General features: G+C 44.8%; 4 protein-coding genes across 5 annotated transcripts in view; 3 read left to right on the top strand and 1 right to left on the bottom strand.

Moving 5' to 3' along the window:
• tinagl1 (tubulointerstitial nephritis antigen-like 1) overlaps positions 1-4,161 on the top strand; it is a 74,774-nt gene extending 70,613 nt beyond the window's left edge. For both annotated transcript variants that reach the window (XM_038966817.1, XM_038966818.1), the window contains exon 12: positions 317-4,161. In XM_038966817.1, coding sequence (XP_038822745.1) covers positions 317-484 — 168 coding nt within the window. In that variant the 3' untranslated portion in view covers positions 485-4,161. The remainder of the gene's footprint in view (positions 1-316) is intronic.
• A 12,090-nt stretch (positions 4,162-16,251) lies between these two features.
• LOC120022090 (lens fiber membrane intrinsic protein-like) lies at positions 16,252-17,797 on the bottom strand. Its single transcript, XM_038965907.1, has 4 exons — positions 17,623-17,797; positions 16,965-17,114; positions 16,625-16,759; positions 16,252-16,316 (listed from the first exon to the last, which is right to left on the bottom strand). The coding sequence occupies exons 1-4, from the start codon at positions 17,795-17,797 to the stop codon at positions 16,252-16,254; spliced, it is 525 nt and encodes a 174-aa protein (XP_038821835.1).
• A 7,900-nt stretch (positions 17,798-25,697) lies between these two features.
• Positions 25,698-38,009, top strand: LOC120022157 (ubiquilin-4-like). The gene is made up of 11 exons (XM_038966023.1): positions 25,698-25,859; positions 27,105-27,256; positions 29,079-29,233; positions 29,368-29,630; positions 29,973-30,131; positions 30,425-30,641; positions 30,881-31,020; positions 33,282-33,365; positions 33,533-33,648; positions 35,538-35,751; positions 36,276-38,009. The coding sequence occupies exons 1-11, from the start codon at positions 25,716-25,718 to the stop codon at positions 36,426-36,428; spliced, it is 1,797 nt and encodes a 598-aa protein (XP_038821951.1). The 5' UTR covers positions 25,698-25,715; the 3' UTR covers positions 36,429-38,009.
• Positions 38,010-38,816: 807 nt separating this feature from the next.
• LOC120022755 (ras-related protein Rab-25-like) lies at positions 38,817-41,428 on the top strand. Its single transcript, XM_038966748.1, has 5 exons — positions 38,817-38,911; positions 39,770-39,965; positions 40,231-40,424; positions 40,901-40,981; positions 41,142-41,428. Exons 1-5 carry the CDS (start codon positions 38,878-38,880, stop codon positions 41,267-41,269), a joined length of 633 nt encoding a protein of 210 aa, XP_038822676.1. The 5' UTR covers positions 38,817-38,877; the 3' UTR covers positions 41,270-41,428.
• The last annotated feature ends 14,317 nt before the right edge of the window (positions 41,429-55,745 follow it).

A 55,745-nucleotide genomic window follows, 5' to 3' on the forward strand; every position in this document is an offset into this window, starting at 1 on the left:
ATGTCTCCTATCACATTACTCATCACATCTAATTCTCTTTGTTGTCTCTTATTTGTGTAAATATCTTATTATGTATCTACCACAGGAGGTTGGTGGCTCCTTAATTAGGGAGGACAGGCTTGTGGTAATGGCTGGAGCAGATTCAGGGAACGGTATCAAATACATCAAACACATGGTTTCCATGTGTTTGTTGCCATTCCATTTGCTCTGTTTCAGCCATTGTTATGAACCGTCCTCCCCTCATCAGCCTCCTGTGGTCTCTCTCTACTATATACACATTCTAACCCATGCCACTCTTTCTAATGACTTTTCCCAGATTGCTGCCAACTCGTGGGGGAAGAACTGGGGGGAGAACGGCTACTTCCGCATCGCTCGCGGAGAGAATGAGTGTGAGATCGAGGCGTTCGTGATCGGCGTGTGGGGTAGGGTCACCATGGAAGACATGCAAAGCCACCATCACCACCAACATCGCCGACGCAAGTAGAGACAGGCACTCCAGGAACTCAGCATCCCCAGACTCCCTACCCTTTACCCCGTACCCACTTCCCCTCACCAGCCCCAGAGACCCTACCCTTCACCACGTACCCACTTCCCCTCAGCATCCCCAGAGCCCCTACCCTTCACCCTGTACCCACTTCCCCTTCCTACCCTGGGGGAGCAACTCAACCAGCCCCAGACCCCCTACCCTTCACCCCGTACCCACTTCCCCTTAGCATCCCCAGAGCCCCTACCCTTCACCCCGTACCCACTTCCCCTCAGCATCCCCAGAGTCCCTACCCTTCACCAAGTACCCACTTCCCCTCAGCATCCCCAGAGTCCCTACCCTTCACCCCGTACCCACTTCCCCTCACCAGCCCCAGACTCCCTACCCTTCACCCCGTACCCACTTCCCCTCACCAGCCCCAGAGACCCTACCCTTCACCCTGTACCCACTTCCCCTTCCTACCCTGGGGGAGCAACTCAACCAGCCCCAGACCCCCTACCCTTCACCCCGTACCCACTTCCCCTTAGCATCCCCAGAGCCCCTACCCTTCACCCCGTACCCACTTCCCCTCAGCATCCCCAGAGCCCCTACCCTTCACCAAGTACCCACTTCCCCTCAGCATCCCCAGAGTCCCTACCCTTCACCCCGTACCCACTTCCCCTCACCAGCCCCAGACTCCCTACCCTTCACCCTGTACCCACTTCCCCTCACCAGCCCCAGACTCCCTACCCTTCATCCCGTACCCACTTTCCCTCACCAGCCCCAGACTCCCTACCCTTCACCCCGTACCCACTTCCCCTCAGCATCCCCAGAGCCCCTACCCTTCACCCCGTACCCACTTCCCCTCAGCATCCCCAGAGCCCCTACCCTTCACCCTGTACCCACTTCCCCTTCCTACCCTCGGGGTGCAACTCAACCAGCCCCGTACTAAACTCTGGGGGAGCAACACAACCAGAACCCCGGAGTTCACACTCTGACCCTTGGAGGAACCAACTACCCCAAGAACCACTTATCTTACCCCTTACACCCATATCCCCTTACCCAACACTGGAGGTATTGAAACCCCAGCCGCCCCCAACTTAACTCAAGGTTTATGGCATCAAAACAAGCTCACGGCCTGCGGGCTTAGAGGGGCTCCTCCATACAGCCTCCCCGGCTTCAGGACACAGCAATAATCACCTCAGGACTCACTATCCCAAAGACCACACTTCCCAGAATCCTTGGCTTTGGCCTGGGATCGACTGTTTACTTCCTGCTTCTGTTCAGAAGTCTTCATTTCCACTGTTGTGATGATGAAAGGACTGGCTTGATCTGAACTCTCTTTCTCTCTCTTTCGCTCTCTCTCTCTGGAAGCCAACCCCTTACGGACAGATTGGGATAGTGAGAACCAGAGAGATAGAATGTTAGATGACACAAGCACCAGAGAGAAACTAACAATCCACTTGTGTTACAGTTTAGTTAGTGTTATCACTGAGGACCTAACTCTTAATCATGCTAGCTATATCATTGATTAATGTATTCCTATTACTGTCAGCAGATCTGCAGGTGCAGTAGCCACGCATCTCTCTACACATTCCAAAAAAGCTGCATTTTACACTGGAAAGAGTGCTGGTCTAAGGCTTGGTGGTAGGTGGGATTGAGTTTAGTGAACTGTCCTTTTGACCAATAATTTATTTCCCCTCATTTACCAAAAAACTATGTTTTCTTTTTAGTACAATCCTGTACTATGCTAAGTGCATAGTACAGGATGGAGTCTCTGCAAGCTCTGGAAATGTTCAGTACCACATAACCTGTCTGGTTATGGAAGAGATGGTGTCAATCTTCCAATGATATCAAATCAACTTCAGTCTCATGACCATGACAGCTCTTGACTGAATCCAACTGCTTGAACATAACCTTTCTGTAAGAATAATTTTAGTGGGTCAACCATTTAAAAATATCCCTTAATAGACAGTATACACTCTTAGAAGTAATAGAGCCTGGAAGAACCTTTAGAACCAAAGAACCAATTCTAAAAATTATTCGAGGAACCCCTGTGTAAAGGTTTAAATCAGAACCTTTTTGTGATGAGTGAGGTTCAATTTTGAACCTTTTTAATAATATATTGTAGAGGTGGCAGCCTATCAGAAGATTGGAGGTGTATCTTATTGGAGGTGTGGCTTTCAGATAGTTATTTTTGGCCACCCATTACAATAAATGTCATTCCTGTTCATCATGTAAAGTTTCATCATGCAAATTTCAATTTTCCTTGAATATTTATGCATATTACATATTCTAATATAATATTAATAATATTAACATTGCTGATGACATAAGGTCCAACATTGGGATTTGCATAGGCTCTTGAGGAACTCGTACACCTCTGTAAGCCTCATTGAAGCTACAGAACTGTCATTGTTCAACCTTAACATGTGATGAAAATACAACAGAAAATCTGAAAGCCACACCCCTACCAAGCCACACCTCCAGTCCAGGGTTCCTACAGGAACACTTTGCTACATTGAAACATGAAAGGTTCCTCCAAGAACCCCTCAACTAACCTAAGGTGCAAATATTGAGGAACTCCAGGGGTTCATTGATTACCTCCAGTGTTCCTCGAGTCACCACTAATTCTAAGAGTGTACAGTACATTTGAAAGCAGAGATGAAGCAAGCGAGGAGCTTTAAAAAAACACTTTCCGTTTATTAATCAGCTGGTTGACAAAAACATATCTTGGAAAAAATGAGTTGTCATTTCTTTGAAGAAGGTAAAATGGCCACCACCATGTCATTTTCAGATGTTGCTTCAACATGGAAACATCTTGGTTGATCAAATGCCTTAAAGAAATAAGCGCTGTTTTTGACCTCTGGTTGAAAGTATCCAAAGTATGTGTATTATAATCTTCATCTGTTTCATTCCGTGTACACTGTGTTACTATAATGCTGAAAATATTGTTGTATTTTACTCCTATTTTCTTACTTGCTTTGAGAGATGTGGTTGTCTCACTCACTCACTCCTTTCCCCTGACCAGCTGCTTTGAGAGATGTGGTTGTCTCACACACTCACTCCTCTCCCCTGACCAGCTGCTTTGAGAGATGTGGTTGTCTCACACACTCACTCCTCTCCCCTGACCAGCTGCTTTGAGAGATGTGGTTGTCTCACACACTCACTCCTCTCCCCTGACCAGCTGCTTTGAAGAGTGCTTGTGTGGTGCACTTACTCCTTCTGAAGGTGAACACACACAAAGTGCCTGACTCTAGGGAGAGGAGGAGGTCGGACTCAGCTGCCAAAGTCTGTTCAATGCTCTTTCATTATAGCCTAAATCTCACAGACGCAACATGCCACTAACACTTCAGTATTCAGCAATAGGCATGTGTAGGCCTACAACAGACTAATTGTGACATTTCAAAGGTTGTGCATTTCCAAAGAAGTGTTAGGTAGGTAGCTCAAGCCTCAACTGAAGCCAGTAATCACACAGGTTCTGATATACTGATATAACTTGATATAACTGCCTTATGTAATGTTGCCCTAGGTGCTCTTTTTATACTGTCTCCAATTCAGATATATTATTTCTGTGCCTATCATGAGTTTTAATGTCTAAGTTTCCAGAGGTGGCAACTGTCCTTTTAGAGACCACATCATGTATCAGTTCACACTGTGCTGTCTCACTTCACAATAAACTGCTTGGCTTCCCAGAAGTTATGTCTTTTTAACTGTGCCACCTTTCCAATATGGCTTCCAGTTTTCACATTGTTAATGTAAATCCTATATCCAATTTCGTACATTTTGAGTAGGCCTCAGTTTTAAACCCCCATTACAACCGTCACCTCATGAGAAAAGGATAGAGATGCAGGAAAAGCGATAGGTTCAGATGAACAAGCAATGTTCAATGTGGAGGAAGGGTACACTCTTAGAAATAAGGGTTCCAAAAGGATTCTTCGGCTGTCCCCATAGGAGAACCCTTTATGTTTGAGGTAGAACCCTTTTGAGTAATCTGGAGGCGAAAGAAACGCACACCTGCGGTGCTGGCTAGCGGAGTAGAACACCTGTTTAGGAGAGGTGCTGGCTAGCGGAGTAGAACACCTGTTTAGGAGAGGTGCTGGCTAGCGGAGTAGAACACCTGTTTAGGAGAGGTGCTGGCTAGCGGAGTAGAACTCCTGTTTAGGAGAGGTGCTGGCTAGCGGAGTAGAACACCTGCTTAGGTGAGGTGCTGGCTAGCGGAGTAGAACACCTGTTTAGGAGAGGTGCTGGCTAGCGGAGTAGAACACCTGGTTAGGGGAGGTGCTGGCTAGCGGAGTAGAACACCTGTTTAGGCGAGGTCCTGGCTAGCGGAGTAGAACACCTGGTTAGGGGAGGTGCTGGCTAGCGGAGTAGAACACCTGTTTAGGCGAGGTGCTGGCTAGCGGAGTAGAACACCTGTTTAGGCGAGGTGCTGGCTAGCGGAGTAGAACACCTGTTTAGGAGAGGTGCTGGCTAGCAGAGTAGAACACTTGGAAAGGAAATGAGAGCCGCACTCTAGGAGCTCAGATGCAATAATTGAATAACCTAATAACCAACGTTTCGACAGACAAGCTGTCTTCATCAGGGTATAATTCAGCAATAAGACCCGAGGTGTTGTGGTATATGGCCAATATACCACGGCTAAGGGCTGTTCTTAAGCACGATGCAACATGGAGTGCGTGGACAAAGCCTTCAGTGTATTGTCCATACTATATATCACTAACCCCCGAGGTACCTTATTGCTATTATAAACTGGTTACCAATGTAATTATGGCAATAAAAATTTTTTTTTTGTCATACACATGGTATAAGGTCTGATATACCATGGCTGTCAGCCAATCAGCATTCAGGGCTCGAACCACCCAGTTTATAATGACAAACACTGCGGGTCACTAGTTTATATAGTGGCAAAGGACACACACAGGTGTCTGTAATCATGGCCGGCTGTGGCTTGATTTCATTGGTTAATTTACAGATATAAATAGAACATATAGAAAGCATGAAAGGATAACATCTGATTATAAATGCAATTGGCTACATAGTCTACATAGGCAAAATCACAATAATCACAAGAATGGCTTCAGATCAAAGTCTACATTGAGACAGAAGGGAGCAATGGTTTTTAAATTAAAGATCCAGGCAGCCTCTCATTTTAACTATAAATTGTCAAGGTCACCCCATCTCCTTGGGAGGGTGACGGGTTTGATGCCGATATAACATAGGGACGAAATAGAGTAGTTTGCTTCCAAAAAATGGGTACGTCGAGTTTTTGCACCTAATGGTGCTACGATGCTCCGAGATTCGTGCTTTTAATTCGCTCTTCATTACCCACATAATTTTTACCACAAGGACAAGTTATAAGATAAATAACTGCCGTAGTGGAGCACATGATAATACCTTTGATTGGGATCTGTTTCCCTGTTTGGGGGTGTTTGAAGGATCTACATTTTTAAGTGCCATTGCATTAAGCACAGCCATTTCACTTGTAGTTTCCATCCAGTAGATGTGCAAATAGACATTGTGCAGGGGTATTTTGGGGTGGTAAATCAGAGTATACCAATTCATCTCTGAGATTTCTGCCCTGCGAGAATACGACCATCGGAGGGTCCGAAAACACATTACCGATACTGTCATTGGATCTTAGAATGTGCCAATGTTTGTGAATGATTCCCTTAATTTGTTCAGAGCATTTTAAATAGTGGGTAGTAATAACCCAATAATGCTTATTTTTGCGAGACTGTCCTTGAAAGAGAACATGTCTCGATTTGTTTTGGATTTTCTCAATGGCAGTAATAATCTGACCATTTTTGTACCCATTTTCTTTGCGTCTCAGCCGTATTTCTGTCAATCTGACCGTTTTTTCCAAATTCTTTTGATTCGACAGAATTGGCTTTAGGGTAAACTGTTTATTAGGGGAAGCAGGGAGTACAGGTCCCGCCATGCACGCCTCCAACTCGATCATCAAGTTTGCAGACGACACAACGGTAGTAGACTTGATCACCAACAACGACAAGACCGGCTATAGGAAGGAGGTGAGGGCACTCGGAGTGTGGTGTCAAGAAAACAACCTCTAACTCAATGTCAACAAAACAAAGGAAATGATCGTGAACTTCAGGAAACAGCAGAGGGAGCACCCCCCCTATTCACATCGACGGGACAGCAGTGGAGAAGGTGGAAAGTTTTAAGTTCCTCGGCGTACACATCACGGACAAACTGAAATGGTCCACCACACAGACAGTGTGGTGAAGAAGGCACAACAGTGCCTCTTCAACCTCAGGAGGCAAATGAAGAAATTTGGCTTGTCACCTAAAACCCTCACAAACTTTTACAGATGCACAATTGAGAGCATTCTGTCGGGCTGTATCACCGCCAGGTACGGCAACTGCACCGCCCACAACCGCAGGGCTCTCCAGAGGGTGGTGCGGTTTGCACAACGCATCACCGGGGGCAAAATACCTGCCCTCCAGGACACCTAAAGCACCCGATGTCAAAGAGAGGCCAAAAAGATCATCAAGGACAACAACCACCCGAGCCACTGCCTGTTCACCCCGCTACCATCCAGAAGGCGAGGTCAGTACAGGTGCATCAAAGCTGGGACCGAGAGACTGAAAAATAGCTTCGATCTCAAGGCCATCAGACTGATAAACAGCCATCATTAACACAGAGAGTCTGCTTTCTACATACAGACTTGAAATCATTGGCCACTAACTGGATGGATCACTAGTCATTTTATTACTGCCACTTTAATAACGATGTTTACATTTCTTACATTACTCATCCCATCTCTTCTAAATCGTTGTTCTCGGGCCTCCCGGGTGGCACAGTGGTCTAAGGCACTGCATCGCAGTGCTAGCTGTGCCACCAGAGACTCCGGGTTCGAGCCCAGGCTCTGTCACAGCCGACCATGGAGGTCCATGGGGCGAAGCAAAATTGGCCTAGCGTCGTCCGGGTTAGGGAGGGTTTGGCCGGTAGGGATATCCTTGTCTCATCGCACACTAGTGACTCCTGTGGCGGGCCAGGCACAGTGCACGCTGACCAGGTCGCTAGGTGTACGGTGTTTCCTCCGACACATTGGTGCGGCTCGCTTCCGGGTTGGATGCGCCCTGTGTTAAGAAGCAGTGTGGCTTGGTTGGGTTGTGTTTCGGAGGATGCATGGCTCTCGACCTTCGTCTCTCCCGAGCCCGTACGGGAGTTGTAGCGATGAGACAAGACAGTAACTACTAACAATTGAAAAATTAGAATTAAAAAAAATAAATAAATACATTTTAAAATCATTGTTCTCTTGTTCCTGTATTTTATACAGCACTATGCCGCTCGGTCATTGCTCATCTATATATTTATATGTTCATATTCTTATTCCATCCCAGTAGATTTGTGTGTATTAGGTAGTTGTTGTGGAATTGTTAGATTACTTGTTAGATATTGCTGCACTGTCGGAACTAGAAGCACAAGCATTTCGCTACACTCGCAATAACATCTGCTTGGTCCCATGTGTATGTGACCAATACAATTTGATTTGATTTGATTGGGTCCACCTGTTACCAAAATGGTTCTACCCAGATCGAAAAGAGTTCTACCTGGAACAAAAAGGGTTCTACCTGGAACCAAAAGGGTTCTTCAAAGGGTTCTCCTATTGGGACAGCCGAAGAACCCTTTAAGGATCAAGATAACGCCTTTTTTTCTACGAGTGTAGGCTATAGGAGGCAGAGCAGACATAGCTGTGTGTTGTGTGAGCCATGCGCTCTACAGAATTACATAGCTTTTGTGTTGTGTGAGCCATGCGGTCTACAGAATCACATAGCTGTATGTTGTGTGAGCCATGCGGTCTACAGAATCACATAGCTTTGTGTTGTGTGAGCCATGCGGTCTACAGAATCACAGAGCTTTGTGTTGTGTGAGCCATGCAGCCTACAGAATCACATAGCTTTGTGTTGTGTGAGCCATGCGGCCTACAGAATCACATAGCTTTGTGTTGTGTGAGCCATGCGGCCTACAGAATCACAGAGCTTTGTGTTGTGTGAGCCATGCGGTCTACAGAATCACATAGCTTTGTGTTGTGTGAGCCATGCGGTCTACAGAATCACATAGCTTTGTGTTGTGTGAGCCATGCGGTCTACAGAATCACATAGCTTTGTGTTGTGTGAGCCATGCGGTCTACAGAATCACATAGCTTTGTGTTGTGTGAGCCATGCGGTCTACAGAATCACATAGCTTTGTGTTGTGTGAGCCATGTGGTCTACAGAATCACATAGCTTTGTGTTGTGTGAGCCATGCGGTCTACAGAATCACAGAGCTTTGTGTTGTGTGAGCCATGCAGCCTACAGAATCACATAGCTTTGTGTTGTGTGAGCCATGCGGCCTACAGAATCACATAGCTTTGTGTTGTGTGAGCCATGCGGCCTACAGAATCACAGAGCTTTGTGTTGTGTGAGCCATGCGGCCTACAGAATCACATAGCTTTGTGTTGTGTGAGCCATGCGGCCTACAGAATCACAGAGCTTTGTGTTGTGTGAGCCATGCGGCCTACAGAATCACAGAGCTTTGTGTTGTGTGAGCCATGCGGTCTACAGAATCACATAGCTTTGTGTTGTGTGAGCCATGCGGCCTACAGAATCACAGAGCTTTGTGTTGTGTGAGCCATGCGGCCTACAGAATTACATAGCTTTGTGTTGTGTGAGCCATGCGGCCTACAGAATCACATAGCTTTGTGTTGTGTGAGCCATGCGGTCTACAGAATCACATAGCTGTAACGGCTTTCTTCCTGGGATGAAGGAGAGGACCAAAATGCAGCGCGGCTAGTGTTCAACATGATTTAATAAAGAAGAGACAATAACGTGAACACTATACAAACTACAAAATAGCAAATGTGAAAACCGATACAGTCCTATCTGGTGCAGAACACAAAGACAGAAGACAACCACCCACAATCCCCAACACAAAACAAGCCACCTATATATGATTCTCAATCAGGGACAACGATTGACAGCTGCCTCTGATTGAGAACCATATTAGGCTGAACACAGAAACAGACAAACTAGACACACAACATAGAATGCCCACCCAGCTCACGTCCTGACCAACACTAAACAAGCAAAACACACAAGAACTATGGTCAGGACGTGACAGTACCCCCCTGAGGTGCGGACTCCGGACGCACCCCTAAAACTCCAGGGGAGGGTCTGGGTGGGCATCTGTCCGCGGTGGCGGCTCCGGCGCAGGACGAGGACACCACTCCACCATTGTCTTTGTCCCCCTCCTTAGCGTCCTTTGAGTGGCGACCCTCGCCCCCGACCCTGGTCTAGGAACCTTCACAAAGGTCCCCCCTAGATAGAGGAGACAGCTCGGGACAGAGAGGTAGCTCAGGACAGAGAGGTAGCTCAGGACAGAGAGGTAGCTCAGGACAGAGAGGTAGCTCAGGACAGAGAGGTAGCTCAGGACAGAGGGGCAACTCCGGACTGAAGGGCAGCTCCGGACAGAGAGGCAGCTCTGGACTGAAGGGCAGCTCCGGACTAATGGCAGCTCCGGGCTGAGGGGCAGCTCATGACTGGAGGGCAGCTCATGACTGGAGGGCAGCTCATGACTGAAGGGCAGCTCATGACTGGAAGGCAGCTCATGACTGGAAGGCAGCTCATGACTGGAGGGCAGCTCATGACTGGAGGGCAGCTCATGACTGGAGGGCAGCTCATGACTGGAGGGCAGCTCCTGACTGGAGGGCAGCTCATGACTGGAGGGCAGCTCATGACTGGAGGGCAGCTCATGACTGGAGGGCAGCTCATGACTGGAGGGCAGTTCATGACTGGAAGGCAGCTCATGACTGGAAGGCAGCTCATGACTGGGGGGCAGCTCATGACTGGCTGGCGGCTCTGGCAGCTCCTGACTGGCTGGCGGCTCTGGCAGCTCCTGACTGGCTGGCGGCTCTGGCAGCTCCTGACTGGCTGGCGGCTCTGGCGGCTCCTGACTGGCTGACGGCTCTAGCGGCTCCTGACTGACGGACAGCTCTAGCGGCTCCTGACTGACTGACGGCTCTAGCGGCTCTTGACTGACGAACGGCTCTGACGGCTCGGGACAGACGGGCGGCTCTAATGGCTCGGGACAGACGGGCGGCTCTGACGGCTCGGGACAGACGGGCGGCTCAGATGACGCTGGGCAGACGGATGGCTCAGATGGCGCTGGGCAGACTGATGGCTCAGATGGCGCTGGGCAGGCAGGCAGCTCAGACGGCGCTGGGCAGACGAGCAGTGCAGGCGGCGTTGGGCAGGCAGGCAGTACAGACGGTGCTGGGCAGACGAGCAGTGCAGGCGGCGTTGGGCAGACGGCCGACTCTGACCTGCTGAGGCGCACAGTAGGCCTGGTGCGTGGTAAAGGAACTGGTGGTACCGGACTGGAGACACGCACCTCAAGGCTAGTGCGGGGAGTAGGAACAGGGCACACTGGACTCTCGAGGCGCACTATAGGCCTGGTGCGTGGTGCCGGCACTGGTGGTACCGGGCTGAGGGCACGCACCTCAGGGCGAGTGCGTGGAGGAGGAACAGGGCTCTGGAGACGCACTGGAAGCCTGGTGCGTGGTGTAGGCACTGGTGGTACTGGGCTGGGGCGGGAAGGTGGCGCCGGATATACCGGACCGTGCAGGCGTACTGGCTCCCTTGAGCACCGAGCCTGCCCAACCTTACCTGGTTGAATGCTCCCCGTAGCCCGTCCAGTGCGGGGAGGTGGAATAACCCGCACTGGGCTGTGTTGGCGAACCGGGGACACCATGCGTAAGGCTGGTGCCATGTACATCGGCCCGAGGAGACGTACTGGAGGCCAGATATGTTGAGCCGGCTTCATGGCACTTGGCTCAATGCTCAATGTAGCCCGGCCAGTGCGGGGAGGTGGAATAACCCGCACCGGGCTATGCACACGTACAGGAGACACCGTGCGCTCTTCCGCATAACACGGTGTCTGCCCGTACTCCCGCTCTCCACGGTAAGCATGCACCTCAGGGCGAGTACCGTGTATACTACGCCAAACCAACATCTCTCTCTCTTCGCTCTCCTCCAATATCACCAACAACTCATCAAATGTCTCATAATCTCCCATCCTTTCACTTTCCTCCAATCTGTCCAATAACTCCTCCACATTCTCCGACTCGTACCTCAATTTAGCCAACTGCTCCTTATGGTAAGCACGGGGAACTGGCTCAAGTCTCCCACTTGACCCAGCCACACTCCCCGTGTGCCCCCCCCCCAAGAAATTTCTGGGGGAGCCTCTCGGGCTTCCAGCCACTCTGCCTTGCTAGCTCCTGCTGCTGCTGCTGCTGCCGCTGCTTCCCGTAGCCACGCTGCTTGGTCCGAGTTTGGTGGGTGGTTCTGTCACGATCGTCTTGAGGTGAAAGAGTGGACCAAGGCGCAGCGTGATATGAATACATCTTCTTCTAATATAACGAAGACGAAAACTGAAAAACACTGACAAACTAATACAAAAACAACAAACGATATATATAACCTAGCAGTTTTTAATTTATTTTTAATTTAACCTTTATTTAACTAGACAAGTCAGTTAAGCACAAATTCTTATTTACAATGACGGCCTACACCGGCAAACCCGGAACACGCTGGGCCAATTGTGCGCCACCCTATGGGACTCCCAATCACGGCCGGTTGTGATACAGCCTGGAATTGAACCAGGGTGTCTGTAGTGACGCCTGTAGCACTGAGATACAGTGCCTTAGACCGCTGTGCCACTCGGGAGCAAGTCAAATCAGTTTATCCTTTAAAATAATGTTTTAGTACTATCCCGCTAGTCTATAAGATACAGCCCCTAGCCACTGAAAACACTAGGGCTGTGTCCCAAATGGCACCATATTCCCTATAGTGCACTACCTTGACTATTAGGCCTACTGTATGAGGTTATTGTCAAACTGTTGGCTAACCAGATGGATCCATTTTCCCATGCAGTCATCCAGACAGCTGTGTCCTTATAGGGATAAACCAGTGATAGACAGATAAGCCTGTCTGGATCAATGGGATGAGAGGAGCAGGCGGTTGGATCCAAGTCATGCGGAGAAAGGGGGTGGAATTTGTCCAAAGCTGGATCCAAGTGGGACCGACTGTTCTTTTTCAGTTTGAGTGACTCCTGAGTGAGATTCACTGGGTTCCATGTTTAGTCCCAATGTGCCAAGATCCGTCGACAGAAGATCCTAGTGGGATACTAAAATGAAAAGATATATGTGGATAAGGGGTAAAACACACTCTCCATGGACAAATAATGAGTTATGACATCTTGGTCATCAACAAGATCTTCATCTGTCAGCCATTTTGTATTCAGGTAGTACAATTTCTCTGACATTGAAGAACCGCTCACTCACTCAACCAACCAAACATCTTATACTACCAGACTGCTCTTCAAAAACACCCTCAAAACATGTACAGATCCCCTGTCAGAAGTTGTGTATTCAAAGTCAAAGAATCACTTCATATTCAGTGATACATAGACTTTATTTATGATGCGGCAAGATGTGTAAATTATATATTTTCTGTGCAATGTTTACTATTATCTCTCTGTCTCGTGTATTGTGTGCACTAATATAAACACCACCATAGTTTTCACTTGTGAGGCACAATAAAGTATCTTAAAACAACCATACTACACGTATGACTCATTGTCTAATAATGGAACACAATACCCAGCATAATACAAATGTAACCAGCAGCAGAGTCAAAATGTAGAAAAAAGGATATGAAATTGTTTGTTAATGTCAACTGTTGATTTCCATTCGGGAAAAGAGTTGAAGCATTGTCTTGGCAAACGTTTTCACATTTAAAGAAATGTAAAAGAAAAAGTAACTAGTAGTGTCTGGAAATATAATTCATAAACAAGTGTAGTCAGAGAGAGAAAATGGTCAGAGGACAGCAGGCATTTAGTTTTGGGAGCTGTTGGCACTCCTCTGTTGGGACGAAGGGGGCCACACTGGGCGAGAGTGGGGTAGAGGGTGGGGGTATGGGTGGGGGCACAGAGAGGCCCGTGGGACGAGTGAGGGACAAGGGTGGGATGGGGACAATTTGTATAGGACAGTGCTGTGTCAGCTCCCTCCACCACCAGACAGACACAATCCAGGGACAAAAATACAGGAGGGTTATGGAACTCTTATACTTTGCGTGAGAGTCAGTTACGTTGTGTGTGTGTGTGTGTGTGTGTGTGTGTGTGTGTGTGTGTGTGTGTGTGTGTGTGTGTGTGTGTGTGTGTGTGTGTGTGTGTGTGTGTGTGTGTGTGTGTGTGTGTGTGTGTGTGTGTGTGTGTGTGCGCGTGTGCGTGTTCAGCCAACAAAAAGAAGAGGAATTTGATCAGTAGGTTGGCAGACATCTTTCAGACCATCATTTTTATTTATTTATTTTATTTCACTTTTATTTAACCAGGTAAGCTAGTTGAGAACAAGTTCTCATTTACAACTGCGACCTGGCCAAGATAAAGCAAAGCAGTTCGTCACATACAACAACACAGAGTTACACATGGAATAAACAAACATACAGTCAATAATACAGTAGAAAAAAGTACATATACAGTGTGTGCAAATGAGGTAAGATAAGGGAGGTAAGGCAATAAATAGGCCATGATGGTGAAGTAATTACAATATACCAATTAAACACTGGAGTGAATAGATGTGCAGAAGTTGAATGTGCAAGTAGAGAATCCCAGACAAACATTCAGTCACACAAACAAATCTATGTCTAATACTGTCAAAGAGTACAGATAGCATCCACTTGTGACTCTCTAGAACAACGTGATGGTGGAGAACTATCCCCAAATGTACCCTCTGTTTGCAGATAACCTGTTTTGCTGTCACTGTTATTGGTTTTATGAAGACCTTAACACTGAGAAGGCTGTTAAGCCGAAACGACTGAGACGCTATGGTATCCATGATGCAGTAAAAATAATAAAATAAAAGTAAGCTTTATGCAAAATATTTTTCAGTGCAGACCCATTTCATATTTACTTGTCCAGATTCACTGTTACTGGCATTGAATACATCTGTCCAGAACAGTACACTGTGTGGACCAAGGGGGCCAAGTAAGGATGCCAAAGGCACCAAGTAAGGAAATTTGGAAAGAGGTATGCATTTGGCGACAATGTATTTACATTTCTGTCATGGTTTGTGGTTCAGGAATAGCCCAATCACCCATTACCTCAACGCTTACTGTTACTTTCCCTTCCAGATGATGATAATTGCCAAATATCTCAGTCGAGGAGGAAGCTGTGATTATGGACTTAGCATTGGAAAGAACATGTTGCCACCCCACCCCGGTGGTCCAGGAATTATCCGTCACATTCTGTTCTTCCTCACATTCTAGCCCATTCTTCTCTCATTGTCTGTGCCCCCCCCCCCCTCCCCCGTGTTCCTTCAGTAGTTCTGTTAAACGAAAAATATTCTTGAAGACGTCAACAACCGTAAAGGACAATGGGAGTTTCCACAGGACGAGGGCTGGGGTTCGGGGAAGCCCTTTATCACAAACAACTAAGCTGTGAAATAAAGGTGACTGGCTTCACTCAACGTGTGGGATTCTTATCTCCTGTCGGACTGTTGACATCATGCCAGTTCATGTAGCCCTAGTGAACCCCCTGAGAAACCTTCTGGATTTTACCTTGATGTATTGTTTTCCACTTGTTTGTGCAATACTTTCATTATTACAGATTATACAACAGGTGGCTGACGTGGGTCTAATCCTGAATGCTGATTGGTTAAAACCGTATTCCAGCTGGTGTCTATTCCAGTATTACCACAGGGTAAATCTATGATGTTAAAATGTCAATTTACTATTTTCCGTCTGACTGCGCAATCCACTGTCTCATCAGCCCAGCCAAGCAATTTATAAACTTGATCTCAACTATAAAAAGCATCTTGATATGTCCTGGAGGTTTCAGGTTTTAGCTTGTGTCTGGGGCCACCTTGGGCCCACTCTTTAACGTTGGGCCTCTGGGAGAGTAAAAACATGATTCATTATGGTAGATATAGAACAAGGAAAATAATATCCACGATGTATGACAAATCTTTACCTGTTGCAAGGTGTGGTCCTCTTTCACCATCATCCGGTAGCTTTGGCTATGGGATTTCCCAGGCAACAGAAGCAACTCATCTAGCACTATGTGCAAAGCCCTGCTCATGTAAACTGGTTTAGTGTCGCCATCTTGTGGTATAACTTTGTGTGCATCACGTATAAGACGGCCATCCTCACTAAAACAACCCATAACTAAAACCTCTTCTCAGAAAGGGATGTAAAATAAGGAAAATAAGCCATTGAAAGGTGGTCCTTGCATTAAGGATCAACTTAGAGGCAACAAACATTTAGAGAGGAACTTTATTGAAAATGAGAAATTGTAAAGTCAGCATCGCTGCCCATATTCCTTATCAAAACTACAACACATTTGCATGTACAAAAAGCCTGTTGTCATCTTGCATATATGTTTTTGAAAAAGGCACTACGGAGATATCATAACACTTGCAGTGTCAGCCATTTTGAAACATATTCTCCTGTTAACTGCACATAGATAATGAAATGAATCATATTGACTTTATAAATAAATGCATTATCATTCTCGTAAATGTTCCTTTCATGTGAATGGCAGAAAGCTGTTTTTTTATCAAACCTTTATTTATCCAGGAAATCCATTGGAAACATCAGGGAATGGAGGCCCATGCAGTCGCAAAGGCTTTCTGTCATATGTTGGCCTCTCTGGATAAACATGGTCATTCATTCAGTGTTAAATGGTCCTCTTTTTAAAAACAGTTTGTGTATCTTGCTGTGTCTTTCTCTCTAGCGTGTAGGGCCGCCTCCTCTCCTACATTCATGCATTCTGTAGGCACACATGTAAAATATCCCTGGAACACACAGAGCACATACAGGTTAATGGACAATGGACATTGCATCAAAATCCAGCTGTAGACATACCCTCCCTTCAGCCACTACCCTTCAATCAGGTCTGATGGATCCAGATAGGTGTCAGCAATATGATGCAGCCAGGCTCCCCTAACCCATTGGAAGGCTATGGAAAAACCATCACCATATTGCTTTTAACAATCTGGTCTCTTCAGATCTGCTAACACTGGGAGACAAGGGGCTTGGGGGTTGATTGTTTTTGGACTGGGTTGGTTGAGTACTGTGATTGATCCTGTGTGTCAGTTCTTACCTGCAAAGAAGGTCATGAGCAGTGCCACCCAGCCCAATATGTAAGACCAAGAGAAACGCCAGTCACCGAAGCGCTTGCCCAGGAAGTTCACTGTCACACCCGTGTAGATGGCCATCGCCAGCAGAACAAATAAAGCTGGGAGAAGGAAGGGGGATATAAGAGGTGAAAATACTGCACAAAACTAGTGTGTGTGTGTGTGTGTGTGTGTGTGTGTGTGTGTGTGTGTGTGTGTGTGTGTGTGTGTGTGTGTGTGTGTGTGTGTGTGTGTGTGTGTGTGTGTGTGTGTGTGTGTGTGTGTGTGTGTGTGTGTGTGTGTGTGTGTGTGTGATATGAGACTCACTGGAGATGAAAAACATGATCCCTGCAGCGAAGGAGCGGTTGAACCTCTCGAAGGCGGAGAAGTGGGCGAAGGAGAGGATGCCCGCAATGATGCCCGCGAAGCACGACATCCCTGACAGGATCATAAAGGCACGGGTGGCATTCCAGTACGCTAGAGGGCAACAGTGAAAGAGGTGTGCAGGGTGACATAACAGAGGCCTTTGTCAAATGCATCCCTTCTTCCAGCCAAGAGTGAAAATGAATGGTATTGTAGTGTCATGCCCAGACACTAGGTGGTACCCTTTTGTAACATTTCTCCTCATGTTCAAGTCAACATTTTAACATTTATAGTCATTTAGCACATTCTCTTATCCAGAGCAACTAGGTTTAAGTGCCTTGCTCATGGGCACATCAACAGATTTTTCATCTAGTGGCTCAGGGATTTTAACCAGCAACCTTTCGATTACTGGCCCGACATTCTCAGCAACAGGTCTCTATCATGAAGTAAAGCAACCATTTATTATGTTTCTGCCAGTGAATGGATGCAATTAGACCTTCCGTTCCATCAGACCAAGTCAGACTGTTAACATAACTCATTTAAATCAAGTGGCCATTGCTATCCCTCTGTATATAATCTATATCCTTCCATCCCCTGACCCCTCCATGGTGTGTGGTCTCACCGATGCTGTCCGTCTGCATGTAACATTTGCCTGACATGCAGTACCTCCACAGGCCCTGGTGGGCGAAGCTGCCTGACAGGCGGTACTGCATCCAGTAGTCTGTTGCCATTGAAACCACCAGCAGGATGTTCCCCACCATGGCACAGAATAGGCCCCCGCCCATGAAGCTATGCATCCTGAGAGATGCTGCTGTGGCCGCTGCGTGGTACCTGATACTGCACGGGAAGAGGAGGGATAAACACACCTGAATTATATGAGGTATTACATGACAGACACTCAGTTTGCAATGGTCACCTCATAGGTTCTGATATTGGGGAGGGGATGTGGAAGTTAGACACACCTGTACTGATACTGGGGAGGAGGATGAGGGAGTTAGACACACCTGTACTGATACTGGGGAGGAGGATGTGGAAGTTAGACACACCTGTACTGATACTGGGGAGGAGGATGAGGGAGTTAGACACACCTGTACTGATACTGGGGATGGGATGAGGGACTTAGACACACCTGTACTGATATTGTGGAGGGGTATGAGGGAGTTAGACACACCTGTACTGATACTGTGGAGGGGATGTGGAAGTTAGACACACCTGTACTGATACTGGGGAGGGGATGAGGGAGTTAGACACACCTGTACTGATACTGGGGAGGGGATGAGGGAGTTAGACACACCTGTACTGATACTGGGGATGGGATGAGGGAGTTAGAAACCTGTATCTGTATGATATGATCTTTATAGCACACACTCATTATTCCATGCTATGGTGCAGACTTCAATAGAAACATGAATACGTTTAGTACTTGACACCGGGGATACGTGTGACATGGTGAGAGTGGACAACAAATCGAAAAGACAAAGTACAAATCGCTGAGTATCAATGATCTCAAATCACATACAGTACCAGTCAAAAGTTTGGGCACACCTACTCATTGCAGGGTTTTTCTTTATTTTTACTACTTTCTACATTGTAGAATAGTAGTGAATACATCAAAACTATGAAATAACACATATGGAATCATGTAGTAACCAAAAAAGTGTTAAACTAATCAAAATATATTTTAGATTTTTCAAAGTAGCCACCCTTGTCCTGATGACAGCTTTGCACACTCTTGGCATTCTCTCAACCAGCTTCACCTGGAATGCTTTTTCCAACAGTCTTGAAGGAGTTCCACATATGCTGAGTACTTGTTGGCTGCTTTTCATTCACTCTGAGGTCCAACTCATTCCAAACCATCTCAGTTGGGTTGAGGTCTTGTGATTGTGGAGGTCAGATCATCTGATGCAGCACTCCATCACTCTCCTTCTTGGTCAAATAGCCCTTACACCGCGTGGAGGTGTGTTGTGTCATTGTGCTGTTGAAAACAAATGATAGTCCCACTAAGCACAAACCAGATTGGATGGCGTATCGCTGCAGAATGCTGTGGTAGCCATGCTGGTTAAGTGTGCTTTGAATTCTAAATAAATCACCAGCAAAGCACCCCCACACCATCACACCTCCTTCTCCATGCTTCACGGTGGGAACCACACATGTGGAGATCCTCCGTTCACCTACTCTGTGTCTCATAAAGTAACAGGGCGGTTGGAACCAAAGATCTCAAATTTTAACTCATCAGACCAAAAGGACAGATTTCCACGGGTCTAATGTCCATTGCTCGTCTTTCTTGGCCCAAACAAGTCTCTTCTTCTTATTGGTGTCCTGTAGTAATGGTTTCTTTGCAGAAATTTGACCATGAAGGCCTGATTCACGCAGTCTCCTCTGAACAGTTGATGTTGAGATGTGTCTGTTACTTGAACTCTGTGAAGCATTTATTTAGGCTGCAATTTCTAAGGTTGGTAACTCTAATTAACTTATCCTCTGCAGCAGAGGTAACTCTGGATCTTCCTTTCCTCTGTCGGTCCTCATGAGAGCCAGTTTCATCATAGCGCTTGATGGTTGTTGCGACTGCACTTGAAGAAACTTTATAAGTTCTTGAAATGTTCTGTATTGACTGACCTTCATGTCTTAAAGTAATGATGTACTATCATTTTTTATTTGCTTATTTGAGCTGTTCTTGCCATAATATGGACTTGGTATTTTACCAAATAGGGCTATCTTCTGTGTACCACCCCTACCTTGTCACAACACAACTGATAAGAAGGAAAGAAATTCCACAAATGTACTTTTAACAAGGCAACCTGTTAATTGAAATGCATTCCAGGTGACTACCTCATGAAGCTAGTTGAGAGAAAGCCAAAGCTGTCATCAAGGCAAAGGGTGGCTACTTTGAAGAATCTCAAATATAACATATATGTTGATTTGTTTCACACTTTTTTGGTTACTACATGATTCCATATGTGTTATTTCATAGTTTTGATGTCTCCACTACTATTCTACAATGTAGAAAATAGTAAAAAATTAAGAAAAACCCTTGAATGAGTAGGTGTGTCCAAACTTTTGACTGGTACTGTATATTACAGAGCTTATATTCAGTATCAGTTGTGCTCGCTCATTATAACTACTTTATATGATGCTATGGCAAACACAATAAGTCAGAAATATTACTTAATTTGAGCAATTTGCATTTTGTATGTACAGTTGAAGTCGGAAGTTGACATACACCTTAACCAAATACATTTAAACTCAGTTTTCACAATTCCTGACATTTAATCTCAGTAAAAATTCCATGTCTTAGGTCAGTTAGGATCACCACTTTATTTTAAGAATGTGAAATGTCAGAATAATAGTAGAGAGAATTATTTATTTCAGATTTGATTTCTTTCATCACATTCCCAGTGGGTCAGAAGTTTACATACACTCAATTAGTATTTGGTAGCATTGCCTTTAAAATGTTTAACTTGGCTCAAACATTTCGGTTAGCTTTCCACAAGCTTCCCACAATAAATTGGGTGAATTTGGGCCCATTCCTCCTGACAGAGCTGATGTAACTGAGTCAGGTTTGTAGGCCTCCTTGCTTGAACACACTTTTTCAGTTCTGCCCACAAATTTCCGATACGATTGAGGTCAGGGCTTTGTGATGGCCACTCCAGTACCTTGCCTTTTTTGTTCTTAATCTCATGCTCGTCATAAAGGTTGGACCAAGGTGCAGCGTGGTAGGCGTATATTTTCTTTATTAAATGAACACCGAACAAAAACAACAAAATACCAAACGAAACGTGAAGCTACCGGTGTGTACACAGGCAACTATCTGTAGACAAGATCCCACAAAAACACAAAGGGGAAATGGCTGCCTAAATATGATCCCCAATCAGAGACAACGATAAACAGCTGTCTCTGATTGGGAAGCATATCAAGCCAACATAAACCATTAACCACCTAGATGACCCACCCTAGTCACTATCACGCCCCACCAACATAGAATAAACAGATCTCTATGGTCAGGGCGTGACAGTAAGGTGCGGACTCCGACCGCAAAACCTGACTCAATAGGGGAGGGTCCGGGTGGCATCTACGACGAATGACACAGGACGTTGGGGGCGGCTCCGGTGCTGGGCGAAGTTCCCACTCCGCTCACAGATACTTCATCCTACATGGCAGCTCTGGTGCGGGGATCGTCGCCGGAAGCTCCGGACCGTGGGTCGTCGCTGGAGGCACCGGACCGTGGATCGTTGCCGGAGGCTCCGGACCGTGGATCGTCGCCGGAGGAACCGGACCGTGGATTGTCGCCGGAGGAACCGGAAGGTAGATCGTCGCAGGAGGCTCTGGACTGAGAACCCCTGCTGAAGGCTCTGGACCGCCGCCCGTCGCTGGAGGTTCCGGACCGCCGCCCGTCACTGGAGGCTACGGACCGCAGACAGTCGCTGGAGGCTCCGGACCGCAGACCGTCGCTGGAGGCTCCGGACCGCAGACCATCTCAGGAGGTTCCAGACCGCAGACCGTCTCCGGAGGTTCCGGACCGTAGACCGCCTCAGGAGGTTCCGGACTGTGGACCGTCTCAGGAAATTCCAGACTGTGGCCCGTCGTTGGAGGTTCCGGACTGTGAAACGTCGCCGGAAGCTCTGGACTGGGAACTGTCGCCAGAAGCTCTGGACTGGGAACTGTCGCCAGAAGCTCTGGACTGGGAACTGTCGCCAGAAGCTCTGGACTGGGAACTGTCGCCAGAAGCTCTGGACTGGGAACTGTCGCCAGAAGCTCTGGACTGGGAACTGTCGCCGGGAGCTCTGGACTGGGATCTGTCGCCGGGAGCTCTGGACTGGGAACTGTCGCCGGAAGCTCTGGACTGGGAACTGTCACCGGAAGCTCTGGACTGGGAACTGTCGCCGGAAGCTCTGGACTGTGAAGGCGCACTGGTGGAATCTTCTCTCACGCTCGTCATAAAGGTTGGACCAAGGTGCAGCGTGGTCGGCGTACATTTTCTTTATTAAATGAACACCGAACAAAAACAACAAAATACCAAACGAAACGTGAAGCTACTGGTGTACACACAGGCAACTATCTGTAGACAAGATCCCACAAAAACACAAAGGGGAAATGGCTGCCTAAATATGATCCCCAATCAGAGACAACGATAAACAGCTGTCTCTGATTGGGAAGCATACCAGGCCAACATAAACCATTAATCACCTAGATGACCCACCCTAGTCACTATCACGCCCCAACCAACATAGAATAAACAGCTCTCTATGGTCAGGGCGTGACACTTAAGCTATTTTGCCACAACTTTGGAAGTATGCTTGGGGTCGTTGTCCATTTGGAAGACCCATTTGCGACCAAGCTTTAACTCCCTGACTGATGTCTTGATATGGTGCTTCAATATATCCACATAATTTTCCTGCCTCATGATGAAATCTATTTTGTGAAGTGCACCAGTCCCTCGTGCAGCAAAGCACCCCCACAACATGATGCTGCCACCCCCGTGCGTCACGGTTGGGATGGTGTTCTTCGGCTTGCAAGCTTCCCCATTTTTCCTCCAAAAATAACGATGGTCATTATGTCCAAACAGTTCTATTTTTGTTTCATCCGACCAGAGGACATTTCTCCAAAAAGTATGATCTTTGTCCCAATGTGCAGTTGCAAACCGTAGTCTGGCTTTTTTATGGCGGTTTTGGAGCAGTGGCTTCTTCCTTGCTGAGCGGCCTTTCAGGTTATGTTGATATTGGCCTCGTTTTACTGTGGATATAGATACTTTTGTACCTGTTTCCTCCAGCATCTTCACAAGGTCTTTTGCTCTTTTCGCACCAAAGTACATTCATCTCTAGGAGACTGAACGCGTCTCCTTCCTGAGCGGTATGACGGCTTAGTGGTCCCATGGTGTTTATACTTGCATACTATTGTTTGAACAGATGGACGTGGTACCTTCAGGCATTTGGAAATTGCTCCCAAGGATGAACCAGACTTGTGGAGGTCTACAATTTTTTTCTGAGGTCTTGGCTGATTTCTTTTTATTTTCCCACGATGTCAAGCAAAGAAGCACTGAGTTTGAAGGTAGGCCTTGAAATACATCCACAGGTACACCTCCAATTGACTCATATTATGTCAATTAGCCTATCAGAAGCTTCTAAAGCCATTACATAATTTTCTGGAATTTTCCAAGCTGTTTAAAGGCACAGTTAACTTAGTGTATGTAAACTTCTGACCCACTGGAATTGTGATACAGTGAATTAAAAGTGAAATAATCTTTCTGTAAACAAATGTTGGAAAATTACTTGTGTCATGCACAAAGTAGATGTCCTAAACGACTTGCCAAAACTATAGTTTGTTAACAAGAAATTTGTGGAGTGGTTGAAAAACAAGTTTTAATGACTCCAACCTAAGTGTATGTAAACTTCCGACTTCAACTGTAGCTGTGTCTTAAAATGAGACCTGTTAACATATATGTACATGTGCTCCATATATAATAAACAAAGATTGTCATGGAATGGACGTTAACAACTAGAGGCGTTAAACATCATCTCTTTTGCCAAGCACTTAATTAATTGCATTTGATCAATGCTTATTCAATCACTAGTTCACCATTGTCTTTACTTTTTAGACTTCAGTTCACCATTAAGTTGAGTAACTTATTATTTTGCACAACTATACATTTTTATCAAGGGAACATTATATAGATATATTTAGGATGCCCCTTACCTTGTTTCTTCAGTAAAAGTACTCTCTTAACCGTCTACCTTTCTGGGGAGAAAGGGAGAGAGGGATAGAGGGAAAGAGAGAGAGAGAGAGAAGGAGAGATGTTGCAAGCCGAGGAGGAGAGATAGGAGAATGAAAGAGAACTCCACTGGGCTGAATTCCAAAAAGTTATCCCCTCTGTTTTTTCTGTTGATGGAAGCAGAATCCTTAAACAATCGGTCCCTATGTAACGGATGTACTATCGTGTGGGGCATGGGATCACGTGACCCCCTCAGTCCTTTCAGTGTGGGCAGCTGGGATGGGGTCAGGGGGTTAGGGTAGGGGCTTTGGCTGGGGGGCTCCATATTCTTTATGTTTGTTTGTATTTGGTATGTTCTAGAATTGTGGGTGTACATAGGTATGAAGTACTGCTGGAGTCAATGTAACATGCTGAAGCCAACATTTTTCTTTCAATGGATCTGGGGCTGTGGCGGCATGGATGGACATTTAGACACACATAGAGGGCGAGATGGCCCCCCTGTCTCACTGGTTGTCCTCTCTCTAATATACAGAATACATATGTAATCTGTAGCTCACCTGCATCCTCATGATACTGTTTTTAAAATACACCGTTAGTTGAGCAATGTGATCGTAGTTTTCCATGACACAGTATTTATATAGTGTATACACACACTTCAATACACTCACTTAAACCACACACAGGCACACACACACACACACACACACACACACACACACACACACACACACACACACACACACACACACACACACACACACACACACACACACACACACACACACACACACACACACTCTGACATTCTTAAGACAGCTACAAACAGTTCTGTGAGGCCTGAGCAAGGGATAGGTCATCTTCGAATGACAGAAATGTCATACCGTTCATCAAAACCCACCACCATCGTGGCATTTAACAGAATCAATTGATCAAAACATAGCAATTAGAACTGCCATTTCATTTCACACAATCTTCCAATCAGTGTTAGCATATATTCACGGGACAAATGGCCAGAGGATGCAGACGCCACAGATGCAGATATGGACGTGTTTCTGTCTGCTTCATTATGCAAGGAGGTGGGTGGGTGGGGATAACCTTATAGAGATAAAAGTGATGGTTGACAATTTCAGGACCTGTGAAACTGAGGCTGTGCATATGGAGACTAAGATCTAAATCAGTGCTATCTGCTTTTCATTTGTCTTTCTTGTGTTTTTGTGCAAACCCGTTCACAAGAATTCTGTCCGTGTACTTTTCCCTCCATGTAGTTCATTGCATATTTAATAATGAAAATACCTACCAAAAGGAGAACATGGATGTGGTTAATTTCTGTGCATGTTAAAAAAGTAAAATAAGTAGCATATCTGGACGTTATTTACAGTAGATATATCTGTCAACAGTCATACACATGATGTATAATCCTGTCATGTGATTCTGGCAATAATATACGATGGCAATAATATACTCTAATGTGGCCCTCCATGGAAAATAATTTCCCAAGCCTGGACTAGTCCGAACGAGGAAACGTTGAAATTTCCGAATGGCTTATTCGTTGAACCCGGCTTTTGTATAACTACAACCAGTTAACAAGTCAGAAATGTCAGTTTCCTAGTGCCGACTAGCACGTGAACGTGGCACTAGAGCGCTATTTATAACTGGTCAGACATGTCCAAATCAACTAGCACGTCAGCTAACGTTTTTTTTAGCCCATAGGTTTTGTAGTAATGTTCGAGTCACTCAAATAGCACGACTACACATTAGACATGGCAACATTTATAGAAAATTAGCTTTACAAGTGTGTAGAATTGTAGGAAATAAGCTTTAAACCTGCTAATTGTTCTCTCAGGGTGTGAACAGTGTGTAATGAACAGTGCTTGTGCCCAAAGAAATAGACATGACGCGGGCCTTCAATAGATCATTGATATGAGTCAACTTTTCTGGATAGGAAGTAATTACTTATATTGACCCGGAAGTGGACGCCAAATCTGAACGATTCCATCGGAGGAGTAAAGATGGCGGACAACGGCGGCGCAGATCCTGTTAATAACAACAATGATACAACTGTTGGTTTGGAGGGAACTATTATTAAGGTCACAGTCAAAACCCCAAAAGACAAGGAGGAAATCGCCATCTCGGAAGATGCCTCTGTCACTCAGGTTCGTTCATTTTGTGAATCAGTAATAGCTGGCTAGCGAGCGGCAACTTGCTGCTACGCTACATCATCATGCCCCTGCCCACTTGCCTTGCCTGTGTGTGTAAGCATGTTGCGAGCTAGCTAGCGAGCTAACATGTCAGAATCTGCAAGTTTAGCGATATTTAAAGCTAGTTATTGACTTGACACGCTATTCACAAGCGTTGTTCTATAGCTAGCTAGCTAGCTAATACGGCTCACTACTATTCCTCGCTCCGTATTGATAACAGTTTAACAGTGTATGTTCCCAAGTTAGCAAACTTAGCTAACCGGCTTGCTAGTAAGGAATTCCCTGAATACACAGTCAGAAAAATGTGTCGCGTGACTTCTGTATGTTAGTCATGGCAACAAAAACATTTAATCAGCTTCTATGTAAGTAGCTAACATTAGTTAGGTATATTGCTAACTAGCTAACGTTGGGCTAATTTTGTTGCCTAAGTGCTAACCAGTATGCTAGCTAGTTTCTTAATCTTAGCTGTTTCTCCAGGACATTTGCGCTTCCTAGGTAGGTAGTCTAGAAACAGTATTCTTCTTCAGAATATAACAGCACCTCATTGTTCTGAATGTCAGTTACTGGACTGTAGATTGTTGTTCATGTGAATCTCCTCTCCCAATGAATGATACACTGGTCCCATATTTCACTTTAAGTACTTTTGTTATGAATCTGTCAGCAAATGCCACTTTTCTTCCTGTCACTTCAGTCCTGGTTGATACCCTGAACAGCTAAATAGCCTAAAGCTTATTTTACTCCTGTTTAATATGCCTCTCATATGTATAGTATTTTTGTAGCTAGTTGTAGACTGGGGCCAGATGTTGAATCACAATGTTGTCTTGTATTCAGAGGAATGTCTATGCTTGCTGTTTCACAGTTGGATTCAGTTCTTTTGATTTTAAGCTTCTCCCATTGTGAAAAACACAACACCAAGAATGAGGTGGTATTTGTAATCAAGTAGTAGGGTTCCTATAATAGGTTAAGCAATGAGGATTTACCCAGAAACAAGGCTTTAGAATTGAAATCCGCTTATTGAACTAATTGTTTCTTTACTCGATTTCTCCCTTTTCTTCCACCTCTTTCTCTTGCTGTCCATCCATATCTTTCTGTCTCTCTCTCATTTTAAGGGACTTTATTGACATGGGAAACATATGTTTACATTACCAAAGCAAGTGAAATGGATAATAAATTAACAAACAATGACCTCTCTCTCTCCAGTTTAAAGAGGAGATCTCACGGAGGTTCAAAGCCAAGCAGGATCAGTTGGTTCTGATCTTTGCAGGGAAGATACTGAAAGACGGGGACTCTCTCAACCAGCATGGCATCAAGGATGGCCTGACAGTCCATCTGGTCATAAAGACAGCACACAAGTAAGATGGTGCAACTTCTCAAAGGAGAATGAACATTGTGTGTTTCAGTAGGATATGTCAGTGTTTGGCAGGAATAGGAATTGCTTGATAGCATTTTGAATAAGTGATTACAGTACCAGTCAAAAGTTTGGACACCTACTCATTCAATGGTTTTTCTTTATTTTTACTTTTTTCTACATTGTATAATAATAGTTAAGACATCAAACATATGAAATAACACACATGTAATCTTGTAGAAACCAAAGAAGTGTTAAACAAATCAAAATATATTTTATATCTGAGATTCTTCAGATAGCCACCCTTTGCCTTGATGACCGCTTTGTACGCTCTTGGCATTCACTCAACCAGCTTCACCTGGAATGCTTTTCCAACAGTCTTGAAGGAATTCCCACATATGCTGAGCACTTGTTGGCTGCTTTTCCTTCACTCTGCGGTCCTTGTCATCCCAAAACATTGCAATTGGGTTGAGGTCGTGTGATTGTGGAGGCCAGGTAATCTGATGCAGCACTCCATCACTCTCCTTCTTGGTCAAATAGCCCTTACACAGCCTGGAGGTGTGTTGGGTCATTGTCCTGTTGAAAACAAATGATAGTCCTGCTAAGCGCAAACCAGATGGAATGGTGTATCACTGCAGAATGCTGTGGTAGCCATGCTGGTTAAGTGTGCCTTGAATTCTAAATAAATCAGACAGTGTCACCAGCAAAGCACCCCCACACAATCACACCTCCTCTATGCTTCACGGTGGGAACCACACAGACTCTGCGTCTCACAAAGACACGGCGGTTGGAACCAAAGATCTCAAATTTGGACTCATCAGACCAAAGGACAGTCTAATGTCTATTGCTCGTTTTTCTTGGCCCATGCAAGTCTCTTCTTATTGGTGTCCTTTAGTAGTGGTTTCTTTACAGCAATTCAACCATGAAGGTCTGATTCACGCAGTCTCATCTGAACAAGTCTCCTTTTCAAACAAGATGTTGAGATGTGTCTGTTACTAGAACTCTGTGAAGCATTTATTTAGGCTGCAATTTCTAAGGTTGGTAACTCTAATGAACTTATCCTCTGCAGCAGAGGTAACTCTGGGTCTTCCTTTCCTGTGGCGGTCCTCATGAGAGCCAGTTTCATCATAGCGCTTGATGGTTTTTGCAACTGCACTTGAAGAAACTTTAAAAGTTCTTGAAATGTTCTGTATTGACTGACCTTCATGTCTTAAAGTAATTATGGACTGTCGCACAGCTGTTAATTGAAATGCATTCCAGGTGACAACCTCATGAAGCTGGTTGAGAGAATGCCAAGAGTGTGCAAAGCTGTCATCACGGCAAAGGGTGGCTGCTTTTTTGGTTACTACGTCATTCCATATGTTATTTCATAGTGTTGATGGCTTCACTATTATTGTACAATGTAGAAAATACTTTTTAAAAATTAAGAAAACCCCTTTAGTCGTGTCCAAATTTTTGACTAGTACTGTATGTAGTGGAGTTTAGATTGACTCAGGCCATATATGCTTACTTACTCACTCCACAGCTTGAAGTGTCTCCACTTGCGCAATTGGTTAGTACGTATTCAAGCGGCCGGTCATGTGGGTTTTCAAACAAGAGTATCACTTGTTGGAGCCGTGGTACAAACAGGGACAGCGAGGGAAGCTATACGGTTATAAGCACAGTGAAGCCATTTACATATACAATATATGGGCTGAATCCATGTGTGTGTGTGAGCTGATGCGTTTGCACAACTGGCCTGCATGTATTTCAATGGAAGATTTGTAGGCAGATACCAAGTTGATGTCAATATGTAAACATAACTGATCAATGCGTTGTCCCTCCAGGGCAGGAGATGGCGCTAGTTCCTCTTCCTCCTTCACCACCCAGGTGGGCAGCAGTAGTGGCAACTCCTCTGGCCCCAGTTCTTCAGCCCACCCTTCTACTGTAGGGTCCACTGGAGGCCCTGCCTCAGCACCCCCACAGACCCCCAACATACTGAGTGAGTTTACTTGGCTAAATACACACACACTTATCTATCCACCCCCTCACACACACCCAACAGTTTATACAGAAAGACAACCATCATCATTATCATCACCGCTTCCTGACCATACCCCTCTCCCTCCCTCCTAGCTGGGTTCGGTGGCTTGTCCAGCCTGAGCAGCATGGGCATGGGCTCCGCTAACTTCATGGAGCTGCAGCAGCAGATGCAGAGCCAGCTGATGTCTAACCCGGAGATGCTGTCCCAGATCATGGAGAACCCCCTGGTGCAGAACATGATGTCCAACCCAGACCTGATGAGGCAGATGATTGTGGCCAACCCCCAGATGCAGCAGCTGATGGAGCGCAACCCCGAGATCTCCCACATGCTCAACAACCCAGAGCTTATGAGACAGGTAAGGGTGTTTGGCCAGAGTGTACTGTGTCACAGACAGCTTGGGATTGGCTGGGGTGTGCACAGAAGTTGGCCTTGGTTAGTAAGGTGTATGTAGCTGGTGCTGTTTTTGCTATCATTATTTTTGAACTGTGGGAAGTCTACTGCTTTGAGTGGCTGATCTTTGTTTAGCTGCATTCTAAGTTATATAAAGAAATAGTCTTAGAGGTGGTTTCTCGAACGCAGATGAAACACCCTAGCCTTCTTGAGTACCTATACCCCAGAGACCTGTCTAGCTATCAATATTGTCCTCTTTCATAACATCACAAATCCTTAAAACCCCTTTCTGTTCCCTTCTCCTCAGACCATGGAGCTGGCCAGGAACCCTGCCATGATGCAGGAAATGATGCGTAACCAGGACCGGGCGCTTAGCAACCTGGAGAGCATCCCCGGAGGCTACAATGCCCTGCGCAGGATGTACACAGACATCCAGGAACCTATGTTCAGCGCAGCACGAGACCAGGTACCCATTATAGCACTAACCAAAGTTATTCCTCTTGGTCTCGCTAGTTCCCATCGTTTTTTTTAGTTAGATGGAGAGTATAAGGGGAATCCTAACTTCCACTTAAGTGAAATGTTCATCAATTGACATCATTGCTGACGAAGTACAAATTCGGCTTAAGTGGAAGTAAGGATTCACTCATTATGGAGCTTTTTTAGCCTCAGAAACTAACTCTCAGCTATCCCATGGAGAGTGCTGAACAGAAACCGGTGTTAAACAGGTTGTTAATGACTTATCTCTCTCCTCTCTCCCAGTTTGGAAACAACCCTTTCTCAGCCCTGGGGGGCAACTCTGACGGGGGGGTGCAGCCGTCGAGGACAGAGAACCGGGAGCCCCTGCCCAACCCCTGGGGTTCAACTAACCCCTCTGAGGGTGGAGGGGGCACTGGCACCACAGGCTCCTCTACCACTGGCAGCACCACCCCCAATGTGTCCAACCCTCTGGGCGTCAACTCTGCCAGTCTGGGTAACGGTACGAGAATACATAGACAGACTTTGCTTAAGAGAATACCATTCAAGAGATACTGCAGCTTCCCATACTGCAATATCACGTGGATGTGAATTCCTAAATACATACATATAAATGAGTGATACCCATACATATATCAAGCGGGGGATGCATACGCACACACCTACACCCAAAGCATGCATACGCACACACCTACACCCACACACCATCAACCTCCCTCCCTCTGTGTGTGTGTGTCCCAGGCATGTTCAGCAGTCCGGGCATGCAGAGTCTGATGCAGCAGATCTCGGAGAACCCCCAGCTGATGCAGAACATGCTGTCTGCTCCCTACATGCGCAGTATCATGCAGTCTCTGGCCCAGAACCCTGACATGGCCTCCCAGGTCTGTAGCAGCAGAGTAGTGGGCCCTGGGGATTAGCATGGATCAGGAAGTCATTGATGTGTCTCAAATGGCACCCTATTTCCTTTATGGTGCTCTACAGGGCCCTTGTCAAAAGTAGTGCATTATAAAGTGAATAGGGTGCCATTTAGGATGAGACCAATCTGAACGCAGGGGGATCTATAGGAACCAGTGGGAATGGGTTGTTTGTAATGAATTGTAATGAGAACAATAAAGCAGATCTGGGCCTGTATTCACAAAGCGTAGGAGTGATGATCTAGGATCAGTTTAGCCTTTTAGACCAGGGATGAGCAACGGGCATCCCACGGTCTCCCCCCCGAACTCAGTCAGGCTCTCAACTTACTGTTGAGCATTACAATGGTAGAATACACAAGGTGCAATATTGAAATTGGGTTGTGCATAAGCAGTTTTTCTCTTATCTCAGTCACTGACAGTCACTCAAATACCAACGTCAGCTAAAACATTTTAGATTTGTAAATTAGTCAAGCCAGCTATCTAAACTTGTATTCATGGTCAAATTACCGGCCGGGGGGCACCCCATTGAATGCAAAATGTGTCATAAAATTGCTACATCTTCTCTCCGCACCCGTGGCAAAATGTGTAGAATTGCAGTAAATGAAATCTAAAACTTCAAAAAAAATTCTCTCCTGTCGAGGGGGGCAACGAAATGTAACTTAGGGCACTCAAAAGGCTAGTGCTGTATGTGTGGGTATGAATTTGGGCCACTGAGGCCCATCATGATGAGTTCAGATTTTGTGGCCCCCGTTCACATCAAAGTTTCCAATCCCTGTTCTAGACCATAATGAATAAGATAACATGAACGGGGAGGGGCTGATCCTAAATCAGCAGCCCTGCTCAGAGCCAAGTAGTAGTCCTTGGCAGCTGTACGGAACAGATCCAGCTGGCAGTGCTTTACCACTAGGTGTCTAGAACAGATCCAGCTGGCAGTGCTTTACCACTAGGTGTCTAGAACAGATCCAGCTGGCAGTGCCTTACCACTAGGTGTCTAGAACAGATCCAGCTCGCAGTGCTTTACCACTAGGTGTCTAGAACAGATCCAGCTGGCAGTGCTTTACCACTAGGTGTCTAGAACAGATCCAGCTGGCAGTGCTTTACCACTAGGTGTCTAGAACAGATCCAGCTGGCAGTGCTTTACCACTAGGTGTCTAGAACAGATCCAGCTGGCAGTGCTTTACCACTAGGTGTCTAGAACAGATCCAGCTGGCAGTGCTTTACCACTAGGTGTTTAGAATAGATCCAGCTGGCAGTGCTTTACCACTAGGTGTTTAGAATAGATCCAGCTGGCAGTGCTTTACCACTAGGTGTCTAGAATAGATCCAGCTGGCAGTGCTTTACCACTAGGTGTCTAGAATAGATCCAGCTGGCAGTGCTTTACCACTAGGTGTCTAGAACAGATCCAGCTGGTAGTGCTTTACCACTAGGTGTCTAGAACAGATCCAGCTGGCAGTGCTTTACCACTAGGTGTCTAGAACAGATCCAGCTGGCAGTGCTTTACCACTAGGTGTCTAGAACAGATCCAGCTGGCAGTGCTTTACCACTAGGTGTCTAGAACAGATCCAGCTCGCAGTGCTTTACCACTAGGTGTCTAGAACAGATCCAGCTCGCAATGCTTTACCACTAGGTGTCTAGAACAGATCCAGCTGGCAGTGCTTTACCACTAGGTGTCTAGAACAGATCCAGCTGGCAGTGCTTTACCACTAGGTGTCTAGAACAGATCCAGCTGGCAGTGCTTTACCACTAGGTGTCTAGAACAGATCCAGCTGGCAGTGCTTTACCACTAGGTGTTTAGAACAGATCCAGCTGGCAGTGCTTTACCACTAGGTGTCTAGAACAGATCCAGCTGGCAGTGCTTTACCATTAGGTGTCTAGAACAGATCCAGCTGGCAGTGCTTTACCACTAGGTGTCTAGAACAGATCCAGCTGGCAGTGCTTTGCCACTAGGTGTCTAGAACAGATCCAGCTGGCAGTGCTTTGCCACTAGGTGTCTAGAACAGATCCAGCTGGCAGTGCTTTACCACTAGGTGTCTAGAACAGATCCAGCTGGCAGTGCTTTACCTCTAGTTATCTCCATGTAGATAGACAGATGTGAGGAAGAGGGTGAACACTGGGAAAGCAGCTGGTGAACGACAGGACCCTGACCTTCTGTTTCTCTCTCTCTCCTGTCTTTCTTTCTTTTGCCCCCCCGCTCTCTCTGTCTTTCTCACATTCTGTGTCTCCCCTAGGTGTTGATGAATAACCCTCTGTTGGCTGGAAACCCCCAGCTGCAGGAACAGTTCAGGAGCCAGCTGCCCGTCTTCCTGCAGCAGGTACACACACACACAGCTGTATTTTCCTCAAACTGAGAGAGAGTTGAACCTGTCCCAAGGACCTGATTGGATTGCTTGAGACTGGATGGACCCTAAACAGATTTGGGGATTGTTTTAGAATGTTAATTGATTCATTGTTAGTTTGATTGTCTGATGTTGTTGTTTAGATGCAGAACCCAGAGGCTCTTTCTGTGATGACCAACCCCCGTGCCATGCAGGCTCTCCTCCAGATACAACAGGGCCTACAGACACTGCAGACAGAGGCACCGGGACTCATGCCAAGGTACACACTGACACACATGCACACCAGTGTTCTCCACAAGTACAGAGAGTAGCCAGCCAGTCGCTCCCAGCTCCTTTTTGCCCAAAGAGGTCTTCTGGTACATTCTAATGCCTTGACTCCATCTGAAATACACAGCTAAATGATTCAATAGTTCAATACCGCCCAGATTGGAAACATAAGTTGTGGTATTGTGTAGAAAGACATTTCTTTACAATTTAAATGACTGAAAATGAACGAATTCAGTGTGTTAGTTGTTTTGGATATTGTCAAAGAGAGAACATCAAGCCTTTTTTAACTCTTGAGATTAAAGTCTTATTTACAGTTTTACTGCATGATATGAATTGCCACAATGTTTGTTCCTTAAATAATGTATTAAAACAGAACTGAAGTAAGTAGCCCACATTATCTTGAAAAATTATTTCAAGGTTTAATTTTCCCCCATGTTTTCGCTCTCAAAATCAAACTTTTTTAAAATAGAGAAACAAGCAAAATTGGATGTTGTAAGTGCACAACAATGCTTAAACCACATCAGGAGACTACATTTGAGGTCTGGGGGAAAATCTGAGAAATTTTGATTTTTGGGTGTAATTACCCTTTAATTCCAGTTGGCACCTAGCATGAGGCTGTTAAGCTATGTCTTTGTAGCACACGTGATCGTAGAGTTTGCGAAACAAATACCCACTACATTGATGAAAATAATCATAATAGCATTCTGCCAGGTATGCACAGGCTACATTGTAGTTAAGATGTAATTGAGACTATTTTTGGGAAAGCCTTTCCATCTACCAGAAGACTGTTTATTAGCATCATGGCCCACGGCTACGCAGTGGTGGACCATGCACCGCACAAAACGGGGAGTTCTCGTTGCTTCTTCAGGAAAGTTGCAGGAAATATGAATCGCTGATCCATTGTGTTCGTGTCTTATGATAAACTTGGCCAAATTAATACATTTGTTTGATTCCCTACTGAAGGTCCCAAAAAATTATATTTTGTTGAATTCCGTTTTAATACCAGGATTCCGTTAGGGAAACCTAGGAAATCCTTTGGTTTACTTGTTCCGATGTGACACCATGGGCATATAACCATGCTGCCGCATTTATAAATGGCAAAGAGATATAGGAGATCGACTTTATTCAGTCAGTTCGACACCTTTCATAAACTAGTCAACACTTGCTGTTCAGTTGTCAATCAACTATGCACCACGACTCCACTTGGCTGGCTACATGAAATAAAATAAATGAATGTGTCAGAAAACAATAATTAGGCTAAGTCGTGGCTTTCGACTAATCATTACCTCTTACATTACATGCGACGTGTGCAAGTTCACGAGCACGATGCACTCTCTCTCTCTCCCTCCATGTATATAAATTAGACAGCAACCAGAGATCTGCATATAATGACGAGATGCTCATGTCTCCGCGCTAACAATTGGAGTCGTTCTGATGGCAGGCGACAAGCTTGGGTCCAAAATAAGCCCATAGAAACGCATTGGGCTTATTTTGGATGAATTTTGGCGGAAGTGAAACCTCTCCCTTTGCCTCTTCCTCTATGCTGCGTTCCCCTGTCATCTCTTTGTGACTGAACTGACAGGCACCTATCCTCTCAACAGATCGCTAGAAGATGCGTATTGTTCATTCTAGTGGGAGATGGCTCGACGAACTAGCAAATGTAAACTTTTTAAATTAAAATATGAAGTGGAAAATGTAGCCAGTTGAAAATGAGTCTAACCGGTTGTTTGGCCGACAGCCGGCGCTTATGGAAAACAATGACACACACACACACACACCCAACCACACGACCTAGAGAAAGTGTTAAAATGGGAAATAAAGAGTTGTTTGAGTAGTAGATACTCTGTTACGCAATCTCCCCCTAACCCCTTGGTCTCCCAGTTTGGCACCAGGTGGACTGCCAGGAGGTCTCCCTGGAGGTCTACCAGGGGGACTACTGGGCGGATTACCAGGTGGAATACCCACAACTCCCCTGTCCACGGGAGGGGGTGTGGCTCCAGAGAACCCTGCCTCTTCGCCGAGTGCTGGGGAAAACCCAGCCCAGCAACTGATGATGCAGCAGATGCTCCAAATGTTCGCAGGAGGGAATTCCTCGGTACGTACCACACACACACCTACCTGTCTTCCCTGTTTTACTGTGATTGTACTGGTTGATTGATTCATTGATGGTTGGTTGACTGATTGATTGACTGCTGTTTTGGACCCTCTCTCTACCGCACCTGCTGTCTCTAACTCTGAATGATCGGCTTTGAAAAGCCAACTGACATTGACATTTACTCCTGAGGTGCTGACCTGTTGCACCCTCTGTGATTATTATTATCTGACCCTGTTGGTCATCTATGAACGTTTGAACATCTTGGCCATGTACTGTTATAATCTCCACCCGGCACAGCCAGAAGAGGACTGGCCACCCCTCAAAGCCTGGTTACTCTCTAGGTTTCTTCCTAGGTTCCTGCCTTTTTAGGGAGTTTTTCCTAGCCACTGTGCTTCTACAGCTGCATTGCTTGCTGTTTGGGGTTTTAGGCTGGGTTTCTGTACAGCACTTTGTGACATCGGCTTATGTAAAAAGGGCTTTATAAATACATTTGATTGAGAGATTTTTGACTGGTCCCCCTACAGAGCCAGACCCCGGAGGTGCAGTTCCAGCAGCAGCTGGAGCAGCTGGGTGCTATGGGCTTCATTAACAGAGAGGCCAACCTGCAGGCCCTGATCGCTACCGGAGGAGATGTCAACGCTGCCATCGAGAGACTGCTGGGCTCACAGCCCTCATAAAGACACACTCACTCAGTCACATCGATACAGACACATGCATACATACTATCCACCTCTGCAGCAAGGGGAACTCACACGCATATACATTGTCTACAGAGAACCAAGAGAGAAGAAATAAACCATCCAAAAAAGACACAGACGAAACCCGGTCAGGACATGTACCATTCTAAACATCCACCGCAGTCTCCTGTCAGATCATTCCCTAACCATGGCTCCCTTACCCTCTGGTTTTAGCCTCGTCCATAGAGCTCTGCTCAGCAGGACCAGACTGACCGGATCATTTCCTCAACAGAGGGGTGCCCGGTGAAGGGAGGGGGGTGAGCGAGAACGGCACAGATTTGCCTCCCTCCAAACCCTCTCCAAAACAGAATTTCTTTACTCTACCAGAATCACTAATCCGTCTTCCTCTTTAATAAAGCTGTGTTTATTCCAGGGGTAGACCACCCTGGTCCTGGAGAGCTGCAGGCACTTCATGTTTTTGATTTAACTGACCTGGCTGACCAGGGGTGTTGAGTTTAGGCAGTCACTGAACTGATCAATTAGCTCAGTTGGTCAAGTGTGGTGCCTAGTTGGGGCAAAATCCTGCAGTACCTGAGACACTCCAGGAACAGGGTTGCCTACCCCTGGTTTATTCAATGGGTTGGAGGGTTCGTAGTGCGGCAGATAGAAATGCATTGCATAAAGCTGTTTATGAAACTTCATAACGCATTCCAGGGATTTGTTTCCTGTATTTGTTGCATTTCTAGCTGCAATGTGTTTGTAACCTTCCACCCTTTTGACTAAGCCCCTGGTTGCAGGGTAAGGTATATGAAGACCGGAGGAAGAGAATCACAAAACAGAACTTCCTCAATTTCACACGGATATCAGTTAAGCCTGCCCAAAACCCTTTCTATTTATTGCTAAAAGAACCCCCACACTTCCCTAAAATAATCCAAATAGTCATTCCAGATAGGAAATCTCTATCTCCACTCAGCTGTGAGTTGTTCCCTGAAGGTAGGATTGCTGTGCTTTTTTGTCTTCAACAAAACATTTAACACCAACCACTCTTATCAAATGGATCGATTTGATCAAACCCTGGCTAGTCAAATCAAATGAGTCTGCCATTGGTGGTCTAGATTGACTTCACACACCGGCGTGTCACAAGTTTGAGAACTGTCATGATAATGGTTATTAAAAAGACAGAAAGGAGTTCTGAGGAAGAAGACACAGACAAGACAGACAGATTTCCTTTTCATTTTAATCTGATTCATTATGTATTTTAATTTGATGTGTAAGTAGTACATATAGAATCTGTTTTGTCTCATTAAAAAATAAAAACAAATCTTCCTGGAAAATGTATGAATAAAATATAATGAAAAAAAAAGCTTTCCATTTTTGGTATGGTGTGGCAATGAAGTTCTAGCTTTTTGCTTTTTCTGAGAATCTCAGCATTGTAGTTGTGGTAACCTTGGCAATGGCTTTTATAGCTGTGCTTTGTCTGTTGGCCTCAGCTTAAATCTATCACCCAATTCAACATGTTGGAACTAACCTTTAACAGTACTGTACTACAAAATAAAACAAAGTTGGTCAATAAGAACCCTCTAAGTGTGTCCGTCCTGACTTGTAGGAAAAATATAATTATACCAGTGTTGGGGTCTATTCCATTTCAATTCCAGGCAATTCATGAAGTATACTGAAATTCCAATGCTTTTCAATTAGGAAAATGTGGAAATGAAATGTACAATATTTACTGTCATTTTTTTATCGCCTCATATGGTGGGAAAGGGAACCTTTTTCATTTATTCAAAAGTGGTTCCATTGGAATGAATGGCCACCTTTTAGATGACTTATTCTGGAATTAGTGAAACATTTTTGTCACGTTCACAGTTTAATAATACATGCCTGGAGGCTACTTGGTATAATACTGTAATTTATCTTCCACAAATGCTAACCTGAGGGGGAACCCAAAAGTTATCTTAGATCAGTGTTGTCTAAGGGAAATTTAATCCTATTCGCACTGGCTCACTGCCATACACTGAAGATGCACCTGTCAGACGAGATGGGCAGACTAGATGAAGAGGGTTGAGTCTATTCTCTTGTGATGACTGGCTGTTAATGCTAGTGGTTCTACCTGTTACACCTGCTCTTACCTCACCTTTCCTCCCTCCCCCTCTGCCTCTCCCATGTGTCAGCTGAGCCACAGAGGGATCGGCAGTAGCAGGGATCGTCTAACCACAAACGAACTGCCCCTATCTACAGATAAAGGAAGAGTGTTAGCCCTAACATTTTCTCTTCATTCATTTTTGCTGTCTTTCCACCCTGGCTCCTTGGGAGAGAAGAGAGTAGCTTGTCTGCTGTTCTCCCGTTCTCTCGTTCTGTCCTCCCTGTCCTGGGATCTAATGCAGTAACAGCCCTAGGATATTGACTGAAACAGGTGGAGGATCCCGCCAGGGCTCAACACAGGCACAGTATGGGTGACGAAAGCTACAACTTTGTTTTCAAAGGTGAGTGTTTTGTTTGTCAAAGAATCTGATTCTATAAGGGAAAAAATCCCCCATTCTCTGGTTTGCGCACAAAGCCTTTGGGCTTAGCTTAGGGGTGCAAAGGTTAGAGTGTGAGAGAGAAGTTTGATCTTTGGTGTTGTTTAATATTTTTAGGGAAGAGAGGTGACATGGAAAGCAGGAAGTAGCTTCCTGGGCAAGGCAGAGAACCAATGTGACAAGGAAAGCAGGAAGTAGCTTCCTGGGCATGGCAGAGAACCAATGTGACCTTTGACCTAAAAGAGGGTTATATTGACTACTGTGGCTTATTTGTTTTTGTAATAGGTTTTTGTCACCTTACTGACAATATGCACTTGTGGAGAATAAGGTTTAACAGTGTCAAGAGTAATTACTGTATTTTCATAGTTTCCAATCCGGGCTAGGCATGCACCTCTTTGACACCAAGTCTGGTGATGTTAGGTAGGGTAGTGGGTACACGTGATGTGTCAGAATGATGCTAGAGCAGGGTGAAGTGGGGTTGAGAGAAGTAACAGTTCCTTATTCTGTTTTATGTAGCAGAGAGTCATGCTACCTCATATGGTACAGGAGGTTGGTGGAACCTTAACTGGGGAGGACGGCCTCGTGGTAAAGGCTAAAGCGGAATAGGTGGAATGGGATCAAATATGGTGTGTTTCCATGTGTTTGATGCCATTCCATTTGCTCCATTCGAGCCATTATTATGAGCCGTCCTCCCCTCAGCAGCCTCCTGTGCTACAGTTATACCTGAAACATCTAACATTGCACCTAAGTCATGATTCTTTTCACCATTGAGAAATGCAGTATTGATATATTACACTTGATAATATGTCTGTCATCCTTTAGTGGTTCTGATTGGTGAGTCTGGTGTTGGGAAGAGCAACCTGCTGTCACGCTTCACCAAGAATGAGTTTAACCATGACAGCCGCACCACCATCGGAGTGGAGTTCAGCACCCGCACTGTTCAGCTGGATACCGCCACAATCAAGGCTCAGATCTGGGACACGGCAGGGCTGGAGAGATACAGAGCCATCACCTCAGCGTGGGTACACACACACACACACACACACACACACACACACACACACACACACACACACACACACACACACACATACACTCCGTGTACACAATACACACACAGGAATACAGAGATCTACAGAGCCAATCACCTCAGAATGAATAGATACACACAGATATTTGCAAACACATGTATGCAAACCCACCCACCAAGTGAACATATTTCTCTGACTCCACTCGTCTGATTCTCTCTCTGTCTCTGTCTCTCTGTGTGTGTGTGTTTCCAGGTACTACAGAGGGGCAGTGGGTGCTCTCCTGGTGTATGACATCACCAAGCACCTAACCTATGAGAGTGTGGAACGTTGGCTGAAGGAGCTGTACGATCACGCTGACCCTCACATCCTGGTCATGCTGGTTGGCAACAAGAGTGACCTGGAGACCCTGAGGACCGTGCCCACCGTGGAGGCCAAGGAATTTGCAGGTGATCATTTACGTAGTTAGCAGTTACTTACTAGTTACAGTAGTTTCAGTTAATCTTGGTTAACCCAGAACAAAAATCTTGGGTAATTTGGTTAAGTGCAGAATCTGTCCACGAGAGATTAGTTACCAGTTATCTACTACTTGCTTACCAGTTACCAGTCAGCAGTTAGTTAGCAGTTAGTTACCAGTTAACTTAATAGTTACTTACTAATTGCCAGGTATTTATCAGTTACCAGTTACTTAGTTACCAGTTAGACAAGTGTGCAATATGCAGTCAATGACAGTTCTAAAGTGACAGAATATTGCAACAATTTTCATATTGTTTTTTCATAGTATAGCATATACATTTCTGACAGTAATGCGAAACAATTACCAGCTTTGCACCAATGACAAGTAATTCTATGGTTGGTTCTTCATGGCATGATTGAGTATGATGTATGTGAGAATATAGTCAACAAGGTATTCGTTCTCATGCAGAAAAGAAGGGCATCTTATTTATGGAGACGTCAGCTCTGGATTCTACCAACGTTGAAGCTGCTTTCCAGGAAGTTCTCACAGGTTCTTATTATGTTGCTCTTGTGCTTCATACCTTTATCTACAAAACGTTAGACAACAGCATGTCATGTGAATCTCTATTATTCTTCTGTGTGCACTTTTCTGCCGTGCACCTTTTATGTGATGTGTGTGTTTATGACGTGAACATTTCTGTTACCCCCAGCGATCCACAAAAAGGTGGCCAGTCGAGAGGTGACCCGCGGGTCAATCAGTGCCGTGACCCTGTCCAGTGCTACTGGAACGGCTAGCGAAGTCCAGGAGGAACGTAGGACCTGCTGCAAGAACCTCTGACCGGTTCTGACTAGCTCTGACCGGTTCTGACGGTTCTTTCCGGTATTAAACAGAATCTTCCTACTCTGTCCTCATTCAGGATTAAGGGAGTCTATGTTGATGACTACAGGAGGCATAGCTGTGGGAAGTAGGGGTGCTGAGGGTGCTGCAGCACCCACCTGAAAATGAAAGTGCACTGGGCCTTTACTAGTATTGTATTAGAAGACCCATATACATTCTGCCAACCCCCCCCCCCCCCCCCCCCACCGTCGGCAAAAATATCACAGCACCCCAACCACCGAACATCTTCCCACATCTATGACAGGAGGGCTGTCTAAACCAAAGACCAGGCAGTCCACAAGACACAGGCCACATTTACACTTTGTCAATAAATACACTATTGGTGTCACCTATATTCTCCCTGTTTGGCGAAAGGTTGCAGACCACTTGAAAATATTGGTGTGGAAAGTTTTTTTTTTTATGCTTGTTATGTATTATCTACCAAATAAGTCTTGTTGGGGTCTATTTGAAAGGAGGAACTGCATTATTTTTGGATATTCAACATGTGCATGTATTGTTTGTAACCAAGATGAAAAAACTGAATGAGGTTTTGTGTTGACTAAATGGGAACACTTGTAAAGGTTTTAACTTAAGTTAATGAATAGTATGTGTGGCTCGGAGACTGGTTCGAGACCAAGTAGAAAAGTAACTTGATTCATGAATTTGAAATATTGACGTTTGATATTACAACAACTATGCACTGTATCTAATCTTTTGTAGACATGTCTTTTATGACAAACTTGTATCATTAATCTTTGTGATAGAAAAAATGCTTAGAGATTTCGGAGTTCATTCACTATTAATTTGCTATTCTCCTGTAGAGGGCAGTGCTGTTTTAAATACATCTATGGTGTCTCCAAAATACACAGTTGAAAGTGATGTCTCCGTATCAGATCTGCTATTCGTATCTAACTTTACCTCACACATATATAAGCAGTAGTTTATGAAGAGCACACACACAGGAGTTTCAATCTTAGAATTAAACTGCCCTAAATGGATGGCGTCATCTATAATTGAGTCAGTCTGGGTGTGGTGCTTATGTGAGTGTTTGTGTGGGTCATGGCGTGTATCATCCTCTCAACAACAAAAACACTCCCACACATAGCCTATACCTGTCTCTTTCCCACTCACACATGGACACACACAGTTAGAGTGGACAGCCGTGCAGCCTATGCGCTTCTATAGAGATGATTGACAGGTTAGTGCTGTCACATGACAGATGAGAACCCCTGAGGTGGCTACCTGTCTGCTTCTGGGGCACGTCTACAGATGACATTACCACGACACCATTCTAATGGAGTGAGGGATTCCATCTCACACCCATAGAAAAAAGCCTAAACAAACCTGGTTTTGGATCAAGCATTTTGAGTGTGGGCATGTGAACATGTCTGTATAAAAGTGTCTGTAGCCATAGAGAATGATAGAGTCCTCTAGTGGCCAAAAGGCCATTTTAGCATGGGCTGCACCATTGAGAGCTTCCACCATTTTAATGTAGTCAGCTGGATGAGACTTCCAACTTCATTGGCTGATCCCTCCTGGTGACCCTGTTGAAGTCATGTCCAACCAGGTCATCAGTAAGGATTGTGAAGAAGGAAATTGACTAATTCAAAATGGAGATGGCCTCAATGGCGCTGCCCATGCTGTCACAGTCGCTGTAATGGCACAGATACAAAGAGGAGTCCACTATCAATCTATGGTTTGTAGCTCATCTGTGGACCATGGTATAAATTCATTTTTTATGTAGCTCAGCCAAGGGAGTATAAATCTCCACTATTGGTGGTTAGTGACATTCATTACAGATATTGCTCTGTCTCTGTTTCACAGATGTCTACAGAGAACCTTTACTGTGTGTGTGTGTGTGTGTGTGTGTGTGTGTGTGTGTGTGTGTGTGTGTGTGTGTGTGTGTGTGTGTGTGTGTGTGTGTGTGTGTGTGTGTGTGTGTGTGTGTGTGTGTGTGTGTGTGTGTGTGTGTGTGTCTCAACTGGAAATGATCACATAGGTTTCATTACAATTATTTTATGAAAGCAAAATACTGAGGTTTCTGCACGCGGCAGTAAATGTTTAATAATTTCCTGTGAATTATGATATTGTTATAGACAGGGGGAAAACATATGGTTTGATAATCGGGACAGGCTGAGCTGGATCTACAGGTTGAGGAGATTGATCTTGAAGTCCGTAAATCTCAGTTTGCTTCAAATAAAGGTGAGGGAGATCATGAAAAAACATATCAAGACCTATTGCACTGTGGAGTGGGATAGGAAAGCTCTCAGGCAGCATGAGATTTGTTACTCTACTGTACTCTGTGCATTTGACCGAATTCCCCAAATGCTTCCCAGATTTTCTTGTCTGACTGCGGTTTGACCCCTAGCTATGGAAGGTAAGTTGGAGAGTGGTCTTAGTAAGCGTGGGTATATGGCCATTATGCCTAGCCTGTAAAACCCTGTGTAAACCTTGGGATTCATTCATGGCGAATGGTTGAGTACCACGGAGCCTTTAAAACACCAACACTGGTCCTATGTCTCCCCGTTTCAGTTTTTATGTGAGTAGTTGCTATCCGTCCACTCCGCTCTACGCTCGATTGGCGTCTGATTAACGTGAGGATTTACGATTGTCGCACCCCACCTGTGTTTTATCGCGACCCCTACGACCTCTGCATTCACCCTGATCCTTGACCGCAGAGAGCATGGACCTCTCCCCAACCCCAGTGGGGAATCTATCTAATGGAATCCACCGGTGCCCTGTAAAGTGATGGATGACTAAAATGATGGATGTCAATCTCTCGCTCGCTCTCTTTCTCTCTATAACTCTCGCTCTCTCTCTCACTCTTTCTCTTTCTCTCTTCACTATACTGCACTATGTTGCACCTAGACCTAGGTACAAGATATGATCTGGTGGAGACCCTTCTGGTAACTACAGTATCCACAGACAGAATGCAGCCATCAGATATCTCTCCAGCCTATCCAGCAGTGTTTACTGTAAGGTTAACCATGAAGTGATTAGCATATTAGCTGTGTTTATGGTTGATCTGGTGTTACAGCTCAGCCTAGGGACAGATCAGCCTGGCTCCTGAGGTTGGACAGGGAGTTTGGTAAATTTGTCCTCCTGTCTGAAATGTTCAAAGAGGCACTCTGTGACCGATCAGGTTTCAAACTGGGTCATTGGCACTGGCATAAGAATGTTACCCTGCTGAACTCTAACTCAATCCCCATTTCACAGGCAAGGTTACTTACTCATGGTTCAACTCCAGGCCAGGGAAGCTTTGTTCCATTCCATCCTCCTCCCCTCCATACCCTCCTACCTCTGTATGGAGAGCTGACTAGTGGTGCAGGCTCTAATCAGACATGTATTGATCAGACTGGCTGGGACGAGGGCGGAGCATTAGGTTTACAGTCAAGGAGGTCTAAATATTCTCTAGGGCTGTGGAGTGTGTGTGTGTGTGTGTGTGTGTGTGTGTGTGTGTGTGTGTGTGTGTGTGTGTGTGTGTGTGTGTGTGTGTGTGTGTGTGTGTGTGTGTGTGTGTGTGTGTGTGTGTGTGTGTGTGTGTGTGTGTGTGTGTGTGACTCTTCCTAAAATGTTTGTACTTGTTCTGCGTAATTTTGGCTGGCGGTGTCTGACTGTCCATTTGTGGATACATTTGATACATTTTTCGTAAAGGAAAAGCAAGTGTAAATTACACATTTCAGAAGCATTTTTAAACCTCAAATACAATAAAAGTTTAAAAGTTCTCCTAAACCAGGGTGTTCATATTAAGATCCAACATCTGTAGAGATTACTATAGATCTTCCACTATATACTGCATGGCTACATTCTACTGACCTCTACATGTGTAAGGAAGGCTATCTCTCTGTGTTGGACTATGTCATCTACAGTATACATTATATAGCCTACTATGTGTGTGTGAGCTCTCCAGGGGTGTGTGCTCAGTCCCCTCCTGTACTCCCTGTTCACACACGACTGCATGGCCAGGCACGACTCCAACACCATCATTAAGTTTGCAGACGACACAACAGTGGTAGGCCTGATCAACGACAAGACAGCCTATAAGGAGGAGGTCAGAGACCTGGCCGGGTGGTGCCAGAATAACAACCTATCCCTCAACGTAACCAAGGCTAAGGAGATTATTGTGGACTACAGGAAAAGGAGGACCGAGCACGCCCCCATTCTCATCGACGGGGCTATAGTGGAGCAGGTTTAGAGTTTCAAGTTCCTTGGTGTCCACATCAACAATAAACTAGAATGGTCCAAACACACCAAGACAGTTGTGAAGAGGGCATGACAAAGCCTATTCCCCCTCAAGGAACTAAAAAGATTTGGCATGGGTCCTGAGATCCTCAAAAGGTTCTGCAACATCGAGAGCATCCTGACTGGTTGCATCACTGCCTGGTATGGCATTTGCTCGGCTTCTGACCGCAAGGCACTACAGAGGGTAGTGTGTACGGCCCAGTACATCACTGGGGCTAAGCTGCCTGCCATCCAAGACCTCTACACCAGGCGGTGTCAGAGGAAGGCCCTAAAAATTGTCAAAGACCCCAGTCACCCCAGTCATAGACCTTTCTCTCTACTATCACATGGCAAGCGGTACCGGAGTGCAAAGTCTAGGACAAAAAGGCTTCTCAACAGTTTTTTGCCCCAAAGCCATAAGACTCCTGAACAGGTAATCAAATGGCTACCTGGACTATTTGCATTGTGTGCCCTCCCAACCCCTCTTTTATGCTGATGCTACTCTCTGTTTATCTATGCGTAGTCCCTTTAACTATACATTCATGTACATACTACCTCAATTGGGCCGACCAACCAGTGCTCCCGCACATTGGCTAACCGGGCTATCTGCATTGTGTCCCACCACCCGCCAACCCCTCTTTTACGCTACTGCTACTCTCTGTTCATCATATATGCATAGTCACTTTTACCATATCTACATGTACATACTACCTCAATCAGCCTGGCTAACCGGTGTCTGTATGTAGCCTCGCTACTTTTATAGCCTCGCTACAGTATATAGCCTGTCTTTTTAGTGTTTATTTCTTTACTTACCTATTGTTGACCTAATACCTTTTTTGCACTATTGGTTAGAGCCTGTAAGTAAGCATTTCACTGTAAGGTCTACCTACACCTGTTGTATTCGGTGCACATGACAAATAAACTTTGATTTGATTTGATTTGATTTGAGGGTGTGTGTGTGTGTCAAATCAAATGCTATTGTCATAAACACATATTTAGCAGATCTTATTGCGGGTGTAGCGAAATGCTTGTGTATAGTGTAGCGAAATCCTTGTGTATCGTGTTTACCCACATGTAATGCACCTGTGATGTGGAATCTCATTCCAAGTTCCCCCGCTGAAGATTTACCATTGGAATGACTCCAATGTCTGTATTTGTTGAAAAACATATCCCACATTTCATTGACTAACGGCATCACATAAACACATGATCCAGTGGCCTGCAGATCATTCAGGTGGCCTGAATGATTGTTGACGTAGCATTTCAATCCTCTCGACCAGGAGATGTAGAGTGGGTCTGGATTACTATAGGAAGTACATACAGTATATGGATCGAACCTAGAAGTGACCTCTTCGAGCAGAACAGAAATCCCCAAGAATGAAAAGAAAGAAATGAAAAACTATCAAAACGAGCAATGTCAGAGTCTGGACTATATATACTGAACAAAAATATATACTTAACATGTAAATTGTAGGTCCCTTGTCTCATGAGCTGAAGTAAAAGATCCCAGAAATGTTCCATACTCAATTTTCTATTCCTCCCTTTAGGTGAGCATTTCTCCTTTTGCCAAGATAATCCATCCACCTGACAAGTGTGGCATATCAAGATTAAACAGCATGATCATTACACAGGTGCACCCTGTGCTGGGGACAATAAAAGGCCAATAAAATGTGCAGTTCTGTCAGACAACACAATACCATGCAATTGGCATGCTGACTGCAGGAATGTCTACCAGAGCTGTTGCCAGAGAATGTAATGTTAATGTCTCTACCATAAGCCGCCTCTAATGTTGTTTTAGAGAATTTATCTGTACGACCAATCGGCCACACAACCGCAGACCACGTGTAACCACGCCAGCCCAGGACTTCCACATCTGCTTCTTCACCTGCGGGATCGTCTGAAATCAGCCACCCGGGCAGCTGATGAAACTGAGGAGTATTTCTGTCTGTAATAAAAGCCCTTTTGTGGTGAAAAACTTATTCTGATTAGCTGGGCCTGGCTCCCCAGTGGGTGGGTCTATGCCCTCCCTGGCACACCCATGGCTGTGCCCCTGCCCAGTCATGTGAAATCCATAGATTATCTCCTAATTTATTTATTTTAAATTGACTGATTTCCTTATATGAACTGTAAATCAGTAAAATCCTTGAAATTGTTGCATGTTGCATTTGTATTTTTGTTGAGTATATACAGTATCAGTCAAAAGCTTAACAACACATACTCATTCAAGGGTTTTTCTTTATTTTACTATTTTCTACATTGCAGAATAATAGTGAAGACATCAAAATTCTGAAATAACACATGGAATCATGTAGTAACCAAAAAAGTATTAAACAAATCAAAATATATTTTATATTTGAGATTCTTCAAATAGCCACCCTTTGCCTTGGTGACAGCTTTGCACACTCTTGGCATTCTCTCAACCAGCTTCATGAGGTAGTCACCTGGAATGCATTTCAATTAACAGGTGTGCCTTCTTAAAAGTTCATTTGTGGAATTTCTTTCCTTCTTAATGCGTTTGAGCCAATCAGTTGTGTTGTGACAAGGTAGAGGGGGTACACAGAAGATAGCCCTATTTGGTAAAATATCAAGTCCATATTATGGCAAGAACAACTCAAATAAGCAAAGAGAAACGACAGTCCATCATTACTTTAAGACATGAAGGCCAGTCAATGCAGAACATTTCAAGAACTGTGAAAGTTTCTTCAAGTGCTATGATGAAACTGGCTCTCATGATGACCGCCACAGCAATGGAAGACCCAGAGTTACATCTGCTGCAGAGGATAAGTTCATTAGAGTTACCAGCCTCGGAAATTGCAGTCCAAATAAATGCTTCACAGAGTTCAAGTAACAGACACATCTCAACATCAACTGTTCAGAGGAGACTGTGTGAATCAGGCCTTCACGGTCGAATTGCTGCAAAGAAACCACTCCTAAAGGACACCAATAATAAGAAGAGACTTGCTTGGACCAAGAAACACGAGCAATGGACATTAGACTGGTGTAAATCTGTCCATTGGTCTGATGAGTCCAAATTTGAGTTTTTGGTACCAACCACTGTGTCTTTGTGAGATGCAGAGTAGGTGAACGGATGATCTCTACCTGTGTAGTTCCCAACGTGAAGCATGGAGGTGTGATGGTGTAGGGGTGCTTTTCTGGTGACACTGTCAGTGATTTATTTAGAATTCAAGACACACTTAACCAGCATGGCTACCACAGCATTCTGCAGCGATACGCCATCCCATCTGGTTTGCGCTTAGTGGGACTATCATTTGTTTTTTCTGCAGCATTGAAGGTCCCCAAGAACACAGTGGCCTCCATCATTCCTAAATTTAACAAGTTTAGAACCACCAAGACTCTTCCTAGAGCTGGCCTCCCGGCCAAATTGAACAATCGGGGGAGAAAGGCCTTGGTCAAGGAGGTGACAAAGAACCTGATGGTCAATCTGATAGTGCTCCAGAGTTCCACTGTGGAGATGGGAGAACCTTCCAGAAGAACAACTATCTCTGCAGCATTCCACCAATCAGGCCTTTATGGTAGAGTGGCCAGACGGCTCAGGACCTTAAACTGGTGGTTCACCTTCCAACAGGACAATGACCCTAAGCACACAGCCAAGACAACGCAGAAGGAGCTTCGGGACAAGTCTCTGAATGTCCTTGAGTGGCCCAGCCAGAGCCCGGACTTGAACCCGATCGAACATCCCTGGAGAGACCTGAAAATAGTTATGCAGGGATGCTCCCCATCCAACCTGACAGAGCTTGAGCTGATCTGCAGAGAAGAATGGGAGAAAGTCCCCAAATACAGGAGCTTTCAATTGAGTTCATGAGCAGATATTTCCATCTTTGTTATTTCCTCCGTCTCTCTCTCTCTCTGCCGTTGTTCCGCGGAGCTGGACAGAGACACGCTAATACATTAAGTCACTGGGAGATACTCTGGGTGTGTCCCAAATTACACCCTGTTATCTTTAAAGTTCACTACTTTTGACCAGTGTCCATAGGAGGGCTCTGGTTAAAAATTAGTGCACTATATAGGGAATAGGGTGCCATTTGGGACATACATTCTCTGAGGACGCTGGATGTTGAGATGTTGCTGTAACTATGGGCCTCCATACTAAATAACTGTGGTCTATCTGTGCAGTGTTTTATTGTCTGGATCGATGTATGCCTTTGGTTAGTCCTGTGATTGTCCAGTGTTTTACTGTCTGGATCGATGTATGCCTTTGGTTAGTCCTGTGATTGTCCAATGTTTTACTGTCTGGATCGATGTATGCCTTTGATTAGTCCTGTGATTGTCCAATGTTTTACTGTCTGGATCGATGTATGCCTTTGGTTAGTCCTGTGATTGTCCAGTGTTTTACTGTCTGGATCGATGTATGCCTTTGATTAGTCCTGTGATTGTCCAATGTTTTACTGTCTGGATCGATGTATGCCTTTGGTTAGTCCTGTGATTGTCCAGTGTTTTACTGTCTGGATCGATGTATGCCTTTGGTTAGTCCTGTGATTGTCCAGTGTTTTACTGTCTGGATCGATGTATGCCTTTGATTAGTCCTGTGATTGTCCAATGTTTTACTGTCTGGATCGATGTATGCCTTTGGTTAGTCCTGTGATTGTCCAGTGTTTTACTGTCTGGATCGATGTATGCCTTTGGTTAGTCCTGTGATTGTCCAGTGTTTTACTGTCTGGATCGATGTATGCCTTTGGTTAGTCCTGTGATTGTCCAGTGTTTTACTGTCTGGATCGATGTATGCCTTTGGTTAGTCCTGTGATTGTCCAGTGTTTTACTGTCTGGATCGATGTATGCCTTTGATTAGTCCTGTGATTGTCCAGTGTTTTACTGTCTGGATCGATGTATGCCTTTGATTAGTCCTGTGATTGTCCAGTGTTTTACTGTCTGGATCGATGTATGCCTTTGATTAGTCCTGTGATTGTCCAGTGTTTTACTGTCTGGATCGATGTATGCCTTTGATTAGTCCTGTGATTGTCCAGTGTTTTACTGTCTGGATCGATGTATGCCTTTGATTAGTCCTGTGATTGTCCAGTGTTTTACTGTCTGGATCGATGTATGCCTTTGGTTAGTCCTGTGATTGTCCAGTGTTTTACTGTCTGGATCGATGTATGCCTTTGGTTAGTCCTGTGATTGTCCAGTGTTTTACTGTCTGGATCGATGTATGCCTTTGGTTAGTCCTGTGATTGTCCAGTGTTTTTATTCTACAGTTGCCTTCTTGGCTAAAAGATCGTCAGGGAGATGATATCTCTGTTATGGAAAAGATGCTTTTGTTTTGGTATCCATTATTATTATATTGACAGATCGGCCCTTATATTTGTGTGAAGTGTGAATATACTCTCATGATATGCCAAGTATATTAATGAATTAAAAATACAGTATGTATTTGCTGTTTGGGGTTTTAGGCTGGGTTTCTGTACAGCACTTTGAGACGTCAGCTGATGTAAGAAGGGGTTTTATAAACAAATTTGGTTGATTAAACCCAAACACTGTATTGTATTATTTGGAGTGTGGCAGATCCAATAGACCATTCCATTTAAATGCCACTCTCTTCCTGATTAATCTGTCCCAGGTGCCACGGAATGTGAGAAAACACATGTTATTGTCCTCCTCCCAAAAAGAGGGGAGGCTGGAACAGAGAGTGGACAGGAAAGTTGAACTGGGTTCACACATTACCAAAACCCATTTATATTCTGACTGTGAGTGTAACTGTGAGAGGTGTGTGTGTGTGTGTGTGTGTGTGTGTGTGTGTGTGTGTGTGTGTGTGTGTGTGTGTGTGTGTGTGTGTGTGTGTGTGTGTGTGTGTGTGTGTGTGTGTGTGTGTGTGTGTGTGTGTGTGTGTGTGTGTGTGTGTGTGTGAGAAATAGAGAGACAGTTGTGTACTTGAATACATGTGTTAGTACATGCACATGTGATGATGATGGTGATGATTCCAACACACCACACACTTGCCCTTCCCTAGTGTGATGTTATGGTCCAACAACATGTCTGCCTGACATATGTGGTTTCCTTCTGACACAGTGAAGCCAGGGATGCATCTAAAAAATACCTGCCCCTTGAGGAATGGAGTGAGGATGTGAAATAATTTATACACATATTTAAACACAGGCTCATCCAAAGACAACAGCCTGGGCAGCCTCCATAGACTCACAGTGGATGGAATGAATCACAGTGAAGAGGCAGAGATTTCCCCCTTTTTAAGGCTGGATGTGATCACAGTGTCCTATATACCCCATTAGATCACACCACTTCTCTGCTCTTTCTCCCTCTCTCCCTCCCTCTCCTTCTCTCTCTTTCTGTGTGTTTACGTACGGGTCTTTAGATTAACAAGAGCACCTGGCTCAGTCACGACTTGACCAATAAATTCAAATATTCTACAACAGATAACACAGACACACCCTGCATATGGCGCCTACACCCCAATAAAGTTGTGGGAAAGGGGAATAAACAACCTTGCAACAGGTGCTTCCAACAGGTGCTTTCAAAATGTTTATAACACAATGCATGAGCAGTGGAGTAAATCTTCACTCTCAGAGAGAATGCTAGAAAGGAGGTAGGTGGAGGGGAGGGAGACAGAAGCCCCGTTTACACCTGGTGCTAGCATGCGTCCCTTGTCCTGATCTTTTCCACATTCTGATTGTGCCCACATTTTTAGACAGGTGTAGACGATTAAAAGATGCATCTTCCTGACCACCTTCGGAGGTAGTCTCATTGTATCTGGATATCAATCAAGTGTAAACAGATCTGGATGGTCAAACCACTTAAATCATCATTATACACGCGTATTAATACACACTTGTGCATGTGTAACATAGCACAAATATAGAGAAGCATGCAGCTGCAGATTATGTGGGTTGACACCGCTTGGTCTATGAATCTCAAACGCCTGGTCTGCGAATCTCAAAGCGCAGATGGTATGTGCTCGCGCAACCCTTACTAAAGCCGTAACATAGTAGACGTTTTCTTGTGTCCTTCTGTTTTGTATGATATATTATGTTTCTGTGATATGTATGAATTTGTAATTATCCCTCCAATCCGCCTGATATATTATGTTCTGTGATATGTATGAATTTGTAACTATCCCTCCAATTCGTATGATATGGTTACATCCACCGATCCGTATGATAAATTACGAATTCCAATTACTATTATATGTTACGAATTTTCATACTTGTTAATGCCCTACTTGTACATTTTTTTTGTGAAAAATCTATACAACCAAGCTAAACCAAACTTCAGCTGTCACCTTAATAAATTGGCTACACTAGCTATCTAGCTAGCTCTCTGTCACCATTCCACATCCTGTCTCAGCTCACATGTCTCACAGCGTCTGTGTCCTGAGAAGGTATCTGCTGAAGCCAGACCCTATTGCAAATATAATCCACCAAATTATTATTATTATTATTATTATTATTATACCAGCCTCTAAAATCATTGACAGGTAGCTTGATGAAAGGTATCAATAATTGTCTTAAAATAAATACATACATATTATTTTGAATAAATATCTAAAATAATTTGGATAGCCTACATGGAGGCACCAGGAAATATGGTCAAAATGCAGACACAGTGGACAGATAAGATACACATTTTAACAGGATGTGTAAACGGACAAACCTTGATCAGATAGTGATTGGAACATAATGATCAGATGACAAAACCCACATGTTGGAGCAGAGTGTTAACAAGGCTAGAGAGACGGCGAGGGAGTTGAGAGGAAGGAGAGTAGCCTACTACAGCAGTGAGAGGTAGACTATTGTGGAGGAGACAAGACTCATTCCGAACCCATCGCACAACTACGCTGCGCTAGAGTCGATCTCGCTGCGGGTGAAAGACTTGAGCGGCAGGAGCTGAATTTGCATGAAGACGGACTATTGCTGTTGATAAATTGACGGACTAGACGGACTATTACTGTTGATAAATTGACGGACTAGACGGACTATTACTGTTGATAAATTGACGGACTAGACGGACTATTACTGTTGATAAATTGACGGACTAGACGGACTATTACTGTTGATAAATTGACGAAAACCAGGATGTATTTTGGTAAGTAGGTACTTCTACAGTAGGAAATTATCAGAATGCATTTAGGTAGCCTAAATATATATATATATATTTGTTTTTACGGAAACGGGTTATACAAATTAAAATGTATGTCCCAAGTCTAATCGATATTGTTTTTATGGCTCAGTAGCTTAAATGCGCAGATAGTTGCTTCATTTAAAACGTGTCAGGTAAAGATGCGCTCTTTGAGGACGTGTGAAACACAGAAATAGCCTGTTGCCCATCCGGAAAAGTTGTTAAGTCTGCCTTTTTGTTTTGTTTTCTTTATATATTCCAAGCACTTGATGTAGCCTAATGTTTCATGAAAGGTTTTACAACATGTATTATTGTGTAATGCAGTATAATATAGCCTAATCAAGTCCCAGTGGGCAAAACGTTAGTTGACAAATCCAACCGAATGTAAATCAAAACTAGACATTGAACTGACGTCTGTGCCCAGGGCGGTATGTTTATGTTTAAGTTGACTTAGCCTACACATTGTCCCAGAGATCGGGCACAACTCTTACCACTTTCTGTCTGAATGTCTCCATGGCCTCAAGGCAATCTAATGGCATTTCACTGTGTTTTCATTCATGATCTTTACTGTAATAATGATACTCCTGTTTCCTCACTTCAGAACTCTATGTGGTAATAAAGCGTGACTATGATCTCTACGGTCATGCCTGATCTGCTACATAATACAATCTACAGTCCACAGTCTATCTGCTTCCCAAATGGTACCTTATTCTGTACATAGTGCACTGCTTTTGACCAGAGCCCTATGGGAGTGATCAATGGGATTTATTACAAATAATAGAATGCATTTGCCTCTCTGCATGTCTCTCAGCCACAGGGAATGTTAATACTATCTATACAGTTTCCATTGCAGGGCTATACTCTATACAGACAGCGAGGGACTGAGAGAGAGACAGACAGCGAGAGAGATAGAGACTGAGACAAAGAGAGAGACTGAGAGAGACACATAGAGAGAGAGAGGGACTGAGAGAGAGACATAGAGAGAGAGAGGGACTGAGAGAGAGACAGACAGCGAGAGAGATAGAGACTGAGACAAAGAGAGAGACTGAGAGAGACACATAGAGAGAGAGAGGGACTGAGAGAGAGACAGACAGCGAGAGAGATAGAGACTGAGACAAAGAGAGAGACTGAGAGAGACACATAGAGAGAGAGAAAGACAGAGAGCGACAGAGAGAAACAGAGACACACAGCGAGAGAGAGAGAGAGAGAGAGAGACAGAGAGAGAGAAACCAAGACAGACAGAGAGAGAGAGTATTTATGTTGATAAATTATTTTTTATTTTCCCTTTTGTACTTTAACTATTTGCACATAGTATTATTTTGGAAGTTTTGTGGGTGTAATGTTTACTGTTAATTTGGATTGTTTATTTCACTTTAGTTTATTATCTACTTCACTTGCTTTGCGATGTTAACATATGTTTCCCATTCCAATAAAGCCCTTAATTTGAAATTGAATTGAATTGAGAGAGAGAGCTGTGAACTATCTGAGAGAAAAGGCAAGAAGGGCCTTCTATGCCATCAAAAGGAACATAAAATTTTTGACATACTAATTGTGACCGACCGCCTTGATTCGGGCTTATGTAGCAAAATATGAAATTGTGTTTTTTACATTGGATAAAAGCAGAGACACAGAGTTACAAAATGGTATATCATACACTGCATTTGAGGAACAATGGGAAAGTAATTCTGCTTTGAAATTCGATAAACTTGTAAACTCACTTTTGAGAAAATGGCCTTTGAATGTTTTGGTACCTACTGTAGAGCTCTTCTTTGTCTACACCCATTCAGCATCGTTCACACCCTCTTAAGCTTTATCCCCAACCATCTCTTTAAGGGTTGATCCGAGCATTCTGTCCTAACAACAGCAGTCAAGCACCCAAGCTAACTGGCTAACATTGACTAGCTTGCTAGCTACTTCCAGACACAAATGAGAGAACAGCTCACTGACCATTTTACTAGCCCTAGCAGAGCTGGTTAGGCTGTTTTTATGTTATCCAGAGCGTACACTTTTTTGCCAACGTTTACTGACACCGGCCATATTCAACGGGTGTTGAGCGTTTGTAAATTTGTCAGTTATTCTGCGCTCTGGCACACTGAGATGAGAATGCTCTGAAATCGGAGTAGATAGCCAGAGC

Source organism: Salvelinus namaycush, chromosome 27, assembly GCF_016432855.1.
Source record: "Salvelinus namaycush isolate Seneca chromosome 27, SaNama_1.0, whole genome shotgun sequence".
Lineage (NCBI taxonomy): Eukaryota > Metazoa > Chordata > Actinopteri > Salmoniformes > Salmonidae > Salvelinus > Salvelinus namaycush.

Excerpts from the sequence above, each read along its gene's own strand:
- LOC120022090 (XM_038965907.1), bottom strand. The coding sequence starts at position 17,797 with ATGCATAGCTTCATGGGCGGGGGCCTATTCTGTGCCATGGTGGGGAAC. Across the intron at positions 17,115-17,622 it reads CATGCAGACGGACAGCATCG|CGTACTGGAATGCCACCCGT; the intron begins GTGAGACCACAC and ends GTTGCCCTCTAG. Across the intron at positions 16,317-16,624 it reads GCTCATGACCTTCTTTGCAG|GGATATTTTACATGTGTGCC; the intron begins GTAAGAACTGAC and ends TGTGTGTTCCAG.
- LOC120022157 (XM_038966023.1), top strand. The coding sequence starts at position 25,716 with ATGGCGGACAACGGCGGCGCAGATCCTGTTAATAACAACAATGATACA. Across the intron at positions 33,366-33,532 it reads TGCCCGTCTTCCTGCAGCAG|ATGCAGAACCCAGAGGCTCT; the intron begins GTACACACACAC and ends GTTGTTGTTTAG. Across the intron at positions 35,752-36,275 it reads TCGCAGGAGGGAATTCCTCG|AGCCAGACCCCGGAGGTGCA; the intron begins GTACGTACCACA and ends GTCCCCCTACAG.
- LOC120022755 (XM_038966748.1), top strand. The coding sequence starts at position 38,878 with ATGGGTGACGAAAGCTACAACTTTGTTTTCAAAG. Across the intron at positions 38,912-39,769 it reads CTACAACTTTGTTTTCAAAG|TGGTTCTGATTGGTGAGTCT; the intron begins GTGAGTGTTTTG and ends GTCATCCTTTAG. Across the intron at positions 40,425-40,900 it reads GGAGGCCAAGGAATTTGCAG|AAAAGAAGGGCATCTTATTT; the intron begins GTGATCATTTAC and ends GTTCTCATGCAG.